This window comes from Mauremys reevesii, linkage group 13 (genome assembly GCF_016161935.1).
Source record: "Mauremys reevesii isolate NIE-2019 linkage group 13, ASM1616193v1, whole genome shotgun sequence".
Classification (NCBI taxonomy): domain Eukaryota; kingdom Metazoa; phylum Chordata; order Testudines; family Geoemydidae; genus Mauremys; species Mauremys reevesii.
This window is the reverse complement of record NC_052635.1, coordinates 47,346,996-47,413,869: the sequence shown is the minus strand read 5'-3', so window position 1 is coordinate 47,413,869 and position 66,874 is coordinate 47,346,996. Positions and strand designations below refer to the sequence as shown.

The following is a 66,874-nucleotide window of genomic DNA, read 5'->3' as shown; positions in this document are numbered from 1 at the left end:
GCAGGGACTTTTAGCACAGTGGCAAAGAAGGGACCAAGTCATCACCAAGGACTTCCCTTCTGCTGTGCTGAGCTCTGGGCTGTGGGTGCTGGGGCTGCTAGGGAGACATTTTCCTGTTATTCTCACACATGATCTTTATAAACGCACCAAGATTAGAAAAGGGAACTGGCTGAGCCATGCTCCACATTAAGCCCTTGGGCTGCTGGAGGAAATGGTGCAAACAGGAGAGCTGAAACATGGATGCCCCTCCCGAGATCACCTGGCCAGGGGAACCCCATGCCCTGGGGCGGGCTCTGTGCACGGACAGGCAGGACTGTAAGAACTAAAGCAGCTAAAGGCACAAAGGAGCAGAGATGCAGATTGGAAGCTCCTAGCAGCAAGGCCCACGTTTTAGTTACGTGTGTGTGCAGCACCTGGCCCAGTGGGGCCACGATCCCTGACGGGGGCCTCGAGATGCTCCAGCAAGACGCACAGTCAATAACACCAAACAGACCACATCCTGGTCAGCTGTGGCACAAGTGAACGTTGCACTTGCAGACTGGAGCGTAACTTGGGGGACGCAGCTGTGATGTGCTGCCTCTGTTGGGGGGGGGGAGGAGGAAGGGGAAGCAGAAAGGCCAATTTCTGGTTGCAGTTGCCCTGGTTTCCCCCTGCTCACGCATGGACGCAGGGCGCGAGAGCTACCAGGAGGCTGGTCCCAGGGGTGCGAGAGCCAGGGATAACCAGCAGCCCCACTCTGCACCAAAGGGCAGGAGAACTGCAGGGTCATGCCAGAGCTGCATGGAGCTTGGGTTGAAAGTTTCCCAGCAGCGCACTAGTGCCCGGGCAGCCCCAACCGTGGGAGTGTGAGCGTATAGGCCCTGGGCATTTTAGCCAGGGTGTGGTCTATCCCCGCGCGGAGCCCACGTTGGGCTGGAAATGCTGACAGCTGCTTGGGCCCAACCTCCCAGGTCCAACCACTGGACCACGCTGCCTCACACAGATTCCATTGGCCAAGAGTGAGTGAGCTCTGCTGATGAAGTGCCCAAACCTGTTCCCACAGGAGCTTTTGCCACTGAATTCAGTGGGAGCAGGCGCAGGCCCATAGGGCCTGGTGTGAGAAACCCTCTGCAAATGGGTGACAGCTCTGGCTCTTTGCTGAGCGGGAAGTTGATTTGCAGGGTGGGAACTTCCTTTTGTGAAATGCAAATTACTCCACATCTGTGGCTCTGATGTAATGAGCTCTTTGCTTATCAGCCACCATGGGAGACCTCAGCCTGCCTAGAGGAGATGGCCAGCAGCTTACCCACCCTGACTTGTTACCTTGAGTGGGAGGGTCCCTCTGGCACAGCAGTAACTCATTTCAGATCAGTCCGGAGTCCCTGTTTCCCACCCGGCCCAGAGCAGCAGAAAGCACTATCCCTGCCAACCTGACAGCTTTCTTTGACAGGATAACAAGCCTTGTGGACAGGGGGAAGCGGTAGACGTGGTATATCTTAACTTTAGTAAAGCTTCTGATACTGTCTCGCATGCCCTTCTCATAAACAAACTAGGGACATGCAACCTAGATGGAGCTACTATAAGGTGGGTGCAAAACTGGTTGGAAAACCATTCCCAGAGAGTAGTTATCAGTGGTTCACAGTCATGCTAGAAGGGCATAACAAGTGGGATCCCACAGGGATCAGTTCTAGGTCCGGTTCTGTTCAATATCTTCATCAATAATTTAGCTAATGGCATAGAGAATATACTTATAAAGTTTTCAGATGATTCCAAGCTGGGATGGGTTGCAAGTGCTTTGGAGGATAGGATTATAATTCAAAATGATCTGGACAAACTGGAGAAATGGTCTCAAGTCAGTAGGATGAAATTCAATAAGGACAAATGCAAAGTATTCCACTTAGGAAGGAACAATCAGTTGCACACATACAGAATGGGAAATGACTGCCTAGGAAGGAGCACTGCGGAAAGGGATCTGGGGGTCATAGTGGATCACAAGCTAAATATGAGTCAGCAGTGTAACGCTGTTGCAAAAAAAGCGAACATCATTCTGTGATGTATTAGCAAGAGTGTTGTAAGCAAGACACAAGACGCAATTCTTCCGCTCTACTTCGTGCTGATTAGGCCTCAACTGGCATATGGTGTCCAATTCTGGGTGCCACATTTCAGAAAAGATGTGGACAAACTGGAGACAGTCCAGAGGAAAGCAACCAAAATGATTCAAGATTTAGTAAACAACCTATGAGGGAAGATTGAAAAAATTGGGTTTGTTTAGTCTGGAAAAGAGAAGACTTAGCGTGGACATGAGAACAGTTTTCAAATACATAAAAGATTGTTAAAAGGAGGAGGGAGAAAAATTGTTCCTCTTAACCACTGAGGGTAGGACAAGAAGCAAAGGGCTTAAATTCCAGCAAGGGAGGTTTAGGCTGGACATTAGGAAAAACTTCTTAACGGTCAGGGTGGTTAAACACTGGAATAAATTGCCTAGGGAGGCTGTAGAATCTCCATCATTGGGGATTTTTAAGAGCAGGTTGGACAAACACCTGTCAGGGATGGTCTAGATAATACTTAGTCCTGCCATGAGTGCAGGGGACTGGACTAGATGACCTCTCAAGGTCCCTTCCAGTCCTATGATTCTATCCCTGCCACCCGCCATGTGCTTTGGGGTGAAATGGGAAACGGGGTGTCTTCGCCGCACACTGACCATGAGTAATGAGAGCTGTTACTGGAGTGTTACCTCCAGCACTGAAAGGTGACTCACTCACACCCGTTACTTCCCGCACCACCACCTCGAAGGCCCCGTGTTACAGAGAACCTCCCTTTGGCTGAGGCTCCCTCCAGAACTCACCCACATTGCACTGGGCACTGGCCAGCTAGGATCGTTCTGAGTGACACAGGCCATGGTCCCAAGGCCGGCTATCCGAATCTTCCCCATGGCTGCTCAGCATGCAGCCCTCGAGCGGCCAGGCCAGCCCACAAAGGGACACTTGCCAATACGAGAACGGGGTGTGTGGGAGGGTGGCTGGTTGAGAACTTGTCTCCATGATAGTTGCAGGGTAGAACTAGGTGTTAATTTAAATCAATGGAGTTAAACCAACACCAAAGGCCCCGGGGACATGCGTATGAGTGGCTTATTGAAGTTTAAGTTCAGCCTGCTTGTAAGAGATGGAGCTATAACAAATTACCCCACTTCCACACCACAACACAAGCAGGCCCACAGCCTTTTACACTGGTGTAACGATTCCTTTAGAGGCCCATTCAGGTTATGCCCGGGCAATGCTCTCATGCAGACAAGCCAAGAGAGGGAGCAGTGCCCTCAAGCGGCTTTCTGAAGCATTAACAATACAAACTAGAGCAGCTTATTGGAATAGCCACATTTCTCTCTTGAATGACTCCGTCTCCAAGGTGGCTCCTGGATTCAGACGCCCTGGAATCATGATGCTGAGCAGCAGAACATCCTTTGCTTCTCCTCCTACCAAGGCAGTAAGAGTTCAGGTCGGCAGATTAAGCCCTGCACTGGCAGAGCGAGTGAGCAGATGCTGTGGGACCAGAACCAGGCTCCAAACACCCTCAGGGCTCGGGAAGGGAAGGGACTGTTCAAAAACTGGCTCTGGGCTTAGCTGCTTGAGCCTATCTTTGCATTTCCCCCCACCCCAACCACGTGCTCTCTCATTCTGCTGGGTTCCTTGGAAAGGGAGAGCGTGTTCAGCACCCAGCTAACAGCCCACACAGCATGGGGCTGCACAGCATAACCTCACAGCACCAGGTCTGGGCTCCCTGCAAACAGTCCTCTGGCTAGTCTCCAGGAGGCCAGCAGGCGGCAAGCGTGCACCATTTCAACCTGCTGGCTTGAGTCTGGTACAGCTGGGCCTCGATCCCTGGTGGAGTCTCTCTCAAGGGACAAACCAATTCCTCTCTCACGGCAGAGACGAGAAGCCCCAGCGTCGGGGCTAGTGCAGACCATGCCCATCTCCCCAGGTGGCCTCGGAGAGGCATATTTGCTTTGGATGCCATTTACTGCTGTGGCTTCGGGCTGCTGGCCCTGTGCAGGCAGGGCCATGTGGCTGGGCTCTGCCCCACCAGCCGAGGGCTTGTTAACCTGGAAGCCTTTAGTGCAGCGACTACTGAAAGGAAGAGCCCCGTCGGCGCCTCAGCAGCAAGCCCCCGCTCCACCAGCCCCTGCTGCCATTGAGCCGACGCCATGAGACAAGGGACCAGGCCCTGCCCCAGGCAGGCAGAGAGCAAAGGAGTGCGAGGGAATGGCCATGGGCCGTGCCAGGATACACTGCTCTCCCATCTCCTGTCCCGTTTGTGGCTTACCTGCAGCCTCTCACACTGACCACCATTCAAAAACTGCCCCTTGCTGCTCCTCACGGAGCAAATGCCAGGGCCGCCCAGAGGATTCAGGGGGCCTGGGGTCTTTGGTGGCGGGGGGCCATTGCTGCCGAAGACCCGGCACTTTGGCGGCGGGTCCCGGGGCGGAAGGACCCCCCGCCACCGAATTGCTGCCGAAGACCCGGAGCGGAAGAAGCTCCGGGGGCCCAGGCCCCGTGAGAGTTTTTCGGGGCCCTCGGAGCAAGTGAAGGACCCCGCTCCAGAAGCCCCGAAAAACTCTCGTGGGGGCCCCTGCGGGGCCCGGAGCAAATTGCCCCACTTGCCCCCCCCCGGGCAGCCCTGGCAAATGCTCTGCTCTCCCACCCCCTCGGGGCCAGGGCTGGCTCTCAGCGGGTTTAATTCTGTCAGGTCAGGCTGTGCAGATCACAGCAGAGCAGTGGGGGGGAAGGAGTCCCCAGGCTCCCATGACAGAGCCACTCTTTACTCCTCGACACTCCCCGACCCTCTCCCTGGCCAGCAGTGGAGCATTCCCGTCAGGTGGCTGCTGTTTGAGATGAGAAGCACAAATCCCAGCTGTCCTCAGCACTCAGAGCTGGGCTCCACATGGGCCACCCTGGGCGCTCATTAACTGGTCAATCACCTTTCTAAGGTTCTCCTTTAAACCCCTCCCTCCTCTGTGGGGCAGCCCTCACCCAGGGCACTGAGCAGGGCTGGAGCTCAGTCCTTAGAGATTCCAGGGGCCAGCTCAGCCCCAGTATAACTGAGAGAAACCCCGATCTCAGGAGCGCCGCATCCCCTTACACCAGGGGCTGAGCTGGAGCATGTTAATTACAGCCCGCCGCGTGTTGGATTTGGCCTGCCATATCTGTGCTCTGCACAGCGCTCAGACACTGGGGAAATTGGCCCCCTCCCGGGGGGCCACCATGGAGCCCTGGCTCTCTACCTCACCCTTGCACACCCAGCTTGGGACTCAGCCATTCCCTTCCCTGGCTTGGGTCCCGTGGAGTCCCCTGACGGCCTAGCGTGACTGCACCTTGTGCAATGACACACACAACAAGCGCCAGCCCCGGAGTTTAATTCTGTTCCTAATTACTCAGAACACACGCCCGCACCTGACCCACAGGGTCTCTGCTCCCCTGGGTGCCGACGAGGGAATCCTATGAATGCTGATGAGAGTCGCTAGTGCGTGTGGAGGGCAGTGGCTGCCCTCTTCCTGCTGGGATGATCATTAATAATCAGGCCCCTTACACAAAGCTCTGCCCACAGTTGCCCCCGTGGAGCCTCCCCAGACTTGTAGGGGGGGGCTGGCCTCACCGAGAGAAGAATTTGATCCCAAACGTTGAACGGTAAATTGCTGCTCCAGAAATCCACCGGCAGGTAAGGCAGGTCTTAGTCCCCTTCCACCATTAGTGGTGCTACAATCCAAGCCACTCCAGCCGGTGGCAAAGTGCAGACAGAGCCTCACTGGGGTGTGTGAAGTCAAGGCCCAGCGAGTGGCAACAGCTCAATCTCCCCCAAGCAGGCCCCTTGCAGAGTCCTAGACCACTGAGGAGACGAGGAGGCAGCGCTGGAGCAGTGAGGGTTAAAAAGCCAGCAGGCTAGCGCCAGCCCCAGCTCAGCTGAAATGGAGTGGGGCTGGCACCATTTGAATTCAGCCAAGAGGTTTCAGGATCTCAAGGAATCTCCTGACCACAGACTGAATCACCGAGCGCCCTTTGGGGAGGAGGTGGGAGTCCCTCACAGATAGTTGTCTTCCTCCTCCTCCTCCTCATCACGAGCTAGGGCCTCGATGTCGTGGGTGATGTCCGTGATCATGCGGTTGAAGGACTCCGACTCGGAGCGGAGGGACCAGCTGTCGTAGCTGCGCACGGCGGAGGCGGAGGTGTTGCTCATGCTGCGCTTTATCCGCCCGAAGCTGTCGGTCAGGATCCCCCCTTCCCGGATGCCGATGCTCTCCAGGAAGCTTTCGAAGTAGCCGATGTCCTGATCTGGGATGAAGGGCCGCATTCCTGGGGCGGGGAACACAGCCATGAGCCACGGCCAGGAGCCGGCAGGCCCTTACTGCACTGGGAAGCGTTCATGTTCCCAGGGGCCAGAGGGGTCGGGGGAGCCCACAGGCCACTCCCTTGGTCTGCATGTTTAAAAGAAGCTCAGTACCAACAGGCTGGCCTAGCAGGTACAGGAGGGCCAAGGCAGGCTCCCTGTGGCCCCTGGGGGGTGGTGGTGGCAGGGGGACTCTGTGCGCTGCCCCCGCCCCGAGCACTGACTCTGGCACCCCGAGCACCAATAGGAGCTGCAGGGGCGGTGCCTGAAGGCAGGGGTAGCATCCGGAGCCCCCTGTCCCCACCCTCCAAGGGACTGCAGGGACGTGCTGGCTGCTTACAGGAGCGGTGCAGGGCCAGGGCAGGTAGGGATCCTGCTTTAGCCCTGCTGCACCACTGAATGGGAGTCGCCTGAGGTAAGCACTGCCCGGCTGGAGCCTGCACCCCTCACCACCTCCTGTTCCCCAACCCCCTGCCCCAGCCCTGAGCCCCCTCCCCGAGCCAGCACCCCAAACCCTCGTCCACACCCCAAACCCCTTCCCTGAGCCCCCTCTTGCACCCAAACTGCCTCCCAGAGCTTGCACCCAGTACCCCTCCTTCACCACAACACCCTGCCCCAGGTTCAGCCCAGAGCCCCCTCCCACACACCAAACCCCTCAGCCCCAGCCTAGAGCTGCACCCCCTCCTGCACCCCAATCAAATGACCCAGCCTGGTGAAAGTGAGTGAGGGTGGGGGAGAGCGAGCGACGGAGGGATGGGGGATGGAGTGAGTGGGGAAGGGCCTCGGAGAAGGGGCAGGGTAGGGGCAGGGCAAGGGTGTTTGGGTTTGTGTGAATAGACAGCTGGCAAACCTACTCACCCCCCCGCCCTTAGAGACACCACCTCATATACCCCCACCTGCCCTTAGAGACGCCACCTCATACCCCGACCTGCCATTAGAGACGCCGCCTCATACCCCCCACCTCCCCTTAGAGACGCCACCTCATACCCCCCGCCTGCCCTTAGAGATGCCACCTCATACCCCCGCCTGCCCTTAGAGACGCCACCTCGTACCCCCCGCCTGCCCTTAGAGACACCGCCTCATCCCCCCCGCCTGCCCTTAGAGACGCCACCTCGTACCCCCCCGCCTGCCCTTAGAGACGCCACCTCGTACCCCGACCTGCCATTAGAGACGCCACCTCATACCCCCCGCCTGCCCTTAGAGATGCCACCTCATACCCCCGCCTGCCCTTAGAGACGCCACCTCATAGCCCGACCTGCCCTTAGAGACGCCACCTCTTACCCCCCTCCTGCCCTTAGAGATGCCACCTCATACCCCCGCCTGCCCTTAGAGACGCCACCTCGTACCCCCTGCCTGTCCTTAGAGACACCGCCTCATCCCCCCCGCCTGCCCTTAGAGATGCCACCTCGTACCCCCCGCCTGCCCTTAGAGATGCCACCTCGTACCCCCCGCCTGCCCTTAGAGACGCCGCCTCATACCCCCGCCTGCCCTTAGAGACGCCACCTCATCCCCCCCGCCTGCCCTTAGAGACGCCACCTCGTACCCCCCGCCTGCCCTTAGAGACGCCACCTCGTACCCCCCACCTGCCCTTAGAGACGCCACCTCATACCCCACCTGCCCTTAGAGACGCCACCTCGTGCCCCGCCTGCCCTTAGAGACACCGCCTCATCCCCAGCCTGCCCTTAGAGACGCCACCTGCACCCACCTGCCCTTAGAGACACCGCCTCGTACCCCCTGCCTGCCCTTAGAGACGCCACCTCATCCCCCCAGCCTGCCCTTAGAGACGCCACCTGCCCCCGCCTGCCCTTAGAGACACCACCTCATACCCCCCGCCTGCCCTTAGAGATGCCTCATACCCCCGCCTGCCCTTAGAGACGCCACCTCGTACCCCCGCCTGCCCTTAGAGACGCCGCCTCATACCCCCACCTGCCCTTAGATACGCCACCTCATACCCCGACCTGCCCTTAGAGATGCCACCGCAAACGCCACACCACCCCTTAGACACGCCACCGCAAACCCCCCGCCTGCCCTTAGAGATGCCACCTCATACCCCCGCCTGCCCTTAGAGACGCCACCTCGTACCCCGCCTGCCCTTAGAGACACCGCCTCATCCCCGCCTGCCCTTAGAGACGCCACCTGCACCCCCTCCTGCCCTTAGAGACGCCGCCTCATACTCCCCGCCTGCCCTTAGAGATGCCGCCTCATACCCCCGCCTGCCCTTAGAGACACCGCCTCATACCCCCACCTGCCCTTAGAGACGCCGCCTCATACCCCCCGCCTGCCCTTAGAGACGCCGCCTCGTACGCCCCGCCTGCCCTTAGAGAGGCCGCCTCAAACCCCCACCTGCCCTTCGAGACCCCACCTCATACCCCGCCTGCCCTTAGAGACGCCGCCATACCCCATGCCTGCCCTTAGAGACGCCACTGCACCCCGCCTGCCCTTAGAGACGCCGCCATACCCCCGCCTGCCCTTAGAGACGCCGCCATACCCCCGCCTGCCCTTTGAGACGCCGCCTCATACCCCCCGCCTGCCCTCAGAGACGCCGCCTCATACCCCCACCTGCCCTTAGAGACGCCACCTCGCCCCCGCCTGCCCTTAGAGACGCCGCCTCGTACCCCCACCTGCCCTTAGAGACGCCGCCTCATACCCCCACCTGCCCTTAGAGACGCCACCTCATACCCCCCGCCTGGCCTTAGAGATGCCGCCTCACACACATGTAGTTCCTTCAGTCTCTCATTCTGGGTCGTATTCTCAGAACCAATGGCCTGATCCTAGTCTCACATCTGTGTAAATCGAGGAGATGGGCACTGAAGCTGGCAGAGTCACCCCCCGTCAGACCAGACCCTTTATATCCTGAAGCCTTCTCTTTCCAATCCCTTCTTTACAGATAGGCCCAAACCAGAACATTGCATCCATCTGGACCCCAATTTTTTTGCAGTGGAGGGTTGGTTATGAGCAAAACCAAGTTTGTAGAATCTGAATCCAGCATTCATGAGTGGCTGGATCAGGGTGTTCAAAATCTGGACCTGGAGTTTTCGGTTTGGGCTCCATCTCTGATCAGACAGTGCCGGTCTGATGAACACAAACCTCAACTCCCTGAAGAGAGAGGCCTGTCTCTGCACAGCCTAGAAAAGGTCAGATTGATTCCCCTAGACACCACCAGGTCTCCCACCCAAGATGCCACGTTCACTAGCCAGCAGTGGGGCTGGTATTCAGTAACAAGCCATTTACCCAGAAGGAGAAACTTCCTCTTGTCCCCATAGAGCTGCAGGAGATCAGAACAGTATTCCTGGACGGACCTTCCCATCCGGTACTCCCTGAGCAGCAACGCAAACTGCTGGATCTCCTGGGGGGAAAGCTTGTTCCTCAGCTGCAGAGCAGAGAGAGAGAGACCAAGGTTAGAGATGGCTGCAGACCAGCTCCAGCCTCCCACAGGTCCCTGGCAGTGATGCATTAGGACTCGGGGTTGGAAGGATGGAATGAGGCCAGGGGAAATGAAGACTCCCCCATGATGCAGTAGCAAGGAGAGTACTGTGATCATATAGTCCTGCAGCTGCTCCAGTCCCACGCTGCTCTGGTCACTGGCCAGGCTGTCACGCGACTCCCGAAAGGAAGGGGAAGAAGTCCCACTGTAATATGCTTCAAAGGTCTCGTGGGAGCCATTGCTGCAGGCAGAAGGGAAGGAGATCATCTGGGCTGTCCAGACATCCTCATTCAGATCACAGTCTGAGCCCTACTCTGAACGTTGGCCCTGTTCATCCCACACCTGCCACCCCATTTCCCCGGCAGTGGTGGGATTGCTTCTTGTGGTTGTTATCATCTAAGGGACCAGCCACTAGAGGGGGACATAACGCCATCTGCGTTACAACCAAGCAGCTGGGCTGTTTCTCCCTAGGGTTTAGGCCCTCCTGGCTGCAGGTGGAGCCTGGCTGCACCTCACCAGCTGGGAGAAAGGACAACTCCTGGGACCAGGCTGAGCTTGTTCCTGTTTCTTGTCTGTATTGTCCCATTTTCTCTTTGGAACGGGGAGATTTTGTTTTTATGTACCCTGTGCTGGGCCCTGGCTGTCAGCTCCCAGCCCCTTGCACAGACGCAGGCACTTTAAGGGCAGATAAATATATCCCTGTTTCTAACTCTGTCTGCTCTGAGTCCCCCTCACTGGGCCTGGGTCCCTCGCACAAGGGGCAAACCGGCTGTGTAGGGCTACACAGAGCATGCCCAGGAATAAGGGGGGAGGGGCATTCAGATATTCGGGGAGCAGGACATACAATGAGCTGCAGCAGCTGAAATCAGCATCGTATCCATACGTCCCGTCAGTGCGGCAGCTCTCACCTGGGAAAAGGAACCCCCAGGGACAGATTAGGGAACTGTCCAACTGTGCTCACCCCATGTCAGAGTCCCGATACCTCTATAATCACCCCCAGGAGCCAGGGACACCACCTCCCCCTCCCACCCACTAAGCACGGCCCCAGCGATGGCTCCCAAAGTACCATCCCAGAATTTAAGGCATCGCAGGCAGAATCCCACTAACCCCGACACTACGCACTGTCCCACGAATCGAGGAGACTCTGCTGTCTGTTGGAGGAGACAGGGAATCTTCCCTCACGGCTTTGCCAGCCCAAATGCCACCCTCTCACAGCACTGCCAGCCAGCTCCCCCCATTGCCGGACCTCACCACCCTGACATGCGTGTGGTCCTCCCCACCTCAGAGCTCCAGGATAAACACCCTGCAGTGGGAGGGACCCAAGCCCTGTCATCCCACTAAGCCTGGCACACCCGGCACTCACTCCTGCTGGAGAGCCAGGGGCGCTCGGGGGTGGAGGTGTAGTGGAAGCCAGCCCGGTCTACGCACTCGATGCTCTGGTCCCCATAGATGATCTGGAAGACCTGGCAGATGAGAGCACAGGATTCTTCAGCTGCATCCTGCACCCAGTGAGAGAAAACAGCTGTGGTGGTGATCCAGAGCGGGTCAGTGCCGGGTGGGTTGGCAAGGGGCAGCACCCTTGGCTACTCACCCTGTTGGCCACGGCCAGGATGATGAGGTTGCAATACGCCTCAGGGCTGGGCTCCTTGGGATCCAGTGGGTTATTCCCTGTGTGCCTCCGCTCCCAGCTGCCATAGGTCTTACCCCGCTCCCAGCTGCCTCCAGCCTTCCCCAGCTGCCTCCGCTCCCAGCTGCCGCTGTAGGTCTGTCTCCGCTCCCAGCTCCCGCCCGCCCGGCTGCTGTGCCTCTTCTCCCAGCTGCCACTGGCCTGCTTCCTCTCCAGGCTCCCTCCCCCGCCCTGTCTGCCCTCCTGCCCGCCCCGGGCCATCTTCCAGTCCAGGCTGCAGATGGTGTGCCGGCGCTCCATGGTGCCCCCCAGCTGCTTGGGCTCCAGGCAGATCCCTGCCTGCCTCTTCTCAGCTGCCCCTCCAGGGAGCTTTTTCTCCAGACTGCCCCCTGGGTACATGTCCAGGCTGCCCCCTGCAGGAACGGGGTCAACTCCTAGGCCTGGAATAGACGAGAGAAGAGATCTGTGCTCAGAAAGCTCCATCCCCAGGTGCCGCCTCCCGCATGGTGGGGGGGGGATTGGTACCCACCCTCCCTGTCTCACACCCTCCTGCCTCCCCATGCGCCCCGGGGGCCTGCAAGTCAGCGTAGGTGCAGGGCTGAACAGCCACCAGGTGGCGCCACGTGCCACACGTCTGCCCTTAGCTGCTAACAGCTGGAGTCAGCCCAGCAGGGCATTAAAGTATCTGGTAGACAGACCCCATTTCTTGTGCCTGCCTCAGGATGGAAGCTCTGTCGTCAGGTCCCATCTGTGACAGACGCCTGACCAGCTAGTAGCAGCCCTGCCACTGACTGTGGGCAGGTTGTTCATGACGCCCCCTTTACAAGCGCGGCTCAGGGAGGGGAGAGCAGTGGGTCCTTGGGCACAGTCGGATGCCAAATGCCCTGTGTTGTCCCTGCCCCTGGAGATCCCGGCTGCAGTTACTGACTGAGGCTGGGGTTTATTGTTAGAAGCATCCAGAGCCTCTTGTCCTGAGACTGGGTCCTGGCATATGGCGGGTGAGGGGAAAGCAACCAGCCCCTCCACTGCAGCCATGAAACGCACGATGGGGAAATGGCAGGGCTGGGCGCATCAGAGCACGGCACAGCATGGTGTGTGGCTGCTCTCGCTTCTCTCCCCCTTGGCCATGGGGAAGGGTCTGGAGTAGGGTGACCAGATGTCCCGATTTTATAGGGCCAGTCCCGATATTTGGGGCTTTTTCTTATATAGGTTCCTATTACCCCCCACCTCCTGTCCCGATTTTTCACACTTGCTGTCTGGTCACCCTAGTCTGGAGTGAACTGCCAGGCCAAGCAGAGCCCTGCTCATCTATCACGCCAGCGAGCCTGACTCTGGAGTCCCCCATGAGGCAGGAGAGCTCTCTAAGGAGGGGTTTCTGGCTGGACCTGGTGACGCTGCATGCCTCTGTATCGCCCCTGAGCCCAAGGATGCTGCAGGGAGTGAACCCAGCCAACACGCCCCTGCTGTGTGCGTGTCTCACTAGGGCTATAACCACACGCCTCGTTTATTTGTCACGATCCCCTGGGCATGCCGCCAGCATGGGTGCAAGTGATGACCTGCAGTCTGAAGCAGCAGGGGATGGGGCTGGTGGAGTCCCGTATGCACAGTGCGGGGCAGACAGGTTTGCAGGGAAGAACCCACAGAGGTGCTGGGTCCAGGGGAGTCTCTGCACCTGTTTTCAGCACCAGGAGGTGCAGGGCATCATCCCGCAGGTAGGAGGCGGCCGCGATCTCATGGGTGGGGATCCTCAGGATGAGCTCCTCATTGTCTCTCCAGGTGAGCAGGAGGCAGCGGGCTGACAGGCTCAGGATGCTGTCCTGCTCCGGGGTTGTCTGGAGGGGCAGTTCCTTCAGCTGCTGCAGATGGGCAAAGGAACATGGTCAGAGGCAGAATGGAGGCAGCCCAGTGGATGGTGCTGGACTCTGCTCTGCGGGAGCCCACCCTGCTGCAGTCCCAGCTCTCCTCAGCTGGGCAGGGAATAGTTCCTGAGTCAGGACGGGCATTGCCAGGGCACTGCTGCGACTGCGAGGAAGGTCACCCTGTCCCCTCTCTCCACAGGAAGCAGCCTGAGCCGGGCTCCCTGTCCGCCCCCTCTGCAGCACGGGGAAGCTGGCAGCTGGCACTGAGCACTACGCATGTCTTCCCTTCTAACCCAAGTGCTGAGTGGAGGCGCTTTGGGGTGGCAGCTCCCGCCCCGGGCCATGGACTCCCTCTCTTACCCGAGCTGTGTCCAGGAGCTGCAGCAGCTCATCCCGGCTGGAGGGGTTCAAGGAGGATGTCACCCAGGTCAGGTGGCCTAAAAACTAGAGCGAGAAAATACTGCAGTGACTTGTGTGGTGGAGATTCCTGCTGTCCGGAAAGCCCTGCAGGGAGGCCCGGGGGGTCTGGGGATCTCTGTCCCCAGGGATGTGCCTTCAGAGAGGATGGATGGCCCAGAGGGTGGGACGCTAGCTGGACTCTTGGGTTCAATTCCCTGCCATGGACATCCTGGGTGGCCTTGGCAAGTCCCAGGGTCTCGCTGGTTGGCCTCTGTCAGCGCGGCCGCTTGCTCTCCCTCGCTGCGCAGGGGCCTTGGGAGGCTGGGAAATGATCAGCCTCTGGGGTGACTGGAGCTGTGGACGCAGCATCTGGGACCAGGCAGGGGCTGCTCCCCTCCCCACCTTGGAAAGCAGCCTGTGGCTGAGTAGCTGTCCCAACACGCCCCTCTGGCTGGCTCTGCTGCTGCACCATCCTGTGCTTTGCCAAGTCCAGCGGTCAGAGAGGCCTGGCCCTGCTGCCAGCCCCCTCCAGCCCCCTCACCAACGTCCTTCAGGAGCGATTACAAATTAGACCTTCTGCCTCTGCTGGGTCACACTCTCCTTCGGTGCCTAACCTAGCCCTCAGTCCAGGGCTGGCCCACTCCCCCCTTCCTCAGGGGTCTGGCAGGCCCCAGCTTGCCCCCGGAGGAGCCTTAACCTCCTCTTCTCTGGGGGCTTTTTTCCTTGACCCTCCTGGACTCCCTGCTGTCTCTTCCCAGAGAGGGACCGCAGTGTTTTCCCCTACCTGGATCCCCCTTCTGCCCTGCTCATCCTCTGTTTACACCTGGCTGCTTCCCCAGCTGAGATGCCTGTCTGGTGCAGCCAGAGTGCATGAACCCATTCAGGGTCTGTGTGGGGTGCACGCCCCAGCACACAGTGTATTTCTATATCCCAGGGGAAGTGGTCTCCTCTCTGTGTCCCCCCCGGCTAAGGTCTCGGAGTTCAGAGGGAACCTGCAGCAGCAACACTGGAGTGGACGCAATTAGCTTCACCCTCAAACAAGCACAAGGGTGGGTGCTGATCCATGGGCCTGGCCCAAAGACACCTGGAGCACCCTGCAAACTGTGGAATGGAGACTTCCCTGAACTGAGAAAAAAACCCTCACTTTAAACCCTGTCTCCACGGGAACCCTTGAGACTAGGGGGCAGCCTCTGGGGAAAGGGTTCCCAGCTGCCTGGGCCCGACCCTGCACATGCGAAAGGGCCCTGCCATGCATGTAGTTCTGAAGCTGCAATCCTCGGGCTCTCTGCAGTTCCAAGAACACCCCTCGGCACCACGTGGTGAGTCTCACACAGCTGGCGAGTGCATAACAGTGACAGGTGATCCACCTTCCCTGGAGCACAGCAGTGGGGAACCTTCACAGGGTTAAGGAAACCAGGCCTGTGACCTCCACTCCTGCCAGCGACCAAGAAGATCTGAGCTGCTGGGATGGCACCTGGCCCCCCAGGTCACCCCTCCTTACCTTCACCTCCTTCTCCACGTAGTCGTGCAGCAGTATTTGGGGATCGATGAGATAATCTGGGGGGTAGAGAGGGACCGAATGCAGAGGCCTCCGGTAGACACTGCTCCTGAGCGCCTGCCTGCGAGCCGCCTTGGGGAAAACCAGCCGCTTGATGGGAGACACAAACCCCTGAGAACAAACAGGAAAGCTGAGAAGCCGGCATCTCTCGTCTACTCCAAGCACAGAGGGGCTGGTGCTTGCTATGCACCCTGGCAGGATCATATGGGCATGAATATGCCACACACGTGTGATATGGATTCAACAGCAATCCCCGAATGAGAGGAAGCCGGCATCCCCCAGGGGAGTCCCAGACCACGTGCAGTAAAGGGTGCGTTAGAAATTCTACGAGAGAGAGAGAATCTATTCCAAGAGACAGAGGGCGAGCTCCCTCAGGGGTCGCCTCTAATGGCGCCATGTAATAGATCCAACGAACACAGGCCCTGGGCCTGAGGCCTCTGTCCTGCATGGACCAGGACAATGGGTTTGGATGAAGAGCACACGGAGGAGCTTGGGGATGCCATTACTGGGGGGCAGGCAGGGGATGGAGCAAACAAGCCGTGTAGAACCCCCAGGAAGCGAGGACGTGACAGATGAACCAGAACTACCCTCGTGGGAGAGAAATGAATGAATCAGAGCTGGAATTTCCAGCCAGAAGGAATGGAGCCGGGAGTCTCTCCCCAGGTCCCCGGGATCGGGCCAGGCCAAGGTGGCAGACCGAGCAGATCAGAACGCCACGTGCACAATCGCAGCTGAGTAACGTTCCAGGTGCAGAACTGGTGGACAGCTAGTCCCTGCCTCGCGGCAAACCCAGCCAGGACTCTGGGCCACCAGCTGGTCTCTGCCAGGCCTCTGCCCTGGGGCCTTTAACTGTGCTGGGTCAGTCACAGAGGGGAGAAGGGGTCAGGCTGCGTATTGTGCGCTGTACAGAGTCCCTGACGACAGAGCACTTTGCTGGCCTCTGAGATCCATCTTGTACCGTCTTGTCCCATGGGCCACGCAGGACAGCGAGCATAGCCAGCTGTGTGCATATGGAGAGACGGCCCAACCCCCCATGGGGCCTGCATTCAGCTCCCCGCAGCACTGGCGGCAGCACGGCTGGCTCTGGGGCTCCCCGCACCCCATCGGCGGCAGCACGGCTGGCTTTGGGGCTCCCCGCACCCCGTCGGCGGCAGCACGGCTGGCTCTGGGGCTCCCCGCACCCCATCGGCGGCAGCACGGCTGGCTCTGGGGCTCCCCGCGCCCCATCGGCGGCAGCACGGCTGGCTCTGGGGCTCCCCGCGCCCCATCGGCGGCAGCACGGCTGGCTCTGGGGCTCCCCGTGCCCCATCGGCGGCAGCACGGCTGGCTCTGGGGCTATGCTACCCAAGGGTCACCTGGCATGTAGAACAGCCTAAGGGTTCAATGCAATTGATGCTGTTCTGGGAGGGGCGCAGGCTGCTTCGTGACTCCACCCCTTTCTGCTAGGCCACATCCCTCTTTTCAGCCCTGATTAGGGGTGGGGGGAGGAATCATGGGCTGCCTGCTCCCCATGAATTCCACTCACCTGCTGCCCTCCATGCTGCCTAAGGGAGGGGAGCCCGTGGGCCTTTGTCTCATACCCATGCAGTACTCAGTGCCCCGTGCAGTGACACCCTCGGGAGGGGACCGCCACACACACATGCACCTGCACCCCACAAAGCCGTGCCGTAAGCTATGCCAGCTCGGCCTGTCCGTACCTTCTTCCCCTTCTTGGCCTCGTACTCCATGTCCCGTCCCTGCTCCGCTCCTGTCACGGCGAAGGCAGCTCTTTCCGCTACGTGCTAGTCCTTTGTTTTTTTCCTGTGTCGGAAACTCCACCAGCGACGGCTCTGATGTGAACTCGCTGAGTTCCTGCCCCTCCGGGGAGGGATAAGTGCATGGAGTTGTGCTCTGGCTGAGTGGACGGGGCTCTGGGGCTGCTGGGCTCTGCTCACACCCCAAGGGGAAACACTCGTTCCCAGCGCCGATCCTCTTGCCGGCTGCCCAGCGCCGTGCACACATTGTCTCCGTGCACTGTTGCCGTCTCTGTCTCTCTCATACACTCCGTCTGTCTGTCTCTCTGTCACACACACCCCGTCTCCCTCTTGGTGCTGGGAAGAGTTTCGTTCGCCCCCCTGCGCTGTTGGGCCTCAGAATTTCAATAACCCAACAGGGAGATCTTGGTGGTTCTGCTAGTGCCGTCTTCGAAGGGATGTTCTCCAAGGCTCTCCTGGTCTCCTCCACAGTAGGAGCTCCTGGCAGCTCCTCGGGGGGTTCCCCTGTCCCTGACTCACTCCCAGGCCAGAGCAGAAGGCCTGGCATAGATGGAGGGTCAGCTGGGTGCAAACATGGGGCATGCAATGCAGTTGTAGGGGTAGACAGGAACCCGAGCTGGTCCTGGGACAGGGACTAGAGCAGGGGAGCTGAAATGCTACCCATGGCGGGGCTGAAAGCCTCAGAGGCACCAAGGCCCTGGGGCATCATAAACTATCAGCAGGGACCCAAATCATCACCACCAAGGAGCCCCAGCTCTTGGGAAGGAAACGGTGCACGTGAGGCCCAAACCTCAACCCCCTCCCCCCGCCCGGGGACTGTGGGGAGCTCAGACTGGGGTTTGGCCCCCTCTAGAGTGGGGGGCGATCCGGTGGGAAGAGAAATTCCAGGCTAAAAGGGATGTTCCTTCCCTCCTGTGCGCTGCATCCTGCCCCAGCAGCTGGAGACTTCCTCTTCCTGAGCAGTGAGGGATGGACAGGAAGGGGACAGACACTCAGGAGCTGACGCCTGCTGGAGCTTGTAAATCTCTGGAGTCAGGATTCTCCCGGGGGCTGCTAAGCGCCATTATTTCTCTTGCGTGAGCCCCCGAGCCCCGGGGTGAAGGTCACACAGCGCCATGCCGGGGGTTCTCTAAAGAGCCATCACCGCTCTCCCTGGCCAATCGCCTCCCTGCAGCAGGGCCGATGAAGTCAGGGATGACCCCAGTGTGCTAACACGTGCACTGCGTTCCCCTCAGCCTGACTTATGCCCCAGGCAATCTCCTTGGTTGGGTTTGCCCCGGGAGTGGGCGTATTCCATTTCCTGCGTGGTGCATTCAGGCAGTGGAGTGTCTCCAGTGATGCTCCCATGTGCTGCACATAGTTATCAAGCCCCACCCGGGCTGCTGTTTCCTGCAATGTCCCTGATGCCAAATACCCAGCCAGTGGCAGGAGCAGCAGGGAGCTGGCATCATGCAGGATCCTCTTGTGGGGGCTGATCAACATCTGCTGTGGTTATCGTAACCTCCCTGCAGGGGGCGCTCCTGCCTCCTGGATTCCTTTTACTGGATCCCACCCCCAAAGCCTGTGTGCATGGACCCGACACCACCTGCCCCCAGGAGACGGGCTATGGAAATATGAACTCCTGCTACACGACAGTCCAGCTCTTCAGCTGCTACATTACTGCATGGCAGAGCATGTATCCCTCCCCCGACCCCGCTGGTCTATGAGATATGTGGGAGGGGATCCCAGCCCCCTTGCTGCCCTGTCCCACCAGCCCACTCAGAATAACACTCCGCTCTTCGACAACTCCCTCCCCGAGGGGCTCAAAGTGTGCCAGCCCCTGGGAGGAATGACAGAGTCATTGTCTCCATTTTACAACAGGGGAAACTGAGGCAACTTCCCCAAGTTAGTGGCAGAGCTGGAAACAGAACCCAGGAGTCCTGGCTCCTCATCCTCATGCTCTGTCCAACAGACAATCCCAACTCAGCCACAACCAAGCATTGCAAAGTCTCAGCCAGCCTCTGCTGCCCTGTCCTGTGGGAGACCTGCTCCTAGCTGTGGTGTGCCGTAACCTGGCCTCTGCCCTGCCGCAGGGCTGCTGAGGTGCATTGCTAGGAGGTCCCTGGGTGGCTGCATGGCTGGTTCTCCCAGCTCAGCAGCAGCACAGCCCCATTGAGCTCACTGGGTCGCACCCATCAGGCAGCTGCTGGGAATTGGTGCACCTGGAGGGGAAGGAAGGCAGAGCAATCAGGCCAGGTGTATTGAAAGGAATTTAATATCTCATGTTGCAGCAAAATTAAAAATATACAAAAAGTTTGTGGTATACAAAAAAGTCTTAGTACAGAACCTCGGTCTCCTCCCGCCCCCCGCTCCCTCCCCCCCGGCCCCGCCCGCCTCCCAAGGGAAGTAAGAAGACGAAGGTGTCACACAGAGTATTTACAGTACATGATGGAAGTGCTTCCAGATGCTGGACGAGAGGGAGAGGGGAGAAACAAACCGCTCAGAGAAATCTGTGCCGGGTGAGGTGAACTAGCCAGCAAACCAACCAGCCATGTAGCTAGTGCTTCCAGCAAATCTGGAACCAGAGTGGGCGCTTTGTCTCACTGGCCGTTTAAAACTAGAGCTGGACCCAGCTAAACCCCAGCTCCAGCTCCCTGAATTCTGGGGGGGGGGGCGCTAGGATTCAGCACCCCCCCTCCCTGCTCTGACTCCCCCCCTGGCACCAGTGCGGTCTGTGTCATTTAGTGGGCAGAAGCCAGTCCCTAATCTGAACCAAGCTTCCCCCTGCCCTTAAAGCAGGAGGCAGAAGCCAAATCTGACCCTAGACCCACATTTTGCAGGTGTCCCTTTGGCTGGACCAAAATCTTGGCTTGGGATTTTGGGGGGGGGGGTGTTCAAAATCCACCTCTGGCTCCAGATTTCAAGCTGGCACCCACCTCGCCCCTCACGGAAGGGCCCGTTCCGGGAGCTGCCATGGTTATGGTGGTGTTGAGGTGCAGTCCTGCGCCGGCCTGTGCACAGAACCCAGAGAGGAGAATGTTTTAAAACCCATTTCCCAGCGGCTGAGGCCAGTTTTTCCGCTCGGACTGAGTCTTTTTCCAGCCCTATTGAGAATTCCATGACAGTCGAAACGTTGCAGGGAATGGGCTTGTTTCTGGGCGGGTGGGGAGGGGACTGGACTACCAAGGCTCCTCAGGCACTAGCCAGAGAACGCTCAGGAACTCCCTCCTTGGAGCCCTGCCTTAGAGACGGGCCAGGCTTCCCCTCCCCTCCCTGCCCACACATGGCCTTGCACCTGCCCAGCAGGAATGAGTAGCTAGAGGCAGAGGGGCAAGACACTGCACTGGCGGGATCATCCACCAGGAGCCGAGAGATGAGACTCCCAGGCCCAGCAACCAGTCCCGTGTCTGCCTCCCCGTCCTCACTCGCACGCCACCCCGTGCGCTGGCTGCAGGAGCCCAGCCGCTGATCTGCTCTGAGGTTATTGCAGGGGCTAGGGAGCGTTCCCCCTCTCCCGAGAGCAGCGGAGAGGGTGGGGATACCGTGGCTAGAGTGCATAGAAAACTGGCCCTTTTATCAGTGAGCTTCCCTGTCCCAGCGCTTGCTTCGGGAAAGTTCCTCAAGAGTCCAACGCCCATGGCTCTGTGCACAGACAAACCTGCCCTTTCCTCCCAGCCCCCCACTAGCCCAAGGAGCCAGCGACCACCTCTAGGGCACTGCTGATCTGAAGTCGGTTTCCCACCTGGCGACACGCCGCCCTCCGAGCCCTTCCCGGATGACTGTTTGTCAGAGCCACATAACAGCTCTGTGGGAGGAGGTGCATGTCTGAGAGCCCAGCCCACAGGATGGGGATTCTTGCATGTCTGTAGCAAGCTGTGGCCACCTTGGGCAACACCCTTCTACCTGCCGGCAAGGCCCACCCCCCTCTCGCAGGGGAGTGTGGCTGGTCCCTGCAGCAGGAGCCCAGAGACCTCCTGATGCCTCCCTTCCCACCTGACCCCAAGCGCTGCGCTGGAAAGACTGGCTGGAGGTCTCAGGTCATGTGTGCTGGACAAGAGCACGTCATGGAGTGCCCACAAACACACGTACACACAGAGACACAGAGCAAAACACAGGAACCCCCCCCCCATACTGCCGTCCCCCCAAATGAGACCCTGGACACAGTCGGGGCACTCCAGCTGTCCCATACATCCATACGGACAGTACAAACACCCAGCAGGGCCCCTGAGTCCTCCGGTCTCCACAACACCCTCCTGGCACCCGCCTGCCGGCCAGGCCCCCAGAAAGTCTTTTTACTGGGTCCCAACAAGTGGCTGAAGAGAACTGTGGACGCAGCTGGGTTTATGCTACACTGGGGCTGGGGTAATCGTCTGACGCAGATGATGGCAGCTGAGGCTCCAGCTTCTTTATACCTAGGAGCAAACTGCTGAGCAAACGGAAGGGGAATATCCCACAGAGTCCCCTGGAGCCACTAAGGAATCCGCCCTCCAACAACTGCCCTCTCTGCTTTGTCTCACTGGCCGTTTAAAACTAGAGCTGGACCCAGCCATGGGGCTGGGGAAGTGCAGGGAGTCTAAGGGGGAGGCGATGCAGATTCGCTGCCCCTCTCTAGGGCTGCAGCGAGGATCCCGTGACAAGCCCAGCCAGTTACCCCAGAAGAGCTAGGGCATCGCTGTCACTCCTCCCACAGAGGTCCCCAGCGTGGGTATCAGTGAAGGACCATGAGGATGGTGATGCACTGAATGCTGACAGGCTAACAATGCTGGATACCAACCAAAGCTGAAGCAAACCCAGGATTGGAGAAGCCTCTGTAGCCTAAGGGGCACATGCCGTTCTCCTCGCCTCTTCCACAAAACCCAGGCCAATGGGATCTGTGCAGGAGACTGGAGCAGGGGTGTGGAAGAAGGCCTCTTCCCCCACTCTGGTGGCATGATGCTGCTTGGCTGCTATCCCAGCCCCATGGGCTGTAGCAGCAATGAGGTCACTGAGCATCTGCCGGCCTGTGGCTCCAACCAGTGATTCACTGACCCTGCCTCAGGCCCTTCCTCAGCGCTGCTGCCAGGCTGCAAGCGGAAAGCCCCCCCCCCTTCCCCTAGGGGCGCATGGCCCCGGAGCGCTGGGATCGGCACTGGCCGCCAGCTGGCTCCTGGTGAAGTTTAAGGGGTGGGTTATGAGCTTTAAAGCTCTATGGTTGTGTCTACAGCACACACTAAGCCCAGCTTCTAACTCAGGTTTGCCCAAGCCCCCCTTCTGTCCACACACAAATCAGTCTGATTTGGGTGAGCAAACACTCAGGACCCTGGTCCTAGGACCCTGCTGGGGGGGTGGGTCAGAGCCCGGGTCCTGCTGCGACTCTGGTCCAAGCCCTGTCACTTTGCAGTGTGGATGCAGCTCAAACTGCAGACCCAAGTTGGACGGTCTGCATGGCGAGGTACGGCCACGTTAGCAGGGCTGTGACACCCAGGTCCAGCAGTTGTAAACCCAGGGTTACTATGCAGTGTTGGCTTGGAAAGTTCGCAGTCAGCCACCCGTGGGTGGCCTGTGCCAGCTGACTCCCTCGCAGGGCTCAGGCTGCCAGGCAGTTCCATTGCCGGGCACCGTGCGACATTCCGGCTGGGACCACAGCCCGAACGCTGGGACCCTCCCACCACCTCGCAGTTCCTGACCCTTTAACAGTCCCCCTGGCCACCCCACAGTAGCAGGCCCCAGACTGTGAGGCTTGAGCATGTATTTACCCCTTGATAACAGCTGGGGTTGGCCAAATAACGGCCTATCTCTCTGGAGCCCCAGTGACATGAACACAACACTTCCAAACTCGCTATGAAACTCTTTCCTTACGTGTGCGAAGTAACAGCGTGTCCGCAGCCATCACAGTCCCCTAGGACTCAACGCTAGAGCCAAACAGTGGGGCCGGCAGGCTGTCAGGGGGGCTGTCAGCCATCGTCAGGAGGGGTCCAATAAAGGCATTATCTCAGCCACCTTGTCTCTCCAACAGCCATTTATAGGGTCAAAATAGTGACCTCATGGTATGGCAGATCGAGGACAGGGGCGATAATAACATTAATCAGTTCTCCCGTCTCTGGCACCTTTCTTATGAGCATCTCAAAACGCCCGACAAACATTGATTGCAAACTCTCTACCCCTGTCTTACAGAATGGGACACTGAGGCACAGAGTGAGGCCCAGGGAAGATTAAGTGAGTTGCCCAGGGTCACGCAGTCACTCAGAATCAGAGCCGTGGCCAGACCTCTGAATGGGCTACCTAGGGAGGTGATGGAATCTCCATCCTTAGAGGTTTTTAAGGCCTGGCTTGACAAAGCCCTGGGTAGGATGATTAATTGGGGATTGGTCCTGCTTTGAGCAGGGGGTTGGACTAGATACCTCCTGAGATCCTTCCAACCCTGATATTCTATGATTCTATGAACTCCTCACTGCCAGGCCCATGTTCTGGCCACTACACAATGCGCCTCCTCATTGCTCCTTTTACATAACCCAAGTGGCCCAGCTGCCATAGTATTTCTGACCCATAAATGGTTCCCTGAGGCGAAAGAGCCATTGAGAAACCCAAACCCAACCCCCAAGCGCAGATCGCCCACAGGGCCCTAGTTCACACCCAGCTGCTAAGCCAATGCCAGGCAGGTGAATGCCGAACTCGGAGGGGGCTGCAGTTCCTGTCAGAACTGCGGCTCCAGAGGAACCACTAAAGCAAACCAGCGTCTCTGCCCTTTCCTTAGTGTCACTTTGCTCCATGCACATGGGGTGTGTAGGTCTGGGCTCCGGCTGTAACCTGGCCCCAGGCAGACACGCACACAGCAAGGCTTTCGGCAGCTGCCAATCAACACAGAGAGGTGTAAAAACATCTCAGCCACCAGCTTCAGCCCAGCGCTTGATTACAAAGTACAACACACAAGGCAATGTGACAACTTTGGTACATTGCACACAACAGCAGCCCAGCGACACCTAGGGGAGACCCTGGGTACTGCATGGAGGGGGGGCACTAGCTCTTGCTACTGGCCCACACTTTGAGAAACACCCCTTAAAGCTAAAGGGCTTTTCATCAACAGGCTGCTTCCAAAACAGGGACCAGAATAAGCAAGGGGCTGAATCTGAAGCCCAGGTGATAGCGGCTGACTAGCTCTTTGGCTGCCTCTATGCCCTGGCTATTGGATTAGCCCCGTTTCTTCGGATTGCAGCATCCCGGTGGGAATAACCCTGACGCTAAATGTGGACAGACATTTGCAGACTATGCACAGACGTCTTCTGTCCAGCTGTGTCTATTTCTCTCCCCCAGCCCTGTCTCTCTGCAATCTATTTCAAACCCGCCTCCAGGAGTCGGCCTCCAGCTGCAATCTGCTTGAGATCGGGTAGGCCTCAAGGTTACAATCTGCCTAGGAAGGTGCCAACGTTCTGCTAATTCTGCTAACTCTCCATGCTCCAGACAGCGCCTGGTGTTACAGCACACACTGTGCATCATGTGGTGCAGAATGCATGCAGCATCATAGGGCAGGCTGTGCTGGGGCGGAGGTCGGGGAACGATCAGCATGCAGTGGGGCAGCACCATGTGGGCACGGTCTTCTTCAGGTGGTGGGTCAGCGTTTGCTCTCACTTACACTGACAGAAATCCAGAGTGACTCAGCTGACTGTGGCATTACTCTGGATTTATGCCACTGACCTGAGATCATAATCTGGGCCAGTCCATGGTACAACAGGACCATAGTTGCCTGAAAAGAACAGTGGACATATGGCAAAGGGACAATTTCTATACAGTATGCTACTATCAATGTGCAGTCGGTGTATAGGACAAGAGTGGGGTAGTAAGTGTGAAAAATACAGAGCGGTGTAATACACCTGGTGTAGTCAGTACTGATGGTGTCGTTACAGTGTGAGGTCTGCACAGTTATATGGAGCTCACTATTACCATACAGTACAATGAGCCAGGGTGAGTGAGCACATGGTGTGTAAAAGGCACATATTGCAGTCAGCGTGTGGTAATGCAGACGCCAGGGGTATAAAGTACAGCACATGGTGCAGGAAAAGCACATGGTACAGTCAGTGCACTGACAACTCCAAGCACCAGGGTTAAAGGAGCCGGGGGGCTCTCACTGCACCAGCTGAGGAGGTGGGAGCTGGACTGCCCCTGCTCTGCCCCATAGTTTTGCCAGAGCCATGCACACCTTGTTCTAACTGGCACTGGACGTGTGACCACAATAGACTGTGGAGTCATGAGTGAGACTTGAGGGTGTTCCCGTGACTCCCTGCCCTGTAAGCCCTGCTTGTGGGACTCGTGCCAGACGGTGAATGGGAGACGCGATGCTCAGTTGCTGGGGTACTGTGTGTGTGGGTGGTGTAATGAGTGTGCCTGGGACACTCTGTCCCTGGGAGAAATCAGTGCACCAGTGCACGCTGCACAGTGGCCTGCGGGTGAACACAGTGCTTCGTGCAGGTTCTGGTGCAAGCCGTGCAATCAGCGTACCTGGCAGGCGGTGCAGTTAGGGATGCACAGCACATGCTGTAGTCGGGCACAGTGCACACATCAGTGCATAGGGAGGGGGTACATTCAGTGCATGGGCAGATGCTACGCTCTGTGCTTGCAGGCTAGTCAGGTCACAGTGCATGTGGGCCAGCCAGCCAGGACTGCACAGCGCGTCCAAGCCCTGTCCAAGGCGCACACTGCATGGGACCGTCAGCACGAAGCGGCACTCGGTGTGAGCTCTCTGGGGGAATACAGCGCAAGTCCCTGGGGAAGCGCGAGTTTCACCGTCACACAGGTGGCAATGGGAAAGAGCCGAGGGGGCCAGATGACGAGGCCCTGCTCAGCTCCACCCGGCTGACGCACACGCCAGGGCTGAGTGGGGGATAAATCCGTAGCCAGAGGCTGACATCAGATGCTTGCCTGAGTGAGGACTGGATAAAAACTTAACAAGGGCTCTCAGAACCTGGCCACAGATGGCAAAGGGCAGGTTCTGCTCTCCGCAGTGTGGGTGCCTCCTCATGGAGCTGCGAGAGCCGCACGTGGGCCTGTACTGCCCGGGAAGCCCCCCCAGTTCCGCCCAGGTACAGCCCCAAATCTCACTTGCCTGGGAGACAGTCGGTGCAATGAAGCCCTGGTTTTCGGACGCGCACCCCAGCACCCGGGACGCCACCTCCACCCAGCAACCCCTGCCGGCAGAGCCAGCGGTAGCAATGGAACCCAGCAAGTGTCGCTGAGGTAGATCATTTCACTTAAAATAAAACAAATCAGAAAAACCAGTTCTCACAAATCAGCCAAACCAACGGTGCCTGCTCAGGCAAACGCAGCCTGGGCAGGGACACCACCAGGCCTCGGGCACCAGATGCCTCCCCCCTCTCTCCCTGTCCTGACTGACCCCCAAAAGGAGCGGAGGCTGCCCTGGGCAGACCTAGCCCAGCGCGCTTACGTCTCAGGAGGAGACGCAGAGGCAGCTGCTTTGTTCTCTGGCTCAGTTACATTTTAACCGTCCCTGCCCAGCTACGGGAGAGACTCGGGCATCCCCCCGTGTGAGCAGTGACCCAGTTCTCCCTGTGCCCCCCGTCGGGTGCCAGTCACAGGCTGCTCAGCTGTGTAAGAGGACACAGGGTGAGCAGGCTGCAGAACCACTGGCATGAACACAGGGACCAGAGGCGGGACAGCCAACAGCTGCAGGGACCAAAGGGTTAAATCCAAGGGTGAGGACAAAAAGAAACAGGAAACTGGGTATTTCAGACTCTCCCATAAGGTGCCCAACTCAGCCAGCAGGAAGCTGCGCCCCTTCTCCCACCCCCAGCCAGGCAGAGGTGAGCACTTGCTGGGGGCTGCACCTTGCTCATGTAGACGGAGGGACTCAGAGAACCGGTGGGGCTTAGATCATGGGAAGCGCGAGCAGCCTGTACATGGTGGGGGAAGGGGGGGCTGTGTGGAGAGCGTCCCCCTGTAACCCTACAGCTGGGCTTAAAATGAGGCGAGGGGCGTTGCCTTCCCCCCAGCTCCACATGCTCTTGCCATGTCACGTAACTCGAGTTTCCTCCATTTCAGCTGGAAGGTGACCTTGGGCCTGGCCAGACGGGACTCCCCCAGCAGCTGAAGCAGGTCTGGGGTTTCAGGCATAGCCCTGAGCCAAGGCTGTTGGCTCTCAGGGCATCATCTCCCTTCCCCCAGTTGCAGCCCCCCCTTGGAATCATGGTGCTTGGAGCAGGAGCTGGAGCTCAGGGTGGGAGACCGAAGGGCATTTGGGATCAGTGAGGCGGCACTGTGGGCTCAAGCTGCCTCCTCTCGGGGGGCCAGGGATTCAGCAAGCTTCAGCTCTTCATTGCAGGTGAAAAAGGGGCACCTAATTTCTGCTCTTGCCCAGGCCAATTGGTAAATGCGACTAATCAGCCTTTTGCACATGCAATGAACCAGTTTGCACACACAGCTACAGGAAACAGGGAGCACCTGGGCACTTAACCGGTTTTTTAAATCTATCCCTCGAGATCCAGGTGTGCATCTATGCATGCCCAGGTCTTACCCTGCCCTCCCTCAGACCTGCGTGCACAGTGAAGTCAGGTCAGAATAGAGGTGGGGCTGGCACTCTGCGGGGGGAGGGGTGTCCGCAGGCAGCTTTCTTTGTGACCTGTTAATCTTCATGGTAAAAGACACCCCCCTCTCCCACCCTCCTCTGCAATCATTTAAAAGCCTGCAGGTTTTCCAGATGTGGAAACACACAAGCAGGAAAATATATGAAGAAGCAACTAAAACACCCCCAGCTTCCAGTGGCAGACCTGCCACAACCCACTGCAGCGCCGTACAAGTCTGGCTTGAAAAGGCCTTGTTCAGATCACTGTCATTCGGGGTGGCAGTATCTGGGCCATGGATCTGAGAAACAGGGGGTTTGTCTGGTCTGCTGGCCTGGCCTGAACCGTGCCGGAGCCTTTGTTAATTTCATGCCATGCTAGTGATAAAGCCCCTCCCCACGCACCAGCCGGTTCACAACAAAACCTGAAACAGCCACGCCAGTGAGAGATCACTGCCCCCAGCCTCTGGCCTGGGTGCGGGGAACCAGCTCAGCTCTCAGTACCATGCCTGCGGAGCTGTGACAGGACACCGCATCCCTGCACCAACAGGGCCCACCCAGCCCCTGCAGACGCAGCATTTACCACCCAAGGCCCCGGAATCAAGCCCGGCCCCTCTGCGTCCCTTGCACGGGAGATGGAATGGCACAGCCGGCACTGCAGAGTGGCAAACGCTGGGGGTGTGATGGTGCCTGGCATGGCTGCAGCCTTGGGGCTCTTGCATGGTGACGACACTGCCCTCAGCCGCTCCCACTGAAGGCCCAGGGAGTTTGGCCATTGGCACTGGTACGAATCGGACGTTTATCCTGCTAGGGCCGTTGGCCCTGGCTTGGCCTGGCCTGGCCTCAAGCAAACACCTCATTCTGCTCCAGCTTTCTCTCTGTGTTGTCTCCAGCTTCTGCCGGCCCAGCTTCGCCGACGTGCTCCTTGGGATCCCACGGGCTCTCTCCGTCGTGACCCCAACACTCTAGGGAGAATCCCCTGCCACGCTCACCCCATGGGACGCTGGGATTATTAACCTTCCTATGGCCCCTTTACTCAGAGGCCGAAGTGCATCTGCCCCCACGGACTGGCAGGTGTCTCAGGGTGTGTGTGGGAGAGGGCCCAAGGCCATTCCCCAATTTCAAGGCCCAGGGAATTGCGGGAACAGACTTTATACAGGAACGATAAAGGATTGTGCCTGTGATCAACTGCCACGCTCCACCTTACCCCAGCACCCTCGGCACACCCCAGCACCCAGTGTGTGTTCCAGCAACCAGGGCCCCCCCTTTCCCCCCCGAGCTCTGCACGTCTCGGGCCCAATTCCCAGAGCCCCCCTGTGCCCAAAGCAGCAGGGGTTTGCAGTGCATTTCTGTATCCAGGGCACTCAGCCTGCCCCGATTCCTCCCCCCCTCACGCACCCTGCTGCCCTGCTCCAGCCAGTCCTCACCCCAGCAGGAAAGCTGCTCCCCACCCTCTCCAGCCGGGCCCTGTGCAAACCAGGTGCCCTGCCCCTTTGCTGGTGGCTAGAGGCCACGCCATGGGGCAGCTCCGGGCTGTTTGAGCTCAGGTACAGGTGAGGTATTTCAGCACCAACAAAGCCTCCTGCCTGGAGGGGAGGATGGACTCCTCTGGGCCCATTTGTGGGGTTGCCAGGGAGGCAACTGGGGCCCAGGGAGGAAAACTTTGCCATGGCATCGCTAGAGGGAGAGCTCGTCAAGGCAGAGCAGGGGGTAGCACCAGCTGACCTCGCCAACCCCTCTGGATGGGGGGTAGAGCGGGGAGGTGGGGGCCATCAGTGCTAATGAACACAAAAGGCAAAATGCTAAGAAGATACTGGACAGCCACTTCCCAGGGCAGCGGAAGGCCGGGCGTGGCTGTTGGCCAGTGGGCTCTGGAAATGCACCAGCGGGTCAGCCCCATGGCGGGGGGCATGCTAGGCAGTTACATGGCTCCCGCGCTGGCCTACACCGTGGTCTCATACTCCAGCACCTCCTGCGAGGCCCCCATGCTGCGGTACTGCAGGCGGGGGGTAGCCGGAGACGAATACTCCAGCGCTAGGATCGTCTTACGGAGCCGCCTGTCAATAAAATGGGCGTCCCAGGCTGGGTACTTCTTCCTGGGCAGATCTATTCGGATGACGGGCCCTTCTGTCCGGGGGGCGCGGGCAACAGGGGTCGGGGGGACGCTTGGCCTGACCTGAAAAACAGGCACGCAGCTGTCCCTGTCCCCTGGCACCCCTTCCCTCTCCCCCCCTGTAGTCCGTGGCAGGGAGCGCGGGGGGCTGGTGATAACGTCCTCTGGGGGCCCCACGCAGGCGGCCGGCGCCTTTTTGAAAATGCAGCCTGTGGTCTGGGGGCCAAACACGGGCCCGTTGGGGTGCAAGAGGCAGTAGTAGATGAACATGAAGAAGATGCCCAGGGCGAAGCTGGAGGAGACCACACAGACAAGGATTAAGGCGTCGAAGTCTGAGGTGGCCTGGCGGTCGTAGTACATGTACCAGAGCCCGGTGAGGGCCGCGTTCTCTGCCAGCGTGATGGTGTAGTAGATGGCCATGCGGCCGCGGCTCCGGCCCTCCTTCACGTTGAACCAGCAGAAGATGTAGATGATACCCACCACCATGTTGTAGATGATCTCCTCCCACTTGGACATGCAGAAGTCCGTCTCCCCCTGGATGATCCAGAAGGTCATGATGCACCAGTGCGTGACGATGAAGATGCCAAAGTAGAGCTGGAACACAGAGGCGAAGAGGGCGAAGGCAATGGCGCGGGCAGCGATGGTGAACAGGTGCCACAGGATCTGCACCACTGCCCCCTTGTAGGACATGGGCATCTTGTCCTCCCGCGAGTCCCGCAGCACCTTCTGGTAGGAGGCAATCATCCACGCCAGGGACACCAGGGAGGCCGAGGCCGAGAGACCTGTGGAGACACAGAAGGAGTCAGGGGGTTGGAGGGGGAGGAAGAGGGAGGGAAGACAGAAGATGGAACATGGACATGGGCATGGCCAGGCTGGATCAGATCCCAGTTCCCTCTAGCCCTGTGTCCTGTCTGTGCCAGGGCCCCACATCACATCACAGGAGCAGATATGGGATAATCTGCCACCACATTAGGTCTCCTCCCGGTCCCTCAGTTAGAGACACTGGCTTCAGCTCCGAAGCAGGAGGTTTTATGTCCCTTCCAGAATTTGATCATTAACTATTGACAGCTCTGGTTGTTTTTGTTTTCCGTACAAGTGTCCGATCCCTTTTCGACTCTTGCTAAATTCTTGGTCTCTCCCTGTGGCAGAGAGTTCCACAGTCTCTTTCCCCATTGTGTGAGAAACTTTTTTTGTGTCTCAGTTTTGAATTTGCCACCTTTAATTTCATGGCATGTCCCCCGCACTAACAGGTGATGAGAGGGGGCAGGAAGGCAGGAGGGCCGGGATAGGGGCTGGGTAGGCGAGGGGCGTCCCTTACCCTGCAGAGGCTCGATGTTGTTCTGCTGCACCATGATGCTCAGCTGCAGCACCAGCTGGGGGGCGCTCTTCAGGAAGGTCTCCAGCAGCCGCAGCATGCTGATGTCCGCGCTCTCAAACATCATCCTCCAGTAGAAGTGGCGCTGCCTGTGCTCTGACTGCCAGCGGCTCTGGAGGCCGAGGTACAGGGTCCGGAGGTACCTGTGCAGAAGGTAGGGAAGACAGCGGGTGAGATCTGAGCGAGCCCCTGCTCCCCACTCGCTCCATGTCAGGGACAGCCCGGAGAGTGTTTAACTCACGGCTCTGCGACGGCCTTTGAGATCCCTGCGGTGCCAAAGGAACTCTGTAAAACTCCGCTCGGGTCTCATGTTCCATGCTCCCCCCTGGGGCCGACCCCGTTCTGCCAACGCCTTCGCTGGGCCAGGAGAGGTGGGACAGGACAAGTGAGTCCACTTGCAGATGCTTTCCTGTGCTCTGCCTGCCTGAGTCTCCCCCTCCTGCCCTGTATGTTAATAGCTGTCCCTGGCCCTGGGGCAAGTGCTGAGCTCCTCCCCCTGGGTGCAGAGGGCCCCAAAGGCAGCCAGATTGGTGCCTGGTGGGGTAGGAGGATGCCGGGGGCCCATGCAGGGATCCCGTGTTGTGTGCCATGAAACAGAGCCCTGTGCAGACTCCCTGGCTGCCTAGGGGTGGAGTGGGAGAGGTAGAGGCCTGGTCAGCCTGGCTGCCAATCAGCAATAACCCAGCCCCACCCTCACAGGGATCAAGGGCAGGGACAGGAATTGGGTTTACGCAGCTGCCCCGAGGGGATCCCCTCTCAGGCTTTGCAGGGCTTCAGTGGGTACGGAGCCTGGTTAGGCTGCACAGCTGCCCCCATTGCTCATGCCACAGAGCCTGGCCTCTCTGTATCCTGAGTCCCAGTATCTTTCCCTGGGACAGCACCATAGCTTTCACCTCGGGAACGCGGCATTCTGGTCTATTTCACTGGGATCCCCCCCGGTCTCTCTCGCTGGGTTGCACCCTGACCTGGGGGGGCAGTTTGACAGCGCTGATCTCAGAGGGAGAATGCGGCAGGCACCTTGGCTGGCGGAAGCGGATATCTATTTTTTCCCCAGCCCGACTGAAGCCTGCCCCTCTTCCCCTGCCATGCTGATCAGACAGGATAAAGGGAACAGCTGCTCTGACGGAGACCTGGGGAGCCGTATGCAGGAGCCGTATGCAGGAAACTCACAGGGTTTTGATGACAGAGCCTTCCCTGGCTCTGGCTGCTGCCATCACATGGCTTGTGCCTGCCATATGGTAGCCAGTGTGGGGTCAGCGGAGGTGTTTGTGTGGATACAGGCTTGTGAGTTACAAACAGGCCGTCTTTTGCTTTGCAAACAGGGACTCCCCTCCCCCTCCCCAGCAACAAGCCCAGGACTGACCAGCTGTGCTGGGTCTGTGGTGAGCCATTGCCAGATTCCTTGTACACTGAAGCAGGCAGCTCCTATGCAGCCACTAGGCCACAGGACTCCTGTCGACACGTGTGACTGCGGCATGTGTACATGCCCCCAACCTGGCTTTGATCTCGCCATCTCCAAAAGCAGCAGCAGCCAAGCTAGCCGGGCCCTCAAGTGCACGCCCAGGGCCAGCATGTGCAGCCCTGCTGTTGGTACCGGAGCTAGTTAGATCAACGCTAACTTGGGTAACGTGCTGCGGTCACACCCCTGACTGCAGTGTAGACCAGGGGTGGCCAGCCTGAGCCTGAGAAGGAGCCAGAATTTACCAATGTACATTGCCAAAGAGCCCCAGTAATAGATCAGCAGCTCCCCGCCCTGCCCCCAGCACCTCCCGGCTCAGGGGAGGGCTGGAGTGGGGCACGGCCAGTGGCAGAGCCAGGGGTTGAGCAGTGAGCACCCCCGGCACATTGGAAAGTTGGTGCCTGTAGCTCCGGCCCCGAAGTCAGTGCCTATACAAAGAGCCGCACATGGCTCCAGAGTCACAGATCGGCCATCCCGGGTGTAGACAGAGCCTTGGGGCGAGCAAGGTTCAAGCTGTAAGTTCCCTTCTGTCTTCTAGCCGTGGCCCCAGGCCTTACGCGGGGTGACTAGTCTGTACGGATGACCCACAGCCATGCGTGTCAGTGAGCAATGGCTCCAGCGTGTGAGCTTAGACACACAAAGGCAGCTTACAAGAAGTGGAGACTTGGCCAGATGACTAGGGAGGGGTATAAAAACATTGCTCGAGCATGCAGGGCTGTCATCAGGAAGGCCAAGGCACAACTGGAGTTGCAGCTAGCACAGGATGTGAAGGGTAACAAGAAGGGTTTCTACAGGTAGGGTCGCAACAAGAAGGTGGTCAGGGAAAGTGTGGGCCCCTTACTGAATGGGGGAGGCAACCTAGTGACAGAAGATGTGGAAAAAGCTGAAGTACTCAATGATTTTTTTGCCTCGGTCTTCACAGACAAGGTCAGCTCCCAGACTGCTGCACTGGGCAGCACAGCATGGGGCGGAGGTGAGCGGCCCTCAGTGGTGAAAAAACAGGTTAAGGACTATTTAGAAAAGCTGGACGTGCACAAGTCCATGGGGCCAGGTGCAATGCAGCCAAGGGAGTTGGCTGATGTGATTGCAGAGCCATTGGCCATTATCTCTGAAAACTCGTGGCAACCAGGGGAGGTCCCCGACCCTTGGAAAAAGGCTAGTGTAGGGCCCATCTTTAAAAGGGAAGAAGGAGAATCCAGGGAACTACAGACCAGTCAGCCTCACCTCTCTCTCTGGAAAAATCATGGAGCAGGTTGTGACGAAGTGGGACTGTTCTTAATGTTTCCTCTGAATACTGTGGGGGTGCTTCAGTTTCCCCTATGCATTGCTCAAGTCTCTAGGTGGTGGAATAAGGGGGTGTAATTGTTGCAGAGCAAAGGGCCGACACTGTCTCCTGGCAACTAATGGCTGGGGCCCTTCCCCCCTGCAAGGCGATAGCTAAACGTGTTGGAGAACAAAGAGATCAGGTGACCTCCTGGCCCGGGAAAGGGACAAAGCTCAGAGGAGGAGGGGCTGGAGAGTGAGTCAGTTTGGGGCTGTCTGGGGACGTGGAGGGAAGTGCAGATGTGGGTGTCTGGCTCGCTGCCCCTCAAAATGGACCCGTCTGAGGGGTCCTGTTCTCTGTATTTACAAGCTCTGTTTTAGACCATGTTCCTGTCATCTAAGAAACCTCTGCTTTACTGGCTGGCTGAGAGTCACGTCTGACTGCGAAGTGGGGGGGCAGGACCCTGTGGCTTCCCTGGGATAGCTGCTTTCAACTACCTGAAGGGGGGTTCCAAAGAGGATGGATCTAGACTGTTCTCAGTGGGAGCAGATTACAAAACAAGGAGCAATGGTCTCACGTTGCAGTGGGGGAGGTTTAGGTTAGATATTAGGAAACACTATTTCACTAGGAGGGTGGTGAAGCACTGGAATGGGTCACCTAGGGAGGTGGTGGAATCTCCTTCCTTAGAGGTTTTTAAGGTCAGGCTTGACAAAGCCCTGGCTGGGATGATTTAGTTGGGTTTGGTCCTGCTTTGAGCAGGGGGTTGAACTAGATACCTCCTGAGGTCCCTCCCAACCCTGAGATTCTATGATCCTATGATTCCCTACAGAGTGTCCTGCCTGACCCAGGCCATAAGGTCCCCAGCGATCTGAGGTTCCCTACAGCAGTGCCGTGTCATCTCATGGTCTCACCCCTGCTGTTCATTATCCCACATTCAGAGGTGCCCAAGGAAAACTGACCACAAGTGACGGGAGTTGCAGTGCAGCTTGATTCACAGCCGATCAGTGCTGGAGCTCCTGCCTTAGCCAGCTCAAGAGCCAGGTATTCACAGCCAGAGATTCTCCCCTGCTGCCTGTGGCTCTCACCCGGGTGCTGGGGACAAACAGCCTCAGTGCTCACAGTCAATTACATCCTCTGAATTATTCACTAGTGTCACAGAGTCCCCGGGTGATGCTCTGGAACAGTCAGGACTTTGGGGATCCTCCTCTCCCTTGGAGCAGCCTGTCTTCAGGGCAAGAAGCTCACATGACTTCCACCTTCCTGGGTCTCTCCTTGGAGCATTCAGCATCCTCTGCCCCTCCGTGCGCTTCCCACAGCGAGTCCGCCCAGGCGGGGTCCTGGGGAAGCCACAGGGTCTTGCACCCCCACTTCGCAGTCAGACGTGACTCTCAGCCAGCCAGTAAAACAGAGGTTTATTAGATGACAGGAACACGGTCTAAACCAGAGCTTGTAGGTACAGCGAATGGGAACCCTCGGCCGGGTCCATCCTGGGGGGCAGTGAGCCAGACAGCCACGTCTGCACTCATTCCTCGTCCCCAGCCAGCCCCAAACTGACTCACCCTCCAGCACCTCCTCTCTGGGCTTTGTTTCTTTCCCAGGCCAGGAGGTCACCTGATCTCTTTGTTCACCTTTAGCTATCACCTTGCAAGGGTGGGGGGGAGAAGGGCCCTGGCCGTTTGTTGCCAGGAGACAGATTGTCAGCCATTTATGCACACTGGAGACTTAAGAAATGCATAGGGGAAACTGAGGCACCCACACAGTATTCAGAGGAAAGATTAAGAACAATCCCACACCCTCACACCTAGACATTCAATTCCTCTCTCTCCTCGCCCTGGGAAGGAGAACTGTGCCAGCTGGGGAGCTGGACCCCTGGGGAAAGGGCATCCCAGGAGGTCATGGATGAGCCCCAGTGGTGGAGCAGGGCTGAGGAACCGGTTGCTGGCCTGTGCTCCACACTGCTCCGCTACTGAAACCACCTCACGTAGGTGTCGGAAGGCGAGAGACAAACAACTGGGAAAACAGAAAAATTAAGCAAAAGGAAGTTGGACTATAAAGCTCCCTCCCAACCTAGTAAAACCGTCACGCAAACTGATGGCCTTTGTATCAGATCCATAAAATGCTGTCAGCCGACTCCATTAGCTGGTGAGTGCCAGGAGAAAGCCTGATCCCAGCACTTTAAGCCTATACATCATCTCCAAGGAGGTGGGGCTGGCCCCGCTCTGGCTGCTGGAAGACACTAAGGCCTGGCGTCCCCCTGTGGTGCAGCCAGGAACGTGCTGGCCGCCTCGGGCAAGCCTGAGCCAAGTTCATTTTCTCAGCTGCAATAAGTCAATGCTCCTTAGTGAGTATTACTGGGAAACGGGCTCCTTGCTGTGGGGCGTATGATAAAAGGCTGAGTGGAGACAGGGCTGTATTTAGCCAGTGACCAGACAAATTACACTCCGCTAGCACCGTCAACGTCATACGTCTTTCCAAAGGAGCAGAGCCCCCCAACACACTGCCCTGGCGAGCACTCAGCTGCAGTTGCCATCTGTTCCAGCCGAGAGTTCCTCCTGGTCCAGTGCTCGCCTCCTCCCCATTCTTAGTGCAGGAAGTGTTGGCCTAGCACATGTGCAGCAGATCTCGTGGAAGATTTCAGTGTGTGGAGAAGGGAAGGGAAGGATGGTCCCACCGAGCCCCACGGGACTTGCAGTGGGAGTCTCTGAATAACACAGCTCCAAGCAAGGCCCTGTGGATGTCAAGCAACAGGGGCTGGTGTTCCCAGCTGGGCTACCTCCCAATACCAATACCAATCCAATCTCCTAGAACTGGAAGGGACCTCGAAAGGTCGTCGAGTCGAGTCCAGCCCCCTGCCTTCACTAGCAGGACCAATTTTTGCCCCAGATCTCTAAATGGCCTCCTCAAGGATTGAACTCACAACCCTGAGTTTAGCAGGCCAATGCTCAAACCACTGAGCTATCCCTCCCCCCCAGCCTGTGCAAAGCCCCAGTGATCTTCGAGCAGAAAAAGAAAGGAAGAACGTGCTGCAGCAGAAATCCTGGGCAGGGGAAGGATGGCAGAGGATGGGTCTGGAGTCCTTTTCCGTAACAGCTTCTCACACTCAGCCCCAGCTCCTTCTGGCCACCTTGTCCTAGGAGCCCTCTTTACTCAGGTTGGGGCTGTGGGAGGCTGCGGGACCAGAGGGGGTGACTTGCCCAGCGAATGCTCTCAAAGGGGTGGGCCACCAGTGCTAGAAAGTCCTGCTCTTGGAAAGATCAACTTTGCAAAGCCAGAAGTCTGGTATGGAGTGGCCCAGGCATCTGCACTGGCGTGTGGGGTTGGCTTTCCGCTTGGATTCTTTTGGAGTCCCTGGCTGTGAGGAAGCTCTCAGATATCTGAGTCTGCTGGCACTCCAGTGATTAGGAATCAAAGTTTCTATTTCCATGGCCCTGCTATAATTCTCAGTGAGGGAAGATAATGCTGGGCCAGAACTGAGAAACCAGCACCCAGGAGCAGAGCTGAAGAAATACCTGAGTTGTCAGTTTGGTGGCTGAACTGAAAAATACCAGGGGAAAATTGGTTTGTCTCAAGCCAAACTGACTTTTGGGTTTCTTGGTGGAATAAAATACAGAAGAAAATACGTGCGGGTCAACATGAAATATTTCCAATTACACATGTCCCTGGCCTCTGTTTGCCAGGAGCTGGGAATGGGCAACAGGGGATGGATCACTTGATAATTCCCTGTTCTGTTCATTCCCTCTGGGGCACCTGGCACTGGCCACTGTCAGAAGACAGGACAGTGGACTAGATGGACCTTTGGTTTGACCCAGTAGGGCCGTTCTTATGTTCAAATGTCAAATCAAACCAGACATTTTCAAAATGGTTCGTTTCAATTTTTTTCAAAGCAAAATGCTTCCAGATTTTTGATATTTTTGTCAGCCAAAGGCATTTGCTGAATTCGCTCTGAATTCATGGACAGTGTTGGGATCCTGAAAAATGCATTTCTCAGCAAATTTCCCATGTGAAAAAATGTTTCACTCAGCTCTGCTCAGGGGGCACAAGAGCAGGAGCCCATAACAGGGAGCTTGTGGGAGTGGGGGTGGGGGGCGACTCTGGGCCAGTGGGCAAACAGGAGTGAACAAGGCAGGGTCTAGTTACCAGCCAGAGGCAGCTAGTGCTCACTGACGTGCTAGGGGTAACTTTAGGGTTAGGACTGTATCCGGGACAGGCTGAGGGTCATCCAGCAGTGGCAGGTTCATCAGGGGGTGGGGTATCTAGACCGTGCAGAATGCAGGGATCCAAGCAATGTCTGTGTCAGGCTGAGGCCAAGCACCATTCTGCAGGACAGCATCGCCCCAGGGGGATAAGGAGAAGCTGCAGCTAGGACAGACGTGCAAGACAAGAGGGAGCAGTGGAGCAATTCCCATCATTGTGCAATAGGCACAGGCGCATACACACCCTGTGCACACCCCCAGAGGGGAATCGTTCCTCTTACTGGGCCAAATTCCAGCATGGTGCAAACAGGTGCTGTGCCATTGGTTCCAGTGGTGTTCTGCCTGATTACACCAGCCCTGGACTTGGCCCCGTGGTTTCTCAGTCACAGGCTTATGGAGAAACACAGTGTTCAGAGTGTGCCAAGAGAAAGGCAGCACTGCCAGGTAGTGCTCCCTCAGGCAGCTCTCCCCGGCCCAGACCCCCACATTCCACCTCACCCTCCGGCCGGGACAGAGCTTCACTCTGTCACCTCCAGCCGGAACTGCTGCCACACCCTCTCCCTAGGGGAGGTTAACGGCCCCCTGAAAGCTGCAGCTCGGTTCCCCACAGACAGCAGCACTCCACAGCCTGCACGACTCCACATCCAAGTCCAGACCCACGGGGCCAGCCCTCTTCTAGACTGCCCCTCAGGCAAGGCCTGGGGTGCCTCGGGGACCCCCACTCTTCATGCAGCCCACCAGGCACACAGCGATGCGCAGAGACCCACTGCTCCCAGGGCACGGCGGCAGGGCTTTGTGAAGGAGGAAGTGCAAGATGCAGCGAGGGAAGGAGAGCAGATGAGAGCATGTAGCAGCTGGCGTCTGGGGGGCCAGGGCAGGGCCGCTGGGACCTGAAATAGAGCTCATTCTCAGCCCTCCACCGGGAGCTGGGAGTAAAGGAGCAGGAAGCAAGGGGCAGGAAGATATTTGATCCTGCCCTGGGAATAGCGGCTGCTTTTTGCTCAGGCAAGAGCTCTAATAGGGGGAGTCATTTTTATACTGAAGCAGCCAAATGAATTTATCCCAGAGGGTGGGGAAATGCAGGAGAGCTGGTGGCACTGGGGCTCAGGTAGGGATGGGTGGGCAGGGGGAAGCTGCCAGCGATCGTGGGTCTTTCTGTGTCTCTCTCGCTGCAGCCCAATAGCCGAGCCTGCCTTGGCAAACAAACTGCACCAAGCTGTTTCCAGTGAAACATGCACCACTCGCTGAGCTGGATGCTGCAGGCCACGACCGTCCCAGCCACTGGGCCACCCTTGCAGCTGCTGCTCTGTACGCGGAGGAGGAGGAGCTGGATGGCAGAACCAGAGCAGTGGCTCCTTCACCCTCCAGTGGGGGAGACTTTCCTTCGCCTCTTGCGCACACTGGCAATGGAAACCCCCCAGGAAAGGAGCCCGGCCCCGAAGGATGCTCTGACTAGCAGGAGAGAAATTTGCAGAGGGGCTGGGAGAGGCAGATGGACTCTTGGAGCTGGAAGGTTCCAGAGCAGCTGAAAAGTGACAATTGGTTTGACAGGAGAAGAAGCAACAACGTGGGGTAATGTAGAGGGTGCGTGGGCAGGGCGGGCGTGCGCCTGGGCCCTTGAGCGAGGGAGCAGCAGAGGAGGGAGAGGCACCCCAAGAGACGAAGGAGAGATGGATAATGAGCCAGAAAGAGCGTGTGACAGCTGGGCCTAGAGTGGAGAGACAGGGTCAGAGATCAGTGGGACTGCCCCAGAGCACTGGGCCCTGTGTATGCAGGCATGGCCCCTTGGGAGTAAATCCAGAGCCTGAAAGGGATGGAGGCCTGGCCCCCTCCCTCCCCAGAGCCTGCCAAGCTGTTGTGCCAGCGCCCTGTTACTCGGAGGTGCTTTGCAGTGCCAGAGCTCCGCCGGGCACGCCGGAATGCTGCACCGCCCGCAGTGCCAGAGCTCTGCCGGGGACGCCGGAATGCTGCACCGCCCGCAGTGCCAGAGCTCCGCCGGGGACGCCAGTGCGACGGAATGCTGCACCGCCCGCAGTGCCAGAGCTCCGCCGGGCACGCCGGAATGCTGCACCGCCCGCAGTGCCAGAGCTCCGCCGGGGACGCCGGAATGCTGCACCGCCCGCAGTGCCAGAGCTCCGCCGGGCACGCCGGAATGCTGCACCGCCCGCAGTGCCAGAGCTCCGCCAGCTGACTGCCTTGCTGCACCAGGGTCCTGCTTCCCACACCTAACTGATGCCCACCCTCCCCTGCCAATGCCCTGGGAGGAATACATGCCCAAGCTACACAGCGCGTCCATGGCTTGCAGCGCTGAAGCACTGCAGAGACACCTGCCCAGCAATGCCAGAGCCCCCTAAAAGCCTGGAGCCCTGCAGGAAATCCCCTCAGTGGTGGGTGAAGCCCCCCGCCCCGGCAGCTGGGGCACTGCAAAGGGGCGTCTGGTCTGTGGGACAGCAGACACCAGGGAGATGAATGAAAAACAGGGGACGCAAAGCAGCCTGAGTGAGCCAGGCAGCCGAGGGACCAGGAGGGGAGAGGGCAGAGCGGGGCAAGGCTGGGCTGGGCGGTGGAGCCCTGAGGGAGGAGAGGCAGGACTGGGGTGTATCAGCCCAGACAGAGAGGAGCCCTTCTGCTGTCACTGAGCTGACAGCTCCCTGGCTGGCTGCGTTACCAGGGACACTGACGTGTGACAGTGATCGTTAATTCTGCGCTTTCAATATTCAGCAGGGAGGGGGATTTACTGGGCTCTTGACAATTTTCCAGCCACTCAGAAGGGCCAGGACGCCTGGCAATGGCTCTTAATGACGGAAACCCTCATCAATCACTGTAGGAAGGACAGGGAAGACAGGAGAGCCTTAGCCCCACGAGGAGAAACTCTGCCACCCAGCAAGCCACCCCTGTGCCCGCCCAGCCTCGCGCTGCGCCGGCTTTCAATGTACAGGCAGGCTCGTGGAAGCTGCGTAAGTACCTAACCAGGAACCTGTGCACCTCGCCCCAGGATCTCCATTCCTGGCAGTCACTGAGCACCGCCCTGCTTCCGGCCCCGGCCCCGAGGGGCATTCGCTGAAAAGCCACCGGGCAGCAGCTCCCCCACACCGAGCAGCAGAGCCAGAGGCCAAGTCGGGGTGGGGGGGGAGCTTGCAGCAGAACCCTGACAGGCCACAGGCACTAGAGGCTACCCCACCCCTTATACTCTTAGGGTCCAGAGGCCAAGGGCAGGGACAGACCCGCCTCCCCTCATCCCCAGACACTGCCCACTAGGAACGTCAACCTGATAGGCAGGAGAGCCCGTGTGCACCTGGTGACAGAACACAGCCGAGTGCCTGCTCCACTTCCCCAGCCCAAGTACCAGCTCGGACGAGCCAGCCACAGCCTGAGCCCCTCACGGAGTTTTTACTTGGCACAGCTCTCACAGTCAGGGGAGCTTTGCCTGAGCAAAAAGGGGCTTGAGTAAGCAGGCAGCAGCATTCAGCCTATTCTCACTGTCGGCTCTGCACCAGCCTCTTCCAACCAGGGATCTCCAAGTGCTCGAGAGATTAACCGAGCTCAGTACACCCCGACGAAGGCAGCATCACTGTCCCCCATTTTACAGGTGGGGAAATGGGGGTCCAGAAGGGGGGGTGGCCTCACCCAAGGTCGTACAGAACCCCAGGAGCTGATCAGCCCCCTGCAGGATACAAACTGCCTGCTGACTTCACTGGGATTAACTGGCCCCTTGGGAGTCCTCATTGCCAGCCCTGCTCACTAGCTCCCCGACAGCACCCCAGTGTCAGAGGCACCCGTGGAGGCTCCTGGGGAGGTGGGGCTGCAGCAGGCAGCTCCTGGGAGCGAATTAAAGCAGAAGAGCACAGTGGGGGAGAGAGTGGCCAGGGTCTCCAGACAGGCACCTTCCTCACCCATGGCAGCAGGGAGCACGTGGAAGCTGGTCTCCGAGACAAGTGGCCACAGCTGGCAGGAGGCGTGGAGCGGATGCACAAGCTGAAAAGAAAGCAGCAGGGCTCCCTGCCGAGGTGAAGGAGGAGGCAGGTAAGGACATGCAGGACCTGCTCCTCTGGCCTTCAGATCATGGGCTCATGTCTTGGGCTTTACATTAATGGCCCCAATCCTTGCAGGTCAGCTACCCCATGAAGGTTTCATTGGCACCAGCCAGCATTTGCCTCCTTCCATTCAACTGTGCTTGCTCTAGCCTCCTCAGGATCACACGCCCCTCCCAAGCCCAGCCTCAGCCTCAGCATGCCAGTCTGCAATATGGATCTAACAAGGGTCAGCTGCTTCCCAAGCACCCCCACCCCCCATGACCAGGGACGGCTCTGCAGCACTGCCTCAGTTTCCCTATTAAGCAGCCGCGATAAAGAAACTCCACAGAGCCAGGTCAGTGCTGGACACGTGGCTTCCACTCCAGCAAAGCCACAAAACAAAGTGAACCCCTTCCAGGGTAACAGGAGTCCACCTACAACGTCCCAGCAAACAAAACATTCTTCTGCCCTGCATGGGCTTCTCTTCAGCCCACCCTCTGGGCATCCTTCCCAGCTCCCTTCTGGGCCACCTCTCAGTCTCCCCCCGCTCCGCTCTCGAGCACTCGGCCTACAGGCTGGGTCCCCTGGCTCAGGGCCTCTTACAGAGGGAAGGCACCAGCCCACTTCCTGTGGCTCCACCCCACACTGAGCTCACACTCAGACCTTTTATAAGAGCCAAGTGTTTATTAACGCACCAGCTGACCCCCTTTAGCCCCACCTGCTGAGGCTGGGCAGCAGCTAATTAATTATGGCCCAGGTGGGGCTAGCCCTAGGTCCCCTTAAAGGGGCCAGTCACCCTGGGGCAGGACGTTAAAGCTGGCACAGAAGCCACGAGCTGAGTAGTAGCGGCAGGCTGGGTCCCATCAGAGAAGCTTGGCATGAAGGCTGTGTCCCCATGTGCGGCTGAATGATCTCATCTCTCCCTGAAGTCATGAGGCCCCCGGACAGTCAGCACCTGGCAGGATCACGCCCTGAGGTGGGGAAGGGGAAGCTTAAGCATCAGCCGGAGGAGATGAACAATTCTTGGTCTCCACCAGTGGCTGGCACCTGCTGCGTGAAAGGGTTAATTCCCAGGGCAATGCATAGACAGTTACGCAGTGCCCTGCAGAAGGTCCTGAAAAGATGCCAAAATCTCGCTCGCTTGCTAACGTGTTGGCCTCTGAGCTCCCAGCTCCGTGGCCTGGGGAGAAAAGCTCTTAGCAGCAACTCCCGCACTCAGTGAAGCCTCTCGACGTAACGCGAGGACAAAAGGCCATTTTTTCAGCACAGTCTCATTCTCAAGTGGTGGCTCGGGATAGAGCCCTTAGGAGTTGCTTTAATGACCTAATTTTCTTATTTCCCAGCCCCCCTCTCTTTGTGAGATAGTTACAAGTCGCTCCTGCTGAGAGTCACAAAAGGACCTTCAGAGCATTGGCAACCGAACAAAACATTAGTGTCAGCAAATAATGTGATTTTAATAGTTCAATTCCAGTTTCATTATGTGCCAATTACTGCGGTGTGCCGGCCTGGGACCCTGCAGCCAGGCTCCCCGGCTCCAATTGGTTTGTTTGCATTAGTGTAAAAGGGAGGGTTTGATATGCAGCACTGAAGGAGCAGCTAATTCTAGCATTTTGTGCCGCCCACAACTCACTGCTCCCTCGCAGACAGGAGATGCTTCCTCCACCAGGCCCCAAGCTGGCAAAGTCTTAGCCACATGCTATAGTTAAGCACATGTGCAAGTCCTGGGATCTCAGGGCCCACCGTGTGTCTGGGCAAGGGAGTAAACCGGGCAAAGGCATCTTGTATTCCCTGGGATCCCCTCTCTAGTGCAGGAGTCCAAGGTCAGCTCACACCACCAAAGGGATTTGAACACTCCAGCCACAACGGTGGCTTTTCCTCCAGGAAAAGCAAGGGCCCATTTTCGAGCCATGTGTGAATATGTTTGCTACACGCTTCTGAAAGTCCCTGACCTGACTGTCCTGATGGAAAACTGGGGGGTTTAACCATAAAATACAAATAAAATAACACTCAACCCACCTTTAACTGCATTTAGCATTTTTCCTCTTCACAGCACTTTACAAACCCTAACACCCACAGAAGGTAGCTGGGGAAACTGAGGCACAAAGCGCTGCCATGCCTTGCCCAAGGCCACAGAGGGAGACTGTGCCAGGAGTTCCTGGTTCAGCCCACACTTCTCTCTCTCTGTGAGTGCCAGCTACACAATCTGCTGTTTCAGCATTTGAAAGCTCAGCGCGGGGAAGCCCCACTGGTCTTTTGCCTCCCATCCCCAGCTATCTCCTGCGTGATGTGAGGAGTGGAAAGGAAAGCTGGGGGTGCCTGGCAGAGCAGGAGAGTGCTGACAGGGCATGAGCTCAGCTCACTGCACTGGGCTCTGGCAAGCACAAGGAGCTGGACACCATCTGTTCCCAATCTACCCAGCCCATTGTAATGCAAAGGACAAGTGTTAAAACTGGCAACCAGGCTGCACCTTTCTCAGCTCCCGCTTCCTGTGCCAGATTCCCCCGCCTCCCCCGAACGCAGCCTCCTGAAAAGACTCAGGACTGGCCCCTAGTCTCACTCACTCAGGTGTAAATCAGGAGTAACTGCACTGAAAGCAATGAAGGGATGCTGGCATAAAAATAGCTGACACAAGATCAGACTCAGGCCCTTGGCTTTTCAGGTAGAACAACCAGCCCAAGCCCCAGCACTCCAGCTCTGTGCTGTTCTTTGTCACCTTGCACCAAAACTGCTTGTTGGAGTTCTGCTTCAAGCGTTATTCTGAGTGCTGGTGACAGAGGCAAGGGCTGGAAGGATGGTGTGGCTGGAGAAGCCAGTGACTTGATCCCGTGTCTGCAAAGCAGGATCAGGTTTGGGGTCCCAAATAAATCTTTTAAAAGCCCGTTTACCGAGCACTGGGCAGAGCCCGCCATGCTGCAGTCCAGCAGACAGGCAGGAGCTGAGTACTTCCTTCTCTGGATCAGCGGTGAAATCCCCGCGGCGTCCATTGTCCATGTCACTCACAACCTTGTTAAGAGAAGAATGGTGACCAACACGGATGTATCAGTCACACATCGCCTGTGGCTGCAGTTTGTCAGTGCTGCGAGCCGCAGCTACATCTGCCCAGCATGCCGCCCAATTCACGATTCACGGGGCTCACTTCGTACTTTGTGATTCCTCCCTCCTCTTCTCCCCCCGGGGGAGCTGGGGGTGTTTCCCAGTAGATCCACGTAGCCACAGATCTACCAGCCATTCCTCAGGAGTTCAGCTCTCATTGTGAGGGAGGTGGTATAAATACACAGACAGACAAAACAGGCGTCCTTGCCCCTCCCCTGCTCTGCCACTGCCATGCCCCCAGGCATGCTCCCTGCTCAGGTACGCGCAGACCCCCTGGAACACAGCTCTGTGGTGGAGATCCCCCCATTCTTAGCCCAGCGGGCAGCAGAGCCGCCCCAGTTCTGCTGCATTCAGGGCCTCCCGTGGTTCCATCAGGGCCTGAGGGTCTGGCCCTTTGCCTTCTATCACCAACTAAATGGCCAAGAAAGAAAGTCACTCTGTAACGTTACTGCTTTGGGACTGAACAACTGAGCCGCATGTCCGACCTAAGGGTGAGCAGGTCAGACAGACTCAGAGCCGCCGGGGGCTGATCATAACCCATATGCTTAGTCATGCCTAGTGACTAGACCACATACAGAGGTGATGGTGTCTGCTGCAGCCTTTGAGCCAACTGACCCTACTACAATCAATGGCAAAACTCCCATTGACTGCAATGGGGCCAGGTGTTCGGGCTTGTGCTTTTAGCGCCAAAGGCCTCAGGTTCAATCCTTGCCGATGACGCGGTCTGGGGCACTGTTAGACACGTAACTCCAGCCTTTGCACTGGTGCTTTCCCATGTGCTGGCTGAGTGCTTAGCACACCAACGAGAGCTGGAAATGCTTTCTAAGGCAGGTCTACACTCCAAACTCTGGTCGGCACAAGTTACGTCAGCGTACAGCTGCCGCAGTCTGGATATCGCTGGGGCACATACACACGGGGAGTGCGTCTGCTGCTGCACAGGGCAGTGCCCCATGGGGAAGTATTCCAGTGTGCAACGTGCCGCTGTCTGGGCAGAGGGCCGAGCCATTGGCTGCTGACTTCAACCAGCCACATGCAAGGGCCATCACAAGAGCTCCTCGGGCTATATGGGTACAGGAGGCTCCGAAGACGCGTTTGGACTGTCAGCCTCGGTCATGTTCTGTGCTGGAGCGTTGGCTGGGGCTGGGGCTGCTAGGGACTGTGCGGTGCTTCTTGTTGTGCCTTTAGACAAGTTGTCACGTGGTGCTTGCTGTACATTTACAAGCACTGGGTGCTTTGCGTGCTGCCGTGCATTCTGCAATATGGATTGGGAACAAATAAAGATAATTCTATTCTCTGGGGAGGGGAAGGGGTGTCAGTCTGATAGCCAGCTGGCCAACTGGTCAAGCAGTGGCTCCACAGATTATTTTGGCCTGGTGCTTCTAGAAGGGGTCCTGGCTGGGTTGTATGCTGTTGGACCTCATTCTCTCCTGACTGTCCCTTCCATCCCCTGAGGGGTCGGTCACAGGGTATGTGCAGTGGAGCAAGGTAGGGGGACCCAGGCCCACCCACCTCACCAGGTCCTGAATCAGGGCCCTAGAGGGGCACTACAGTGTCTGGACCAGTTGTTGCCCCCTCCCCCCCAGGTTATACTCCCCCCGGGTCACTTTCTACCAGGCTGTGGCTCCCTCATTTGGGGCCTGGACAGAGATTTAGGTGTATCCACTTCATCTGCCCGTAGGACAATGTCCCATTCTTCACAGGCTCTTCTGACTTTCCAACTCCCAAAGGGAGAGGGGGATCTGGATCACGGTGTCTATTGTAGGCTTAACAAAGCTGTAGTCACTCCTCTCACAGCTCCAGGCATCAGCCTCACCTTCTGGTGCAGCCTGTAGCTCCTTCCCCTTGCCTGCCAGTGTCCTTTCAATCTGTCCCTCCACCTGGAGCATGTCCTGCAGCTACTCAGGGACGGAGCCTTCCCTGCCTTGGCCTGGGTTAGTGCCGTCTGTAGACTCTATCACTTTCTTTAACAATGGAACTTTACTGAGCGGCCAAACGTAAGAAAGAAAGAAAGTAAGAGCCAAACCTCACAGGAAATGCACTAGAAATCTCTCATGTAAATTGATGGACTGGAACTTTACACTTGGAAAGGCAACAAACAAACATTTCTGTCCATTTCAATGCACAAATGTAGTCCCCTGTGGCCAGGCATATGCCAGCTGTGGTTCCCACAGGCCAGTGTATGTGACACTGGTGTTTTCCTTGCTGTCCCACCATGGTGGTCAGAATTAGGATGCGACCCGTGATGCCACATGGAATGTTGGGAGGTGTAAGGACCTTCTACCAGGGAGTTCTCTGGGTGGGGAGTCGGCCAACCAGGGTCTTCAGCATTTGGGTTTGCTGCCTGAGAAGACCTCTAATGTCCTGGTGCATCTGCATCTTCTTTCACTGTTGGGATTCCTGGGCCTTTCTTCTGTCTGCTCTTTCCTTCTCCATGGTGTCTGTCATGGCAGCCCTTCAGACCCTTTGTTTGCGGTCCGATGTGGCCCTGGCTTGCAGAGGATGAACACATCCTCCTTAGTTGTCTTCTTGCTCCTCCTCTTCAGGGCCAGGCGTTCTGCGGGTGTGGAGGGGGCACCCCTCAAGCCTGCAGCAGCTGACAAAAACTAACAGATGCATCACAGGATTTACAGTCACTACAGAAAGGGAAAGAGAAGTTTTAAAACTTGCTTCCCTTATTCTCAGACAAGCTTGTAATAAGACATGCCACTTATCGCCACTTCAGCTTTGGGTGGGAGAAAGGAACTTTGGTTGCATGAAACAATCAAATTTCAGCCCCTATTCCATGGGTACGAGTACAAGCCAGGCACCATCTTTAAACTGAAACACCGTAAGGAAAAATGTATGTAGTCATTTACCCTGGTCCCTTCCCCTTCATCTGTCTCATCCGTGCTCGGCTGGCTAGAGATCGGTGGAGTCTCGAACAGGCCCTGGCTTGTGGCATGGCTAGACCACCTGCCCCGTCTCCCTCCTGCTCCTCGCTGTTCCAGACAGGGTCTGTGTCTCAGGGTCCTGAGAGGTATCCACAATGGCCTGCCAGGTGCTGGTGGGGTCTCTGCCAAGTATGGCCTGAGGCTGGCTTTAAAAGTGGCAGGTCTGAGGCTCAGCATCAGATCGCTGGTTGGCCACCCTGGCCCGGTGGTATGCCTGCCTCAGCTCCTGCACTGTCCTTGTCAGTCCTCTTTTGCCTGCAGCGCTGGTGCAATCTGTTCATAGATGTCCATGTTTCTGGGGCTGGTCCGTCACACAGCCTCTTCTCCCCCCACCCTGGGGCCAGGAGATCCAATACCTCCTGTCTAGGCCAGGCAGGAGTGCGGCTGGCGCGCAGAGCTGGCATGGGCATTGCACACAGCCAGGGAGAGCTGCTAAGTGTACTCGCCATGCTGGACAATCAGGAAACGGCATTTCAAAAATACTTGGCGGAGTTCTGGGGGGTGGCGTCTAGTCTCCATGACCGCTGAACAGTGGAGTTCACAACTGTGACCAGAGCGGTCACTGATGCAGGGAATGGGGCATTGTGGGACAGCTGTTGGAGGATTGCTAGGTCGACACAGGTCAAGCCGTGTCCACACTCGCACTGCGACGACCTCAGCAGTTTGGCTGGGGCTCCACATTGGTCGGGGAGGTGGGTTTGCTGCGTGGCCCTAATGGAGAGCTTAGGACGGCTGGTGACACGGTGTAGACATGGGCACAAGAACGTCGATGGAAGGAGACTTATCTCGACCTGCGTAGTGTAGACCAGGCCTCATTAGCCCCAGCTCTCACAGCATCACAGCGGCTCGCCTTGAAAGAGACCTAGCAGGTCATAACCCATCCAGGGCAGACTTGCTCTCTGAGCTCCACAGACAGACTCATCTCTTTGGGCAGGAACATGCCCATCTGTCTGCACAGTACGCACGGCACCCCGCTGTCAGTCCCCGCACACTGGGGAGTGGATGGGATGGACGGACACACAGACAGACGCTCAGCCACCGAGGCTGCCCGCAGAGCTGGCCCGTGGGAAGTGACAAGTGCTGGGCCCACGTGTGCTTTCTCCTTTGTGCTTTGGGGCGAGAGGGGTATCGGCAAGAGGTGTGAGCAGCTGGTAGGGGGTGGGGGATTACTGCTCCGTGTCCACCAGCCTCAGTTAGTCAGAGCCCAGGGCCCGCTGTGCTAGGAGCTGTACAAACACAGTAAATTCATAATCCCTTGCACTGGAGTGCTTGCCTTTGTGGGGCTATGGAGGGCTGAGCCCTCAGGGAGAGGATCCCAGCAGGGAGGAGAAGTAGCTGTCAAGTACTAGGAGGAGGGGTGAACAAAGCAAAGCCCCCAACTGTGGGGCTACCCACTAGGCAGCGAAAGCACAGCCCACAACTGCAGCGATGCGAGCCACAGGCTTCCAGAAGCCCACGCAGCTGAAGCATTTCAGAGCTCTCTGCTCCCCGTGTCCTTAGGGCATAGGCAGTCTGGATCCACAGGAAGTCCCCCTCCCAGGTCTGTGCAAGGGAGCCCAGACACCAGTGACCTTATCCTCTTGATGTAATCAAACTCACTAATTGGGCTTGTCATTGCAATGATACTGCTGCCTGCAATGCACAATGGCCCGACAGGCACACAAACCCTATGGCAGTGCCTTCCCCTCCACGCAGCCAGCAGCTGCTGTGCACAGTTCATTACTGGAACAAAGGGAAAGGGGAGGGATAAGGAAGCACAAAATATGCACATCTGCTAATACAATCTCCAACTCTTCAAGGATTCAACAAGTGACCCTGCCTCCCTCCCTCCCCCGCCCTCTGTTTTCATTGCGGGACACAATTATTCTCCCATCATTCTGTCAGTTCCATGGATCTCATTAAAACAAGATTTCATCGCCCATCAACTTGCGAGAATGAAATGCTGATTCTTATTTGTTATGCATTTGATCATACAGTTTATGTTTCAACTCAGAAAAATATTCTCTCTTGCCCTGACAGGGCATGGCTAGGTTTTTATGAACCAAACACAGTGGCAGCTGCATGAGAAATAAGAAATCAATTACAAAAATCATTTAATTTTAAAAAACTGATGTTCAAGCAGAAATCTAGAGAAGGTGATTCGAGCTAATTACTGTCTTCTTCATATTAAAAACAAGCCAAGGAACACCAGTGTAAACATTAATATAAAGGGTTTGGACAGGAGCTCTTCTCTGAAGAATGTGTCGAAAGGCTTGGTTTGTTGTCACAAGCACAGTTAGCCCTTCAGTTAAACCTCCCGCCTCCACAATAAACCTGTTGAAATGCACATTCTCATTTGCAAGGATCACCCAGAGACAAGCCGCACAGCAAGTGGCCAGCTAAATACCCTCATTATTAACCTTGTTCAGAGTGATATAAATAATCCAAAACAATACCAGCATCTCCTCAGCTCCTTTGCCAGCCAGCTCTGTCCTTAACTTGTTCCAATTACTGACTCCAATTTTCAAGTGTTGAAACAAAAAAAACCCAAAAACCTAGCCCCAGTTGTAACTAAATTCATTAATCATTATCCTGAGATGAAAAAACAAGAGAGACCCACTGATCTAAAAGTAATTGATACAGAGTAAAATTTTCCTAAAAGGTAATTTGGGATATTATTCCGTAATCCTTTATTTAAACAAGGAGAAAATTGCTTTTCAGTTGCAGCCATTTTAATCCATTATACATCTTGCAAAGTGAAATAATTAGAAAGAGCTCCATGTGGCACAGTCTGAATGATGTCACATCAACACATTGATTAAAGGCTTTAAGTCCTTCCTTTCCCACCCACCCTCAACGCTTCTTCAGATCCCAAGTGAGGACCCACAGCCACTGGGTGTCCCAGCTCATGTTCTGAAAAACACGGCTCATACCCTGAAAAGCCCAGTGCATTGCCCAGGAGAAAAAGGTGGGACCCAGAACAGACAACAGGGGAGCTGGCTGATTTCAATACAAGTTGTTCTTTAATAGGCCCAGTTTATAGCCAAGAAAATGGTGTAATTAGGGAATCAAAGGAATCCCTGCTTGTTTGAGTGGTTAGAGCAAAGGGAAACAGAAGGGCCCTGTGTTCCAAGGAGGAGAATCCCGTGGCTAAAGGATCAGGATTAGAAGTCAGCCGATCTCCATTTCATATCCAGCTCTGCCACAAACCCAGGCCCCAACTATGCAACTGGGTCCACACAGGCAGACTCTTGCACACAAACAAGGGTCTGCTGAAGTCACCGGGGCCCTGCTGGGGGCCATGTGGATCCAGTTTCAGGAATAGGGGCCTTGCTTTTCTGTATCATCACAGGCAAGTCACTGATCCTTGCTATCCCCCCATTTAAACGGGGATGATGATAAGATAAGACGCACATGGAGGCCTATTGAAATGTCTGCAAAGCGCACTGAGATCCTTGGATGGAAAGTGATCTAGAAATGCCAAGTAGAGTTAATGTTAATCATTCAGGCAGAGCTGGCAAATGACCTCAGAGCTATTGTGTGACCTCTGGGAAACCATGTGGCCCCACTGTGCCTCGACCAAACCACATGTGAAACTAGGTGGAAGCAGAACACGACTGGGAAAACAGATGCCACATCCAGGCCAAGCTTTTCTGAGCAAAGACATTACAAGACAGAGAGGAATGAACACCAAATGCAAATATATTGTGTGATGTGCACAGACTGGAGAAGGCCGTCCCCTTGGCATGTGCACATGCTCCTATTAACGCTAATGGGAGGCAGGCAAGCGTGTCAAGGGATGAACAGACCCCAAAGGACTTTCTTTCCCTTTGATATTTCTCCATTTAGAGAAGATAGTTTTGACCTTTTGCAAGCAAAGTAGGTAGGAATTTGTAAACTGAGAAATCTCATCAGCATGAGACACACGATGAAACACAGCCTGATCTGGGCTGCTAATGGTGTGCTGATTGCATCCGACTGTCCCCAAACTGAGCATGTCTGTGCTCTATTGGCCAGGAAGGGCATTTAAGACTGGGCTGGAAATCTGCATGCAAGGAACTGTCCCTCTTCTGACCATTCGTAATTATGGAGGCTCGGAACTGGTCGAATGTTAAGGCACATTTCCCAGCATTTGTACACTTGCCTGCGGGTAGTCTGAATAGATTACACATGTTCACTCTCATGCAACTGATCCCGTCTCTATGGGATACCCACAAGAATGATTGTGCATGTTTATTGTGAATGCACTGACTACAGTGGACTTTAATGGATTGCTACAGTAGCTTTAAATCAAGGTAAGCTAAACACTAGTGCGCTCTAGCAAGGACACATTATTGGGCACATCGGCAGATACAATTTGCACCCACAAAACTTGTGCCTTCACTTTTATGCCTACAGTTCAGCTGCAGGACAAAGTGCGGCATTAGCAGCTCCAAGTACCCAACTGCAGATTTAGGCTTGTGCTGAAATTCATTCTGCAGGTGCCAAAAATGCAGGGGAAAATTCTGCAGGTGCAAATTGTTCTCACAAAAGTGAAGCTGGGCCTCAGGCCTGTAAACACATTGACTGACTGTACGTTGTGATGCACAAAAGGCCCCAGTGCAATAGGGCCAGGGCCAGGTCCACACTGACAAAGAAGCTCAAAGAAAAGTCTTCTCTTCACATGCACAGTTAACACAGCGATGATTCAACACCTAGAACCTGTCACATCCACCTGCACCAGATCCAGCCTCAGTAATGAGTGTAGTAAACTGCATGTAACTGGTCACGGGAGCAAGTAACAAATCCCAAGCTTAGAAAGAGACTGATCTGCAATTTGAGTCCAACATGGCCAGGAGATCAGTTCTGAGAGCTGCCACTTTAATTGGCTTAAAACCCTACCACACTATAACAGATCGGGGGGGGCAGATTATTTATAGAACCAGGAGCAAAATATATATATATATATATATAAAATAAACAAATCAACCAGTGACTACAATGTAATTGTAGCGGAGCCCTTCTCAAACTGGGACCCAGGGAGCACTGGTGGGCCCAGGACCACTCGCTAACAGTCTGTAGACAGCTGGCTGGTCCCAAGGTGCTGGCTGTCCTCCACGTTTCCAGCTGCTACAGCACATTCAAGACAGTTTTTACACAACAGATTTCCCTAATAGCGCTTTTCCTTGTAAGCACTTGCTGCAGATGCCACGGGGCTGGGATCGCGACTGGGCAGGAAGGCGGTCTGTGCAGTCATGAATGAGACGAGACAGACAATCTCACTATTAAGATGCGCTCTATACTGCGAAAGAGTTTGCGAAGCCTTATGCTACCTGATCATGGGAAGAGTAATAGACAAATACCTCCACATGGATATGCTGAGACAAACAAGGCCACAGAATACAGAAATACAGGGTGGGAATAGCACCAAAACCTGACCCAAACTCCTCAGTTGCTAATTGCATTTTTTCAGCAATTTGCCATGGTCTCCCCTTTCTTTGCCAGCGTTAACTTCTCTAGAAATCAGCTCCATTGCAGAGCCCTAGCTCCTTTGCATTGTGCTGTCTGTAGCTCTGTGAATCTGAAAGGGAGTGTTGACGGCTGTCTGGGGTGGAGAAAAGAAAGGGAAGCTCAATAGCCTGGCCCCGGGAAACAGACATGCCCGTAAATGATCAGCTCAGAGTTCTGGAGAGCCAGTGGAGATGCAGGCAGCAGAGCTGACCTCTGTTGAGTGTCTGACTGTGCCCTGCTCACATGGACCATCTCTGGCCCCAGCTATTTTGGTGGGCGGCAGATGAATGAAATGCCAGAGGAAAGGGATGAAGGAAGGGGCCAGGCTGGATCTGCTATGGCTCCAGTGCTACCCACCCCTGCACATCCTATGTGACACCACTGACTTCCATGGGCGTGGGCACAGAATGGGACCCTGATCTGAGCCAAAGGCATCCTGCACCCTGCCGGATGTTCTCAGCACCTCACAGGATCAGGCCCTACAGGGAACCAGGGAGGAGCAGTTCAGTTTCTGACGGAAGTGGTGAGTGGATCAGAATGGTGCAGCACTTTAGCCGTGGACTGCTCGGCGTGGTCCCTTGTCACAGGGACCTGGACACCACGTTCACCCCTTCACAAGGGGCTGGCGCCCACACACATGCATTATAAACTGGGTGTGTGTTTGCTGGGTAGGGGTGCTCCTGTCAGCTGGCCGGTGCCTTTTTATCTGGTACCTGTTTCCTCGTGCCACGAAAATGCTCCATAAATGTAAGATCTCAAAACAGCCCCTAGCCCAGGTGCTGCCTCACCCTGCCCATTGCTGGGGTTCAGGTAGAGCACCCCCATGGGCCCTCAAAGCCTGTCTTGGTCTCGGGCTTTCTCTTCCCCCTGGCTCTGGTTTGCCCAGGTCTCTCCACTCTTCCTGACTGGATGAGGCTCACTGGAGGGAGTTTATATAATAACCCCAAGACACACGCCTAAGGGGAAGCAGCCCCAGTCTCCATCACCTTCCCCCGGCCGTATGCTTCAGCCTCAGGGGACCAGCCACCCCCTATTCACAGCTAATGAACTGTTGATCTCGGGGATCTGATTACAGAAGAGACCCTTTCCTGCTCCAGCGCAGCTGTTCCAGACAAGCAGCTGGGGCCGTATTGCACAGGGGTGGGGTGGGGGGTAGCTGAGGACAGGACTGCCTCTAAAGCTTTGGAAATTAGAAGCAGGAGAGCTGGGGGTGAGGGGCTTGGAGGGGAAGCTGGGCAATGGGCTGCTAGGCCTGAGGGGCTGGGAGGGACCCACACCCCACTTGCTGGCTGATGTCCAGCTGCAGAACTGTTCAAAGGACAAGTCCAAAGGCAGGCTGCAAACTCCCCATCGGGACAGAGCACTGGTGGGGGCAGACCCCTTCCCCCATCCTCAGGGAAATTCAGGCTACACCGAGCTCCCTTCCACTGCTCCCCAGAGCCTCTGGGGGGCTCCGACCCCCAGGCCTGGCAGCCGAGTGCCAGGGGCAGTGCAAGGGAGCAAGGCAGGGTAGATCCCTGTGTCCTGGCCCCCCTTCCCCAGCCAGTTCCAGCCCAGGGTGGAGAAAGAGACCGGCTCACGGCCGCCTGGGCTGGGCCAGGCACACGGAGAGCCCCGTGTGTAGACACGGCTCCTTCGCCGGGCCAAGGGGGCAGATCCATCCATGCTCCCCCGGACTCCCCGCTCCGGGATGAACCGGCCGCGCTGCCTACGGAAGGGGGTCGCGCTCCCCTTCCACCCCCGGCTCCGGCCCTGCCCCCGCTGGATCCCCCATGCTCTGCCGGGGAGCGGGGCACGGAGCCAGGCTCCCCCCCCCGGGCCCGCCCCTACCTCCAGACCTGTCCCAGCTGCAGGAGGTGGATGAGGGACTGCAGGATCCAGACGCAGAGGCGGCAGCAGCCCCGGGTCCGGGAGGCGCCGGGGGCCGGGGCCGGGGCCGGGGCGCGGGCGGGGGGCGGCGAGAGGAGCGCGGAGCCGGGCCGGCCGCTGTCCTTGGTGCAGCCGCTGTCCTTGGTGCCGGCGGCGGGGGCCGGGGCCGCGGCCGGCCCGGGGGCTCGGGGCGCCGCGTAGTCGTAGACGAACCACCTGAAGCTGAGCAGCTGCACCACGAGCGAGGGCAGCAGCACGAAGAGCAGCGTGAGCCCGAACCACCAGAACTGGCGCCGCAGGTAGTAATCGGCCGCCAGCCACAGGTCGCTGGCCCCGTCCGAGAAGAAGACGAGCAGGGCGCACAGCACCCAGCAGCAGTCCAGCAGGCTGTAGGCGCGGGGCGCCGGCGGGGCGGCCGCCAAGGGGCTGCCGGGCCCGGGCCCCGCGCCCCCGCCGCCCCCTCGGCGGGACCCGCCCGCCAGCGAGCCCGCGCCGCCGCCCTCCGCGCCCTCCATGCGCACGGCCGAGGCCGCCCCGGCTCCATCCGACTTCGCGGCCATGTTGGAGGAGAGGAGGAGAAAGGAGGAGAGGGAGAGCCTTCCGTAGGGTGGGGTGCGGTGGGCTGGGGCGGGGAGGGGAGAGCGTTGGCGGGGGCTGCAGGGGTGGGGATGGGGCTGCTGGGGTGGGGGCTGGAGGGAGAGGAGCGGGCTGGAGGGAGAGGAGGGGGCTGCAGGGGAGCGGGCTGGAGGGAGGGGAGGGGGCTGGATAGAGGCGAAGGGGCTGGAGGGGAGGGGGCTGGAGGGAGAGGAGGGGGCTGGATAGAGGCGAAGGGGCTGGAAGGAGAGGAGGGGGCTGGAAGGAGAGGAGGGGGCTGGAGCCGAGGACCCCTTGCTGGAAGCCCCCTCTTCAAACCCACCTCCTCTCTTTGAGTTACCCCCACCCCACGGCAGCAGGAGCCGGAGCCTGTCCGGACTGGGCAGCCGGGCGGGGAAGAGCTGGGGTCCCGCCCCACCCGGGCAGCCGGTTATTCATTCATTCCTCCTGCATCCCCCCTTCCCCTCTCATCCGCCTGGCCGCTCCCTCCTTCAGCTCTTCCCCGCCAGCCCCCTGTCCCGGGCCGAGGGGCGGACGCCCTGGCAGGGCTGGAGCTTGGGGGCTCTGCCCATCAGCGGAACAGGGCGCGCCGCGGGCTGCGCCGACCCCAGCCCGGCTCACGCGCGTTTCCAGGCCCGGTTGTCATGGCTTTTAAGCCTCACCCCAAGGGCGCTGCATTTGCATGGACGCTTCCCCACCCCCTGCTCCTATCGATCGCGGGGCGCCTCCATCCATCCCCGGCGCAGGGAGCAGGGCGCTGCTAGGGGAGCCGAGGCCCGGGGCTGGCCGGAGGCTGGGACTCCAAGCCCCTGCCCTGCTCTCTGCGTCTCCCGCATACTGTTGGTGCCTCCTCGGATCACTCCGTTGGCGGGTCCCGCCCCGATCCCCTGCAGCCTGGCAGAGCGCGCTGCGCCCCGCTAGACTCTGTGCGCCCCCCCCCCGCGCCAGCCCTGGGCTCAGCCTGCGGGCTACCGGGGGCGCCCCCGCTGCGGAGGGCGAGGCACGGGCCTGGGCTGTGGGGAGCCAGGCTGCTCCCAGGTCCTGCAGGGAAAGAACCGCTTGAGGGACTCGGGGTGGGGGGACACGGCCCCTCCCGCGCTGTCAGGAAGGGGGCGCTGGGCTGGCCAGGCTGCTCTGGGAGGAGCAGGGGAAGGGACCAGGCCTCTGCCCCGCTGCTCTCCAAGGAAAGGACTGAGACGACGCCAGAGGCCAGGGAAGAAGGAGCAGCCGCTGCCCATTTCTGCCCTTCAGCGAGGAAGCGAGGCTGAGGGCGGCCACCTCTGCGTCCCCCTTCGGGAGCAGGGGGCAGGAGAAAGGGGCCGCACCTGGCAGGGGTGTGCGGAGCATCTCCGGGGGCAGACCCCCCTGCGCCCTCCTGTCGCCTCCCCAAGGACCTTGGCACGCAGCCGCCTCCCCCATGGTGTGCGCCTAGGGCGCGCGGGTCTCCGCTCCACACCCAGCTCGGCTCCTTCTCTTGCTTCCCTCCCGCGGGCGGGCGGCCGGCTCCTCCCGGCAAGCAGCCTTGTGTCCTGCGAGGCCGGCCACCGGCGGAACCTCCGCTGGGCTGCTCCCACGACGGTGGTTAGCTCTGCTCCAGGTCCCGCCAGGAACTCTGTGCGCGGCGCCTGCTTTCCCCTCTGCCCTCTCCGCTCCTCCTCAGCCACAAGCTCACTTCAGGGGGCGCCGGGACGCAGCAACGTTCCCTCTCCTCCCCCCGGCCCCGCTGCTGGTAAGAGCCCGCTCCTCAGAGGGGGCAGCCGCAGGCCGGCTTGGAGATGGCCAAAGTGGGATGCAGCTCCGAGCTCCCCGCAGCGCAGAGGGTGGTGGGATCCCTTCTAGAAGGTCAGGATTCTGAAAGCTTTACTCCCCTTGAATAATACTTCACTCCCCCTAGATTCAAAGGGGCCAGTCACGAACCAGGTTCTGCTCAATTTGAGTAGTGTCAGTTCTAGTCCATGTGAAACTCTCCAGCACTGGGGGAAAGGTGGACTCTGGGGGCCTGGTGAGGAGCCAGCTCTCATTAGGGTTAGTGCACTGGCCAGCTAGGTGCCCCCCTCCCAGAAGCAGCAAGTCAAGATGGGGAACCTTTCCAGGAATCTCACTCTGGGCCCCTGGCCATCCTCAACCCATGTCTCCTGTGTGGAGGTCCACGCTCACATTCTGTGTCATGGTTTAATGTGCTAAATATGACTGTAGACAAAACATGAATGTTCTTTAACCCTTGGCTGGGAACCAGTGTGGGGTCTACAGGTCTATACTGGAATTTACAATGGTTAGTTAAGGCACCTAAAAATACAAGAATCCAACAGGACACATACCTTCTATGTTCATTTTCCTCCTTCGCCACAGCCATCAGCTTTCCTGGACTGAAAACAGAAAGCTCACCACGGCTACACTCCGTCTCCTCATTTCTTTCCCAGGTTAAAGTCACTGTGGAATGTGACAGGATTGCTGTAGATCATTTCCCTTCTGCACAAGGGTTTTATCAGGAGCCAAGCAAGTGCCTTTTGACAGGGGAGGGAGGAGAAAGTAGATGAAAGGAAATGGTGAGGGGCTCAGGTGAACTGATATTTTGGAGGAAAGTTATGTGTGGAGGAGACAGCAGAAGCAGGAGGGCTGCCTGGGGGTGGGTTTTTTAAATGAAAATACCTCATTGATAAGGCCCCACATAACGTGCCATATTGCAGATTCCGCAATATTAGACTGTCACCGCAGGTTTGACAACAGGAGCCTACTGTGTGCAGGCTGACAGTGGAAGCCCCAGCCACCCTCGGGCTGAGAGAGGGAGCCCCTGTGCACGGGCCCAGTCCCCTATCTTCCTGATGCCTGCAATGCACACTGATCCGCCGCCTCCAGGGAAGCAGTGCACCTCAGTTCAACACTCTCCTTAGTGCAAGGCATGGAGATGTGTCTACAGTAAAACCAATTTTAAGTGTATTCAACAGAGCTTGAGATAGATTTTCAAGTAAAAGACTGTGTAAGTTTGGAAACAAGGTCACAAGTAAAGGAAAACATAAAATGCAATCTATAGCCTATACTTACTTTACTTTGCTGTCTAATACGGTATTTCTCAACCAACGTCAGCTCTTCTCCAGTCCAGAAAGCTGGGATCCACCTGTCATGAGACAACACTGCTGGTAGAGTCTCTTCTCTGCAATGGATAAAATGTTGTGTCTTTTCCTCTTCTTTTATATAGTCACAGACTCTGTCTCTTACCCAGGGGGTCCCTATTCAGAGACTTTTCTTGGGGTTAATTTGTCTTTGTAAAGCTGCAACTCTGCACCAGGTCCATAGGACTGGCTCCATGCATGTCCATTCTTCTCAGTGGTGATTGATTTTGCCTTGAGACCCCGTCTCACATCAGGTGACAAGTTTCACACCAACAACTTTGAAAGCCAGTATCCACGATGTTACATAACTCTAACATGATTTCCCATACAAACATCATGCAAGAACCACACCTATCAGCTAGTTTGTAGCTTTTGGCAGAGATCATACAACAACCACCTTTGGGATGCTGGTGAGGAGATGGAGGGTATTTCCAAGGAGGATCAGGAGGATATCGCACCATCATAGTGTGAACGTGCCCATGCTGCTGACTGACACTAGGCATGAACAGTCTACAACAGAGCCCATTCCCCATTTCCCCTCCACACAAGCCGTTACACAGGGATTCTCGCACACACTAGCTGCCTCAGTCCCCATGGCTTAGGTGGCTGCATTTCAGGGATGTGAGAATGATCCCAAGATATGTAGTTTAATACTCGTTTTGGGATCCTTCAGAATAAAAGGCTGTATATAAATACTATATTGCTGTTAGATTAATACTAAACATGACACAGACTGACATGCATGCATCCATGGAAAGTGCCCATGGGTGTGCAGGGAGTTTGTTAGGCCTCTGAGTGTGGATGGAAATGTAGGAGGATGTGCATTCAAGAGGGTGCTCACGAATGCACTGGAGCGGATGTATCATCAATGTGAGTGAATACTCACAAGGGGTTTGTTAGAACAAAGCGCTAGCCAAAGGTCTTTGCTCTCATGAAGAAGTTGCATGCACAGGGAGGTGCCCAGAGAAGGACTCCTCACTCCCATCCCCTGGTACAGAACAGGGTCAAGTCACTTACATAGCTAGCACTACTGTTAGCAAACAGGGCCAGCTGCTGCTCCTTGGCATGGGTTTTAGGCCCTTCTGATCTATGTTGTGCATAGATCCACAGGCCGCAACCCTGTTTGCGAGTGACATCACTCACTCTGAGCAGCTGCTGTGTGGATTTAACAGCAGAAATGCACTGTTCTCGCTGCACCTTACCTTTGAGATTTGTTCTGGTGTCTCTGTCTGCTGAGAAGCTGAATGTCCAAACGCCTGCTGGCCCTGAGTGGGTGTTGAGGGACACGGGGAGTGGGAGTGCCCTTAATGGGAGTGGGCCAGACATTCTGATTAACTTTTAAAACTCTTTCTTGCACAACACCACAGAATGAGACCAGTTTAAACCATTACTATCTCTGGATCAGACTCCTACTCCATGAAATCAATGACACTATTTGTGGAGTAACATGCTACTCAGTGTGAGTAAGAGTGGTGGAATCAGGCCCGGTGTGAGGCTTTGAGTGCTGCATACATTAGCATAAATAATGTGACTTAAATCCCTAACCTTGAGAAGCTCCTGACAGATCCTTTCGACAAATTACTGACTGGGGGAGGGGACTCTCTTATCTGACTGAAAATCATTCCTCAGCCAAAAGAAAGGAGCCTTTTCACCAGCTGGTCTTTTCAAGAGCGTTGGCTCCTTCAGAGGAATGGCTCCACTTGCTCTGAATCTCCTTGAGAACCTCATTGATATGCTGAGAGAAGCGCTCTCCGATGCAGCCAGTCAGAGGCACTCGGAGGTGCACCTGTGCAGTTTGGGCTCCCAGCCCTACCCGGCTCATCATTCCCTTGGAGATGCGGAAGGGCAGAGGCAGAGATTTGCACCTTATTCTCTGAGCGTTGCTTACAAGCGGAGGAAATGATTGCTCCTTTTGTGCATTTCTAATGCTGCAGGCAGGCCTAGGCTTAAACTAATGATGCCAGCTCTGGCCACACTGAGAAACTGTACAAAAAAATTCTCTGAACCTTTCGTTTCAGACACACTGCCAAGTTTGATTATCGGGATTTAAATAGACACAGCACAGCACAAATTCCTGCTGTAATGTTCTCTTATACAGCTACTGCAGCATAGCTCTCAACCTCATTCAAAATGGTAAGAATTTGGCTGACATGGTAGATGCCTGGCTTGTAGAAGTGGTGTTAAAATTGCAACATGAATTTATCCCCTGTATATAAGGCAAAGCTCATGATCGGTATTACTATTTCTAGAAAAAGCTCTATTATCATCTGGCTGCTTTTAAAACAGAGTGCCAACTCCAGTCAGGATGATAGAGTTAGGAGGTCATAATATGTGCTGCTCAGAGAAGCGAGGACAGAGGGAGCCTGTACTTGTCTACAAGCACTTGTGAGGTAACAGCATAAAAGAGGAAGGGATTACCCAAAGTAGGTAACGTGTATATCATGGGCAGGTAATGGTTTCAAATCAGAGACAGGGACAGTGAATCTTGAATGCTGCCTGCAGATGTGGTCGCCCCATCTAAAAAAAGATATATTGGAATTGGACAAGGTTCAGAAAAGGGCAACAAAGACTGATTAGGGGTATGGAACAGCTTCTGTATGAGAAGTGATTAATAAAACTGGGACTTTTCAGCTTGAAAAAGAGACAACTAAGGGGCGATATGATAGAGGTCTATAAAATCATGACTGGTGTGGAGAAAGTAAATAAGGAAGTGTTATATACTCCTTCTCATAACACATGAACTAGGGGTCACCAAATGAAATTAATAAACAGCAGGTTTAAAACAAACAAAAGGAAGAATTTCTTCATGCAGTTAACCTGTGGAACTCCTTGCCAGAGGATGTTGTGAAGGCCAAGATGATAACAGGGTTCAAAAGAGAATTAGGTAAGTTCCTGGAGGATAGGTCCATCAATGGCTATTAGCAAGGATGGGCAGGGATGGTGTCCCTAGACTCTGTTTGCCAGAAGCTGGGAAGGGGCGACAGGGGATGGATCACTTGATGATTCCCTGTTCTGTTCATTCCCTCTGGGGCATCTGGCATTGGCCACTGTTGGAAGGCAGGATACTGGGCTAGATGGACCTTTGGTCTGACCCAGGATGGCTGTTCTGATGTTCTTATGAAGTTAGACATCAGGAAAAGACTTCTAACCATGAGGCCACTTAGCCAATGGAATCATTTGAGAAGGGAAGTCACTGAGGCACCATCATAAGAGGTGTTCAAAAGGAGCCTGGATAACAGAGGAATGAGCTGGACTAGAAGAGCCAGGAGGCCCTTATGTTCTCCGATTCTATCCCATCAATGGTAAAGCTGCTGTTGGATTCTCTCCTCTTCACTGCTGAGCCATTATTTCAAAAGACTATTTCAAGCTCTGTATTCACGTCCAAGGATTTTATTACCCATAAGGCTTTTTGTCATTGATTTGAAAACTAAAATGAACAATTAGTGTCCTTGTGAAGCAAAGGTCCATATATATTCCAGGTTGGATACTGATCCTAGTGTGTATTTTTACGAGGGGTTCTATCTTCTGAGCCCCTCAAAGCAATAAGGACTGAGTAGTGCTGTAAAGCCAGAATGAAAGCTGAAGTGAGGTCATGTTTGTCAAAATCTGGCACTCTCAGGCTTCAACAGTGCAACTGATGACAGGATTTACCATGTCCAGTGGAGTGGGACAGGCCTTGGGTCCTGATTCTTCACTCTATGGCTCCACTTTTATGCCAGAGTAACTCTAATGAAGTCAAAAACAGTGTTCCAGAGTGGAAGCATCAGGCACGATTCAGAGTTTGGATTTAGTCAGCTCTCCTCAAACAAAAACTGAAGTATTTTTCAGACTAAGTTTAGCCTCAATATTTCATTCTGAGCTAGACAGGAAATTTGGGCCAGACAACTGATTCCTGGAACAGGGGTCTAACAAACTATAGTTTCAAAATAAGTAAAGAAAAGACTCAAGCCACGTGGGTGACTCGAGTGGAAGCAAAACAGATTAATATCAGAACCGAGAGCCAGTGCCTAAATTAGGTTCCTGCTTTAAGTACTTTGGGGGCTGAGTAGTGGCAAATGGAGAAGTCGGCAGAGTACTGCATGGCACAAGATAAGTGGAATGATTTATGATAAACAGATGCCCAGGTTATTTAAGGGACAACTCTACAAAAGTATGGTAAGACCAACTCTCCTGTGTGGATCAGAGACATGGGCGACTAAAGAGCCACTTGAGAAGACTTGCAGCCATTGAAATTAGATGCTTCAGGGCAGCAAGAGGGGAGCCATCGCTGGACCACATGTGGAATGATGTCATCGGGAGTGAGACCAAGGTCTCCAGTACTCGAGAGAGGTGGCTAGAGAGGAGGCTGACATGGTGTGGGCATGGATGAAGGATGGATGAAGGGAATCCTGTCAGGGAAGCCCTTGAGACTAGCGTGCACAGGAGGAGAACAAGAGGAGAGCCAAGAAAACAATGGCTAGAATGTGTATGGAAGGCAGGAGTGGATATAGAGTGAGTGTTGGACCAGCGAGCTTGGAAAAGATGGTCAATGGCATGACCCCCGTTAGTTGGGAAAAGGAGAAGATTTCATTCCAATCTTCTGGTTCTTTCCAGCCAGCATTAAAAAAAAATCTAAGAAGTTAGATTCAGTCCAGTTCTGGCCAACATCACTGTGGGTAAGTGCACATTTTAATTAACATTATGTTCACTTGAACCATTCTTCCTGCGGGCCAGAAATACATCTCAAGTTAACTAGAACAAATGGCCTTATGTGATTAAGCTCGGTAATCTTCCAATCTATGGGTAATCTTTCTTAAGAGATTATCTGCAAACAAAAGTATGATGATTACCAACAAGCCAGTCAGCTTGTTGCGTTTTCCCATCTTGTTCCTTGCATTACACTGGGCTGACTTCGTCCACATTCACAGGACAGAGTATAGAGTGGGAGGTTTTAAGACATTGCTTGCGAGAAGGCTGGCCCAATGGCTAGGACAAAAGCATGGGACTCAGGAGACCCAGGTTCATTTCCCTTCTCTGCTTTGCCCTACCGCATAGGAGTGTTGTGAGGATAAATACAGTAAAGATTGTGAAGCACTAAGGTAACAGAGGCCAGATAAGCACCTACAATAGCGAGCTTCACAGTTCTCAACTTCAGCTTCATAAAAGAATCAGAAACAGTCACTAGAAGAAATGCCCACTCCCACTGCGTCCATTCAGGAACCTGCTTCTGGGATTCTTGTTCGGCTAAAAGCGAGGGGTCAGTCCTGTAAATGTACTAAGCCAGAAGCTACTGAACCCAGGAAGACCAGTCTGCTCTTGACTCCCCTGCTCAACCCTTCCAACTCTCACACACTTCTGAATCTTTCCCTCAACGCCCGCTGGGCTCTGAGCTTGTCGGGTTCCCTACACATTTAACCCCATTGCAACCCCTGGAATTAATTCAGGTGTGAATATGGCCCATCCCTGCCTGACTAGCTATCACCCCCTTCTAGAACCACCCCTCCAGGCCCCTAGGACCTCTGTGGCTTGGTGTGATCCCTGCTCCTGGAGACTGTTTTTCCCCAATATAAAGTGCTAATCTTGCACATTCACAATCAGTCCCATTTCTTAGGGCTCCCTGCAGCATCTCAAACACCAGGGCAACAACATTGGCAGCTTCTCATGACTGAATGCGAATGCAAATAACGGATCTTCTTGATTCCATTTAGGACACGTTCGGGGTCGGACAGCTTGCTAGCTCCATGGAGGAAGAGAGAGGTGTTTTGCTCCAAGACCACAGGAGCTGTTTTCTTTCTTGACATAAAATGCTAATGCTATCTGGAAAGGATCCCATTTCTGAGAGTTTAGGATTCAGATGTTTTCTGCCAAACAAACCTCACAGATCAGCAGCAGCTGGGACGTGCCTTGTTTTATTTCCCATTTCCTGTACTTATCATACCAAAGAGGACTGATGATTGGAGAGAGTATTCTTGGAATGCACCTGTTTATCCTCCTGGCTTCTCCCCACTCTCTCCCCCTGACCCTCAGCAATGTGTGGGTGATGGAATGGGATGACTGTAATCATGAGACACTGAGCCGGAATTGCAAGGGGAGGGGATAATGACCACTCCGGAGCATTTGAATGTTTAAAAACTCACAAGGCGCTTTCTGAATTTTAAAATGTGCTTGATGAATTGCACAGCAGCCAGCAGCTCCTAAAAACGAACAGAAGGGGGACTGGGTGGCTCATGGGAGACGGAGCCTGTCATCACTAGAAATGGTCCAGTCTACACTTGGTATTTCTTGGCACTTCGCTGATGATGTATGTGAATGGGGTTACTTGTCCTGAGTCTGGGACAGAGATCTACATAATTAAAACTCTGTCATCACAACTGGCATTAATTGGCCTCCTTACTGGCAGTCTCAGCAGAAGGGCCAAGGATTGAATGGGCCATGGAGGGTGACCTTCCCCCTCATCCCTAGAGTTGTCTTCCAAGTCATTGGCTGGGCAGCGTGGGGAAGTTTGCATCGGTCTTGCTACTCCCTCCCCTAGTGTCTGAAGAGAGGGTCACAGTCTCCACAGCTGTCAATGTGGCACCAGCATCAAACTCACTGCAAGGGGGGAAAAAGGAAACAAAAATGAACAGAAATGATTTTATTTCCACTGAGCTGGGGTGGGGGGTAGCTGTAATGAATCCCTTGCCTTCAACTGGAAAGACTGCACCTAAGAAGCCAAGAGTGAACAGTATTCTACCGAAAGGAAGAGGAATTAAAGCGTGGACATTGACATGGATAACAAGAATATTCACAATGATAGTTGATGCTAAGACATTTTGGAAGAAATGCTTCCGGGGTTCAAAGAACCTGTAACTATTAGGGATTAAGATGAATCCTAATCTGGAGAACGGACCAGGGTTAGGGAGAAAGGCACTCTGAAGGATGGTTCAAGCACTAAAGTAGTTAAAGATCAATGAGTCCATGTTTGAAAAACACTATTTAAATGTTAAGTTTTATTAGCAATAAATAGTAATTGGTATGAAAACAAGAAAAATATTTGGGATGAACATTGAGGGCAATTTGTTAACTTTGCAAACTACCAAGTGGTGGAATAGTCTCCCAAAAGAAAAAGCACCGTCATTTGTGGCACTTAACACCAATCCTGCACTGTCTGAAGTGGGATGTATGTTTATGGGAATTTATCTCTATTTTTAATGTTTTTGTGAAAGTGGCTCTATTCTGGCCATCATCTCTGGTTTCCTGTCATACCACTCTCCCTCTTCCACCAACACCTCCCTCCCTCTGTATTCTTCTCTTCTTTGTGCTTTCTACCATGATGCCCCAAATCCCTCCTTCAAAATACATTTCTACCATGCCACCTACCTGGGATAATCCATCACTCTAATCTGTCATGTTTACTTCATGCCGATCACCACACTATCCAAACACCTAGCACTGATATTTCTCAGTCAATACAAAAGAAATGCTGTGCAATGGATTTATTGCTTTTCGTTCATTTTATTAGACTACAAAGATCCTCATGGCAGAGGCACTGCATGCTGCACATTCTGTATAGTGCTAAGTGCAATCTGTGCACAACTAATTATAATCATAGGAGCCCAGCAGAGTGGAGATAACCAGGTTGTCATAAATCAGGTGGACTAGGAAAAATGGGCAGCAAAATGCTTCTGATTTCTGAGATCCCTCCCCTTTCCCACAAATGGGATGACTTAGAACAATGGCACAGAAAGAGCAGCCTGAATAGAGCAGCCTGAATCTAGCCCCTAGTCACTCTCCCTTTGTAAGAGAAGGGTGAACACAAAATTGATCATCAGTGGAATTGTAATATCAGTGAACTCAAACAAGCAGCAATTGCTAGTGATGTTCCAAACACTAGTACAAAGGAACAGTACGAGCATGTGAATGTAGTTCTCATT

The 66,874-nt window shown here is 56.0% G+C and overlaps 2 protein-coding genes across 4 annotated transcripts; both read right to left on the bottom strand.

The window, feature by feature from the left end:
- Positions 1 to 5,307: 5,307 nt before the first annotated feature.
- Positions 5,308 to 17,841, bottom strand: CCM2L (CCM2 like scaffold protein). Of its 3 annotated transcripts, XM_039497278.1 has the most exons (10): positions 16,919 to 17,839; positions 15,165 to 15,332; positions 13,625 to 13,708; positions 13,078 to 13,261; positions 11,370 to 11,845; positions 11,142 to 11,277; positions 10,623 to 10,686; positions 9,887 to 10,019; positions 9,586 to 9,724; positions 5,308 to 6,320 (listed from the first exon to the last, which is right to left on the bottom strand). In XM_039497278.1, the coding sequence occupies exons 1-10, from the start codon at positions 16,946 to 16,948 to the stop codon at positions 6,049 to 6,051; spliced, it is 1,686 nt and encodes a 561-aa protein (XP_039353212.1). In that variant the 5' UTR covers positions 16,949 to 17,839; the 3' UTR covers positions 5,308 to 6,048. The 3 variants fall into 3 exon arrangements, with proteins under 3 accessions (XP_039353212.1, XP_039353211.1, XP_039353210.1); XM_039497277.1 differs by having other exon boundaries at positions 9,586 to 10,019; positions 11,142 to 11,241; positions 16,919 to 17,841; XM_039497276.1 differs by having other exon boundaries at positions 9,586 to 10,019; positions 16,919 to 17,840.
- Positions 17,842 to 28,045: 10,204 nt separating this feature from the next.
- On the bottom strand, positions 28,046 to 55,838 carry XKR7 (XK related 7). Its single transcript, XM_039499499.1, has 3 exons — positions 55,240 to 55,838; positions 30,932 to 31,131; positions 28,046 to 30,395 (listed from the first exon to the last, which is right to left on the bottom strand). Exons 1-3 carry the CDS (start codon positions 55,836 to 55,838, stop codon positions 29,443 to 29,445), a joined length of 1,752 nt encoding a protein of 583 aa, XP_039355433.1. The 3' UTR covers positions 28,046 to 29,442.
- Positions 55,839 to 66,874: the final 11,036 nt, after the last annotated feature.

Coding starts and splice junctions, on each gene's coding strand:
- CCM2L (XM_039497276.1), bottom strand. CDS start 16,948: ATGGAGTACGAGGCCAAGAAGGGGAAGAAG. Junction 10,020..10,622: donor TTCAGCTGCTGCAGCTCATT/GTATGTCCTGCT, acceptor TTCTGCCTGCAG/CAATGGCTCCCACGAGACCT. Junction 6,321..9,585: donor GAGGAAGTTTCTCCTTCTGG/GTAAATGGCTTG, acceptor TCCCCGCCCCAG/GAATGCGGCCCTTCATCCCA.
- XKR7 (XM_039499499.1), bottom strand. CDS start 55,838: ATGGCCGCGAAGTCGGATGGAGCCGGGGCGGCCTCGGCCGTGCGCATG. Junction 31,132..55,239: donor CAGCTGGGACAGGTCTGGAG/GTAGGGGCGGGC, acceptor CCTTCTGCACAG/GTACCTCCGGACCCTGTACC. Junction 30,396..30,931: donor CAACATCGAGCCTCTGCAGG/GTAAGGGACGCC, acceptor GTGTCTCCACAG/GTCTCTCGGCCTCGGCCTCC.